Consider the following 69,798-nt stretch of genomic DNA (forward strand, 5'->3'; position numbering starts at 1 on the left):
TACAACACCCGGATCCTGAACGCCCCTTTGTAGTTCAAGTAGATGCTTCTGACTTTTCACTTGGGGCTATATTGTTGCAAAGAGACTCTGACAATCACCTAAAACCCTGCGCGTATCTCTCCAGAAAATTGTCTGAAACTGAGCGCCCGTGGCATGTTTGGGAGAAGGAGGCTTTTGCTGTAAAAGCCGCTTTGGAAGCATGGCGGCACCTCCTGGAAGGCGCTAAATGCCCTCTCGAGGTTTGGACTGATCACAGGAATTTAGAAGCCCTCCGCACCCCACCCCACCCCCCACCCCCCGCATCTCACTCCTAAACAAATTCGCTGGGCTCAATTTTTCAGCCGTTTTGACTTCCAATTGAAATTTATCCCAGGGAAGAAAAACTTTCTGGCAGATGCTTTGTCACGTCTGCCTCAGGACTCTGAACCCGTGTCAGATATAGTGGTAACTGTTCTCACGGAACCACAACTAGGTTTGGTTGTCGTCACCCGGAGCCAGACCCGTGCGCAGGCAACCCCGCCCCCAGCTCCGTCTGGGAAGCGGAAAACGCAGGTTCCTTGTCAGTTACAGAGGACTTTCTCCGGGCGCTGAAATCGGATACTTGGTTGCTAGCTAACAGAGACGCTGTTTCCTTTGAAAACGGTCTGGCGGGGGTGGAGCACCGCCTTTATGTGCCTGAAACATGTACAGGGGATGAGAGAAAAGGTACCCTCAACATAAACAGCGTTCCCGTGATGACAAACCTGCTGGGCGCTTTGGTTTTGTAAAAACTCCTCCTTCCCCGAGCGCGCGCCAAGCCCCGCCGGGCCTCCGCCCAAGCCCCGCGGCGCGGCCGCCGCCCCGCCAGGCGTTTGAATCCCGCGCCGCCCCGAACCCCGCGCGCCCATTGGCCGCCTCCGGCCTCCGCCTCCGCCCTGATTGGGGAGGACGCGGGAGCCCGGGGCGTCACAATGCGCCTCCCGCGGCCGCCCGGCCGCCTCCCTTAGAACTGCAGCTCCCAGAAGGCCGTTGAGGCGGCCCGGGGGCGGAGCTTCCGCTGCGGCGGCGGCGGCGGCGGCGGCCTCGCGGGCGGCCTCTTCTTCGCCGCCCGGCGTGGCTTCGCTTCGCAGGGCATGTGAGGGCTCGTTCCGGCAGCCTACAACCCCCGGCATGCCTCGCGCGGGCTCGGGCAAGCGTTTCCGGTTGGAGCAGCCGGCCGGTCGTAAACATCCAGGTAGGGAGGAGAAGGGGGCGCTGGCGGGGGCGGGATGCGGATGCGGCGGCCCTGGGGGGTCCCCCTTCCCCGCCCTTCCCCCCCGAGGGCGCAGCTGTGCGGGGCCCTCGCTCGCCCGGCCGGGGTCAGCAGGCAGGCAGCAGGGCCCAGTGGGTAGAGCCGAAGAGGCAGCCCTGGGGGCGGGGTGTCGCTCCCCCATCGCTGGTTCAACTCCATTTTCCCGCCTTGTTTCCTCTGGCCCCCTTCCCGGGAGCGTCCGTGGCCGCCCTCCCGCCCGTTAATGCTTAGCCTCATCACAGCCCTGCGAGGTCGGCCAGCCCGCCCCACCCTGCCCTATTTTGCCCTCCTGCGGGTTGGCGGAAGCCGGCCGAGTCTGAGTGCATCGAACCGGAGCCAGTTTCGGGTGGGAAGAGGGGTGACGCGCGCGCCCCCGCGGCCCAGGACAGGTTTGCCGTGTCAGACAGACAGACGGGCCGGGAGGGAGAGACCGCGCGCTCGCTTCCGACGTGCTCCGTTCCCTCCCCAGACTCTGCCTGGAGCCCGGAGTGGGGCCTCGCGGAGCCGAGCGCCCCCGGCGCCATGTCCCTCTCGGAGTGCTACATCGCGGTCAAGCTGGCCGACCAGCCCCTGGCCCCGAAATCCATCCTGCGGCTGCCGGAAAGCGAGCTGGGCAAGTGCCCGCTGGGGGGCTGCAGCATCTCCTACCTGAAACAGCTCATCACGGGGAAGTTGCAGGAGTCGGTCCCGGACCCGGAGTTCATTGGTGCGCTGGCGCCTAGCGCGGCGTAGTGGGGGGGGCGGGCGGGCGGGGGCGCCCCGTTGGCTCTCCAAGGCTGGGTCAAGCCTTGCTGAATTTCACCTATTTTTCCTAGCAATGCTTTTAAAAACACTTTAAAGTTTTATTCAACGACTGTACCATTATTGTTGTTGTTGTTGTTATGCTTCATGTTTGGTGTGCAGCAAGCAACCTACCTGGTGTAAATGCTACTTTTGAGGCGGGAAGCCCGTCAAGGCGGAACGAGTCAAGCGCAGGAGTGACATCTACCATCTGCCTGAGAAGTCAACTTTGAAGAGGATTCTCTTACACTCTATACCAGAGTGTAAGACGGGTCTATTTAAGTGGGGGCTGCTGGCTGACCGGTATCTTGTGGGTGGAATTAGATCTGCCCTTACTTGGATTTGACTGTATTTTATATATTTATTGATTACCGGTATTATTTATTATTTTATTGCATTTTCAATTGTTTTCATTGTGAACTTCCCAGGGTCCCCCCTGCGGGGGAGATGGGCGGTCATAAAAATGTGATAAATAAATATTATGTAAATACGGAGAAAGCCAAGATCCGGCGCATCCGGTGGGGTGCCGATTATTGCCGGAACCTTGTACTGTCAGTTACCTCCAGCGAGCTAATGACAAAGCCGTGGCGGAGGCTGCATTCCGGCAGAGCAAAGTTTGATCTGCACACGCGATAGATAGAACTGATCTTAGGCACCTGGACAGCTGTGCGCATGCGCCATCGCCCTGAATTTGTTTTTTTCCGATGGGGATTGCAACTTTCTTGCGCCAGGAGGCCTGTAGATTGTCCGCGCGCTTCCACTGGTTGTCCTCTTCGGAAGACCCGCCCTTTTCTGCAAAGGAAGAACCCGGCCGTCCCTTCGCCCCACCCCTTTCCTTGGCCCGCCGCTTTGAAGTTGCTATAGCAACCGTTCAAAGCCCGGATCCCCCTCACTGCTCCCGCTGTTGTTTTTCTTCTCCCTCCCCTCGTTTCTTCCTCCTAGCTCTGTCTCATTTTTGTTTCTCCTACTCGGCAACCCCACTCCTTGGCCAAGTGGTAGAGATAAAGCCACAAAAATATAACAAATGTAAGATTAGACTTCCGGCCTGGACAGTTTTCCTCTATGGAGGGAAAGAACAATGTCGCTCTATATTTGACATCTCTATGGAAGTCATTGAGGCGTTAAGGGATAGATGGAGGGCATTGAGGCGTTAAGGGATAGAGCGGCACCACTTTTGCTTGTACAGTGCAGTACTGTAGGCATAGGGTATTGGGAGATACATTGCTTTGAAGATAGAATTTTTTGAAAGTAAAAATGTGCAGGGTGGACTTACTCTGTCCAAAATCTGAAGTTCTGCTTTGCAGTAGGAGCGCTGTAAATCATTTATAAAAATAATAAAGGCAGGATAAAATTTCTAAAAAAGAAAATAAGGCTCATTCTCTACTTTTGAGTAAAGCTGCTAGATAATGTGCATAAATGGGCTTATCCTGAACCTACATGGGCTTATCCTGAAACAGGGCAAATCTAGATAAATTTCAACTGTGAAATCTCAGTGAATTTTCATAGGGCTTACTCTAATAAACATGCAAAGAGAAACAGAATTCTATAGATTTCTGTTTTGAATTTGGTCCCATTGTCTATGAAATGGAAGGGTGTATAGAACTACAGTTCGTAATGATACACTCCTTTGTTTGAGAGTAACCCCCTTTAAACTCAATGAAACATAAAGGAGTAACATGTACAGGAGAATTTGTCATGCTAATTGCATGTGATTCGTATGTAATTAGTGACTAGACTAATGGTGCTAGTGTTTACACTGCAACAAAACATTTAGCTTAAGTCTGGATCCAACTGAATAACTTTCATTTTTGTTTAATAAATACGTAGGTGGAACTGTATAATTATGTGCATACACTGTGTCTAATTCCATAATGGATTATGTGCCATCAGATTGTTGACTCTTGGTGATCACATAGATGGACCTGCTCCTGGATGATCTGTTTCTAACCCGGCCTTTCAAGTCTTCCCACGGTGCACCCATTCCTACTGTAAACCTTGCTGCTGGTTGTCCTTGTCTTTCAGTTTTCCCAGCATTATAGACTTTTAAATTGCCTAAACTGTAATTGCCAACACAGTATGCCAGCAAGCCACATTTTTGCTTAATGCAATGGATGAACTGAAGTTACACATAGTATAATGTGGTTCAACCATCAGACTATGATGTACGATTCATTTTTGTTTTGGCTAAGTATTTTATTGCACAGTTCCAGCCAGAGTCTTTTGGCGTGGGCAACCACAATAAATTTAATAATAATATAATGGATTTCTTCCATAAACCAGGATTAATCTCGCCCCAGATTAGCCTGCTGTATGAAGAACATCCATACATCACTTGCATATATTTTAAGTAATTGTTGTGAGCTGCCCAGTTATTGAGAGTCGGGACATCTAAATGTTATTATTATATTATTCCATACAACATTTAAAGCTGACTCCTTTGACAATTCAACAATGCACAAGCAGCTAAAATACTTCTTATTCAGCCGTGGAAAGACAAACATAGGACTCCAACTATTAAGTGCTCTGCAAAATTGATCAATATAGAACAGTGTTTCTCAACCTTGGGTACTTTAAGAAGTGTGGACTTCAACTCCCAGAATTCTCCAGCCAGCATGGCTGGCCGGAGAATTCTGGGAGTTGAAGTCCACACTTCTTAAAGCGCCCAAGGTTGAGAAACTCTGATACAAATGAACTGTGGATGAGGGTAACGAATTATGGCTTCCATCCCTTGAAAGTTCACTGTACAAATTTTAATTTATTTAATTATTCATTCCTCACGTTTCTTCACCGCCCATCTCGCCAAGCGACTCTAAGATATGTCTGTGAATATATGCCCCGTATGTTTTTCTTTCTTTCATTATCGGGGGGGATAATTTTCAATTTTGTGCATTCTTTTCCAATTTTGTGCATTCTTCCGTCTCTTTTTTTGTCTCGAGTTAAAACCTGGAAAAAAAAACCGCACGACTAAAGCCGCGTTTGCAAATCCGACCAATCCCGTACTCCCCTCCCACCGGACGCGGTGCACTGGCCCCACCTCCTCTCCCCCCCTCTGGTCCGGCCCGCCCGGTGACGCCACTTCCGGCGCGTGGCCCATAGAGTCCCCTTCGCCGGCCCCTCTTTCCGGCCCGGGTGGGGGAGGGGGCTGGGGGCGCGGCCGAGGCGGCTGTTGCTGGTGCTGCTCCGCCTGCCGCGCAGGAGACCCCGCCGGTGGCGCGGAGGAGGCGGCGGCGGCCGAGGTAAGGGGCTGCGGAGGGGGCGGAGCCGGCGCCCCTCGAACGGCGGGGAAGTTTCGGGCTGGAGCTCGCCCCCCGGACCCGCTCCCGGCGGGCTCCTGGCGAGGGCTTCCTCTCGAGCGGGGCGCGGAGCTGCCGGCCCTCGCCTGAGCGGGTCGGCTCGGGAGGAAGCCCCGGGGCGCTGAGCGGAGCCGGGTCCCTCTCCTGCCGCTTTCCCCAACCTGGCGCCCGCCAGAGGTATTGCGGGGGGTTCCCGTGCCTCCCTCCCAGCACGCCCCCTCCTTGGCATGCTGGTGGGGGAGGTGATGGGAGTTGCAGTCCGGAGCCCTCGACAGCCTTAGGCTTGTGGGAGGCTTCCGCTGCTGTCCCCAACCTGGCGCCCGCCAGAGGTGTTGCAATGGGTTCCCGTGCTCCCCACCAGCCCCCCTCCTTGCTGTTTTGCAACTATGGAAGTTGTAGTCCAGAGCCTTAGACAGCCCCAGGCTTGTGGGGGGGGGGTGTTCTGCTGCTGCTGTCTCCAGCCTGGCGCCTGCCGGAGGTATTGCAATGGGTTCCTGTGCTCCCCACCAGCCCCCCTCCTTACTATGATGTGAAGATGATGGGAGTTGTAGTCCAGAGCCAAGACGGCCCCAGGCTTGTGGGGGGGGTGTTCTGCTGCTGCTGTCCCCACTGGTGCTGGTACCTGGTGCTCACTAGAGGTATCGCAATGGACTCCTGTGTTCTCCTCCCAGCATGTCCCCTCTTTGCTATGATGGGAGTTGTAATCCAATGCACCAGATAGGCCAAGTTTGGTGGGGGCAGCAGGCATTAGCAAGCACCACTTGGCTTGGAGAGAGCATGGCTAGCCATGTATTTATTTTTTCCACTAGCCCCCCCTCCCTTCCTGGGCACATCCGTTCCTAAAGCAAATAAGTGCGGGTTCAGCCCTTCTGGATTGACTCCAGCTCTCGCCTCATCGTCCTCAGGCAGCACTGCCTTTGGGGCTCTCAAAACTTGTTTTGGGGTGATGTCAAAAATTAGCGTTTATTTCAAGAGGCAGAAAAGTGGATTTAGACTGCAGTAAGAGGACCCATCGCAAAAGACCCAGGCAGACTTTTTTCTTGTGGAGGTATATTAGGCAGTCCCTTGCTTTTTCTGCTTCTGTTGCTTAAAAGTGCATCAGGGCAGTGCTTCAAAGCACGTGGCTGTTTTTAGAAGGGCATCCCATTGAGTTACTCAAGATTGGGGAAGTGGTTACTGTGTGGTGGAAAGAAGGGGAGGAGTCCAGTAGCCAATTTGAGGGAAAATAGGAAAAGTGTTGGAAAGACCAGGAGATGCATATGCTTCTTTTGTATTTTTGATCATGGTTGACACAGTGAAAAACTTAAGTCTCTGATCCCTGTCCTGCTGATTACAGATGCACCGAGTTTAATTGTCTCTTCAGCCTGCTGCTAACTACGTCCCTTCAGTTGCCAACTATATAAAAAGAGAGGAAACATTCTTTTTCTTCATAGCCATCATAACTTTATCAATCTATTATAATGAGAGAATTGACAACTATAATCAGACATATTGAGAAGCTGTGGATCGTTGATGCCAGGCTGAGCCAAGCCAGGCCTCCGATTTCCGTGTTCCCCTGCTTGTCAAGCATGGCTATGAGGAGTTGAAAGTATTTATTTCCTTTTTTTTTTTTTTAATTAACTGCTGGTTTGAGTTATGTCCATACTTAGAATTGTGGCTAATCTGTGCCTTTGGGATTTTTCGTAGCAAGCCCGCATCATATCTCTCAGCTGTAGGTTATATCATTATGCGCAGAGAAAGTATTAGCTCTGGGAGGGAACAGGTTATCATAATCCCATTAAAATGCAAATGTATTTGCAGCTTCTTGCACAACTGGGGTTTCCAGGAAGCTCACTTTAGGTTGCCTGCAGTGGAATGAGAGGTTGTTTAAAAGTGTTCATAGACTTTATTTTATCTGCTGCTGTGTTTTTTAAACATGCTTTTCTGGAGTGCAGGAATTTAGTTATTTTGTAGACGGTTTTTTGTAGTAAAATTTGGCTGGTCATGGGTTGTGGGGAGAACTGGGGTAATTATTTGAAGAATTTTGACAGGTAAGGGGATGTTGTGGGAGACAATGAGGACAATGAGTATTTTGAGGGATCTAGTTGTGGAAGAATGTTTATAAGCAGTGGCAAAACAGATCATGGGCAAAAAGTTGGAAAAGTGAAAGAACAAACGGGTCCTCCTCTATCGGAGCATCTTCGATTAAAGCATCTTCTTGAGGGGGGGTATACTTAGCTCTGTTGTTCGTATCTTGCAGGAAGCAATTGCTGCTTTTTCAGGTAACACTGTAAATGGAGATTTTAAGTGCAGTTTGGGCTATTTGCAGCTGCTTTCAAAATTATTCCTGTTAGAGAATGCTGGATCATTTTATTGTGGTATACAGTATATATTCATTAGCCTCAGTCATCTTGATTATGTGCTGGAAGTATAGGGGATGAGGGCAGCAAACCAGTAATTAATATGTAATGAAATATTTATTGGATAGATGGAAGTTTGGTGTGGTTTTTTCCCCCCTTAAGATGTTTCAAAGGCTGATTGTATAAAAGAAATTATGAGAATCTTAGAGGCATACAGTCCAGTGATTGGCTAATTGGCTTTTGAGCATCTAATACTGTTTGTATTAGGACTGCGCATTGTTCGGCTTCAGTTTCCAAAAGCTGTTTTGGAACGAGCAGAAGCATGAGTGCAGCATCTATTAGCAACTTATTAAAGCAGCTGTGTCATATTCAAGAATTGTATGATTCTGGAAATACAGGACACAGCTGCTTTAATGAGACACCATATTCCAGAGCAAAAACTGAATGTGGAACTTTGCACGAGTTAACTTTTTATAGTGGTGTGCTGTGAAGACATTACGGGTACAGTGCTGGTGAGATTCTTATTTCCATTTCAAGCCTGCAGTCCCTCATATCTTGTACCCCAGATCAAGCCCATCTTAAGTCAGGAACTTAGTGCTGTTCAAAGATTGCAACTCTGGTGAAGCTGGACACCCACAAATATAGAGCAATCTGAGGTAGCCCTATATTTGAAGCATTTGGTCAATGAAGCAAGAAGTATGGTGAGCAAATATGATTTGAGAAATGCACACTCAAGGCTAAATATTAAATTGAGGTGCTCTCAGGGCACGTTCCTTAATATTTAAGATGTGGCAATCCTTGCTGAGGTCCCTTCTTTAATGCTGGAGGCTAGTAGGCTTTTGCATTCTGGTCTAATTACAGCATTTGGTAACAACATATCAGTCTTGCTAGAACCTGCCAAGTAAGGTTGTTTCTGACCTGGGTGAGACCTGCAGGAACTGGCAAGAAGACAGTACAGCTTTCCTGTGCCTGAGGTGTTTACCTGACATATCAAGAACACACCAAAGCATGTTTTGGAGTATCACAGTGTGCTTTCACTTTTCCCAGATCTCTGCCCTTGAATCATACTGGACAGAATGGACTAATGGACTTTAAGCATGTTTCAGACAGGGTTGGAGACCTAAAGAGTTTTAGCTATTCCCATTGCGGCTATTAGAACTAATGCCAGGAGTGATCCCTCGGTTCCCACACGCATTGAGCTATGCTGGTAGTTTAAAAACAGTAAATCAGGAACAAGTCTCAGCATTACAGGATTGCTTCTGACCTTCTGATCCAGCTTAAGAGAACGTTCAAGACAGTCACGGGAAATTCTTGATGATTCGGTCTTTCTTAAAATAGCCGAGGAGTTCTTTTATTGCCTGTGGAGATGGCATACTTAATTTTAGCAAAACGTCCTGTTGCTCTTTTAGAGAGCCCGTTTTGCTGAAGTTAACAAGTCATACATCTGGTCTCAGTGAAGCTAAGTATTTCTTTGCTGGTAGCGGGGTAGCTAAGACAAAAAGACAGGGACTTATCTTCCATTCTCATTGGCAATTTGGTTTCTCACCACATAAAGCCGTGCTGCTTTAGCGATGTGTTTCTGCCCTTAACGAACATGTGGCTCCCTTTCATCCTTCGACCGTCGGCTTATTCATTATTTATATAAGGCCCGCCCTGTAGATGCCACTTCACCAGATCCAGGCCCTGCTGTGTTTACAAATTAAAATTTGACATTAGGGAAGAAAAGTAAACTTATCTCGAAGGCCGGAGTGACAAACAAAGGAAAATGTGTGCGCTAAAGCAGGGCGATGGCAGAGGGTGGGGATTTTACAGCTTATATTTACCTTTAAAGACAGACATCAATTTCATCAACTCTTGTTATTACGCTCGAAACCCACAATTGCTTTCTCGATGGGGGCAGGGGGGGCGATGATGGACAGACACTTGAACTCATAATTGTCAGCTGCAGGTTTTCTTGTTACTTCTTGCCAGCCACCCAAGTTCTGCAAACTCACTATTTTTTTTTCCCCGTAGGGTTGGTCTCCACATCCAAATGAACGAATGAAACAGCTTTTTTTGCCAGTATTAGAACCAGTTGCCATGGGAGATGGAACTCCCCTTCTTGGATCCCTGTGGCTGCCACAGGGTTGACTAAATGCCAGTGCGACCCTCTCTGCCTCCTTCATTTTGTGCGTGCGCACACACACGCACACACCTGTTTTTCAGAGGCATTTTGCCTCTCATTGTAGCTACAAGAAGCCTGTTGCTGTGGCAGCGAAGGAAAGGGGATCTTGATGAAAGACGGAGACATGCCAAAGATGGATGTGTCTCTATGGAGTGGGGTGGAAGATTCTCATATCCTTAGTTTCACAAACGACCAAGCATGTGAAGCTGCCTCATAGTATTTATGGTGGAAGCGTGCAGGTTCATCATTTCTGGCTGATGCCTTCTTGCCATAAAAATGCTTGTTTTCCATCTCTAAAACATGAGAAATGTATTCTTTTGTTTTTATCGTTCTTCTAAGGAATTCAGAGTGGTATTCCTTATCCCTCCCCACCCTGTGTTTTGCTCCCGTAAAATTTCATGGTGGAAGGTCCAGCGGAAGTTTAGCGGTTGGGTCAGGATTGGTGACTGAACGCACGTGAGGCAGAAACAATGGAAGAGAGGGGGCTGAAGTAGTCATTCGTGCAGTGACTTCTTGAATTTGGACTGCCAGTACTGTACGTACATTCAGCCACCCCCGCCTCCCTTTTTTATTCTGATCCTGGAATCGGATCAGGATTAGGCAGTGAAGGAAGAAAGTTTGCTGGGCACATTTCCAAATAAAGCTCCTCTGGCCTATCTCTCTTAGAGTATAATGCCAGAACAGCAATTGGTGGACTGACTTGTTTTGTTTTGTTTTGTTCTGTTCTGTTCCCCCTCTCCCCCAGCTTGTAATCCTATTTTGCTTTCATTATGCAGGAACAGACTATAAGATAAAGAGAGCAAAGATGTTCAGAGTAGAAGAAAATATGGCAGGGTGTGAGGCAGAAGTGCGTCATGTCCACATACGATAGAGCCATTTCTGGGGCTGTTTTGGGTGGGCCGTTGTGTTGCACACAAGGAAGTCATTCCTCTGCAAAGAAACCTGGAATCCGATAAAAGTGGGAACGTGGGCTTTCCCTGGTCTGGGGAGAGTGGGTGCTTTCATTTTGCCGCTCCTTGGATGTGGGGGTGGGGGAGGAAGCTAAAAGTAATTTATACAGGCCAATATTTGTGTTTCAGGTCCTGCAACCCTCTGAGGGCTTTGTCTGGAGCCGTGTCCAGCAGAATTCCTTTCTCCTCACAGCCATGTTAACAACAGGATGAAGCTGGAGGCAGTTGTGGAACAGCTGCAGAAGCAGCAGCAGCAGCAGGTGGCTCCTCTGCAGATGGAGTCCAGAGAGAGGCCCCAGCGGCAGATGAGAGAGACCCAGCTGCAGTTTCCCCAACAGATGACAGTCCAGCAAGCTGCCCTTGCTGCCACATCTGGCAAGGTTTCAGGTGGGCCAATCCTCGGACCTTCAGCTAGAGTCCCCCCTGTGCTGGGGGCTTCCCGGACATTTGATCAGAGTGCTCTGAACTCCGAGGAAGAGGAGGAGGAAGAGGAGGAGGAGGAAGAAGAAGAAGGTGAGGAAGATTCAGAAGATGGTGATCTCGAGGGCAACCCTCCCAGAACTGGCCAGGATGCATGTTCAGCTCTGAAATACTTTCATGCTTCCAAAGTTGTTTCTCACAACCAAAGAGTGACTCCTTCCGCTAAACCTCTCCCAGTTCTGGGGATCCAGCGGAGTCAGCAGGGAAAGGAGGAGCTGGGGAAAGACGCCACCAACTTGCTCTATTCTGGGTCCTCCTCTGGGAGGCCAACGTGGAGGTTGGATGAGCAGCTCAAGCAGGTGAGTGAAAAGGCTGGCCTCCCCAGAACCCAGTTGAAGTGTGCATGTGTGGGTTTTGCGGCATTGTGTTAAATTTGGCTCTTCCTCGGTTATGTTGGCTAGTAGGGAAAGCCATGCACAATATTTGGGCATTCGTTGCATTTTTATACTGCTTTTCATCAGGAAGATCAAGTTGACCCCCTCGTTTTGTTCCCTTAGCCATGCCCCTGTGAGGTGGTTGGGCCAAAAGATATCCAGGGAAGTCCTTTGGTTAAGCAAGAGCAGGGATCTGGGCCAGGCGCCTTAATAAGCCTTTGATTGCAGCCAGGCCTTTGATAATTGGTAGCTCTGGAAAGTGAGCAACCTCATTTCTAAGCCACCTTTCCCCCACCCACCCCCGTTCCCCACCCTTAACGGCAGCTCCTTTGCAGAGTTTTTTTATGAGCAGAAGCAAAGGTGAGAAGCCTTTGGGGGCTCCTGACTGCCACAGCGAATTAGGCAAGGGGAAATGCGCATAGGGGAAAAAAAAAGATGGTAGGCTTTCTATTTATGAAGACCCTGGGAAGCCTCCCCTGTTTCCGTCACAAGTTCTGTTTGCAGTTCACACCAGCAGCTTTAGTATGGCTGGCTGGAGAATAACGGGCCCTTGTGCTTTCAGCAGTCAAAGAGCCTTTGAAGTGTTGCAATTAAAAAGCAGGCCGGGTGATGCAACTGGCAAGAGTATATCCCTCCTCCTTGGTGTAAATAGGCCCTTCGGTGCAGTGAATTCTGGAATCTGTGTGTGCCTGAGTGAGCGCACCAATCGCATTTACTGCCGTTTCTGGGCTGTGTACTGCGTGCACATTGTGCAAAAGTTGATTGTACAGTGGCCGAGGGGTAACTGTGTTGGTCTCTTACAGCAAATTTTAAAAAAACACACCACCTTTTCTGGTATTTAAATGTGTAATAGCATCCGCTATTGTGGGCCAGTGGCTATTTCATGCTTCTTGTGGTGTCTAGTGCTGCGTGTGAGTTTTTGGTGGTTTGTGATCAAGGAAAGGGAGGCTTCCCTTAAGAACCTAAGTAAGCATCTACTGGGCTATTGTTAAAAGGCTCCACTGTGGGTTGGCTTGATTAATTGATGGCAGACTCTTTCACAGCATATTTGCCAGACCTGCACATCTCAGAATACTTCTAACTTAGCTGTTTCTCCTTCTAGCGGTTTCCCACCGTGTTTTAGTGTGCTGTTTTATTGCATAACCTCTCAGATGTCGAGCATAAAGAGGGACTAATCGTTTTGAGAGCTTGGGCTTCAAACATAATTCTATTTTTCCAGAATATTTTGTCCTCACTTTGGGGTAAATATCTCCTGCCTCACTCTCAGACTCTGGAATGCAGCCCCTGAGCAGCTGGACTAAGTCTCTGCTCTTTCTTCCTTTAAGAAATCTGTAAAGACCCATTTTCCAGCTAGGCCTTCAAAAGTTAATGTTTTTATTTGCAGGTTTTTTTTAAAATTCTGTACCTATAAAAACCATAACTCGCCTTAGGTGTTCATTTCAAACAAAACGGTGGCCCGCAACTCAAATAAAAGTGAAATCGACGGTTTATTTTAAAACATTTGAGGAGGGCATTCGGATCCAGCGTGAGCACCCTCTTTCTAAATTACCTGTCACCTACTTCAGGAAGCCTCACCTTTTCCTGGGCTCGCATGGCAGCCAAAGCAGGCCAGGGTGCTTCAGACCCAAATACCACACGCCTCTAGCATGCAGTACTTCCATAAGCAAAAGAGAATGCCGCTGAATTGCAAAATATCCTTCTCGTTTTGCATGATTGCTATAAGCTTTGAGGGTTGAAACCTTATTCGTGTTACTGTAATTGCTGTTCGCGCAAGGGATATTTATATACTGGCGGTGTGGTGCAGACTGTGCAGGAGGAGGGCTCTGCTGAGGATCAACGGCCTTAGTAACAACTGCTTGCGTTCTAAACTTTTTACTTAAGCACAAAGCGGGAACGTCTTCTGCAGAATAGCTGGGGAAACCTACCTGTCAGAGCCATCATATGAAACAATCCTTTTGTGTGCTGTGAGAGCTGGAAAATTTTGAATGAATAGCCCTCAGCTGTTCCTGAACCCTCAACCCCCGGTCCTCACGACTAGGGAATAAGGATGATGGAAATGGCTTGTTCCCCCTCACCAGATTCCAGTCCCTTGGAAAAGATTTGCAGTTGTGATTGCTTGCATCAGTCTCCATCTCACTTCTTCTGTCCAGTACACAAACCCCCTTCTTCACTGTTTCCAAGCATGTTTCCAGTTGAGCATTTAATGAGGAGCCTTTTCCTCTGCAGGTCCCCATCGCCTCTAAAAACAAAATCCATGTTGTGCCATGGTGTCAAATTCCACACCTATCACACTGAAATGATCTTGCTGGAATCCAGATTTCTTGGCGACTTTAAGATGCCGGTGGAAGTTAGGTTCTGTATTGATTAGACTACCATTTACGGCCGTGTTCAAAAAGTCACGGGGTGATTGACTGCACCTCTGAGACCCTTTTTCTTTAAAAATCAAAAGGGTAACAGGAAAGTGAAGAAAATAAGTAGCAAGCTACTCTGACTGTCTCCTCTTTAGTTGGTTAGGTAATTATGAATCTTGTTCCATGCTGTCAGCAAAACTATCTTGCACTTCAGAAGAAAAAACACACACTTTCTTTACACGTCTGTAGTACTGTTATAAACAAGAGAGCTCAAATCAGTTTTTATTACTGGAATAAACCTAAAGGAGAAATCTCAGGGCTGTAATACCTCAGTGCCATTCTGAAATTCTTAATGGTCGCTGTAGTATGAAGCTGTTTTACATCTTTTTATATCTGCATCTGGTTTTTGATAACTTGGGCTGTATTGCAGTTTTGAATAAATCTGACTCCCACATCCTGGCTCAGGACTGTGCAGCTGGTGTTCACACCCAACAGCATAAAATAAAATTGTAACGAGCAGTTCAGGCCAAAGAGTCCTTATTTAGTGCAGGAATCGAAATCGGAATTTCTCCAGAAATTTTGGACACTTGGACACTACCAGAAAATAGGAGATCTTCACCTCCTGAGGTTCTACTGCCAAACTGTTCCCACTAGCACACCATCAAATCCCTTAAATCCATTATTGTGTGCCCTGCCCTTTGGAACAATATATTGTGTTCTTGAATGATAGCACAGACCGTCACACTTTTGAATCCCGCTGAGCTGTAAAAGAAATACACTTCTTTGCCTGTAGGGAACTAGAAGGCCAAGGGACGGTGTTCAGCTAGAACTTTCCTCTTTAGTGCGCTAGTTCATTTGTTGCTTCTCTGGAGGGACGTTCAGAAAAGGCATTCTCCATCCACAGTCTGGAGTGATACAGTCCATTTAACCACCACAGGATTGTGGTGTCTCTATTAATAGGCCAGGTCTACCCTGGGGTGGATGTCACTCATCCACTTGGTAAGGCGAGAGAAGCAACCTACCTATTTTTGTTTCGTGCAACACTCTAGCCCCTCAATGTGTGGGAAGAATTAATCTTTTGACTGTCCTTTGTAAAGTTCTCCTGTCAAAGAACCTCTTGGCAAGTGCTACTTACGTTTGTGTTTTGCGCTGACCCAGAGTGGTCGTTTGATCTAAAAATGGCTTTCTGTACAACATTAACTTTATTTGGAATTGATGCATTCAGAGCTAAGAGGCATCCTTGGCATTTCGTCGTGATTTTTCCTCTTCGCCTCCCTGTTTTGTTTCTTCCTTTCTTTAAAAAAAAACACTTCCCTCTGGTTGGAGAAAAGTCAACTTAAAGCCCCCTTGAACATTTTTTGTTAGCAAAGAGTACTATCAAAAGGAAGAAGGGTGTTGATGCTTGTCTGCTCTGAGTTCCATTCAGCCTCCCACCACAAAGTAATTAATTGTCCAACATCCTTGCAGACAAAAGAGCCAGCTCAGCATATGACAGAGGGGTGGTGAGAATATTGTCAAGGCAGAACAAGGAGGAAGGTTTGACTGTCTTTCAAGGGGCTGGCAAACCCCTGAAGAAAAGTGAAGGGAGCCGGTTTAGTTTCTTTTTTGCCTCTCTCTCAACACTTCCCCAAACCATGTGGATTTAAGCAGCAAAGGCTGTAAGAGCTACAGAAATAAAAAGGTATCCCGAGGGCTGTCCCTGAGCAAAGGAGAAATAAAAACATAATTCATTGCGGGGGGGAGTTTTGTTTTTTTAAAATGTTGTTCCCTGCCCGTAGAGTGTTTTTTCCATTTGAAAAGTGTGTGAGAAAAAATATTTTTGGGGGGTCTGCATTTGTAGGTGCTTGCCCCTCTGCTTAATATAAATGGGGCCCCTTCAGAGTTGTCAGATTGCGGTTAAAAGTGAAGTCCGTCCCACCATAATGATCGGAGTCGTGATGGTCTGTGTGGTATGGCATGTTGCCTTACCAGACACATTGAGAAGCTGGGGAAGAATTTGGAATCAAAAACATCTATGCCTTGAATGGAACAGCTTTGAACTCACCGGCTTTTATTATCGGTAGAGAAAAAGGAAATTATTGCATTTCCCAAATGGGGTGGACAATCCTGGATCCTGCTTCTGAGGAACAAACTGTTCTAGTGCAGGCCAGGCTCAGTTTGGGCATCCAGACCATGGCTTAGCATGATTTCTAAAAGTCCAGCATTAGTTTCTATTTTCTCAGCATTCCAGTTTTATAATGCCTGGGCTTTGGGGTGGAGCAGACATTATAGCCAAATTTTGTAAAGTCAGATATGTATTCAAACCTTGGTTGTTATAGTTAAGTCTCCCTAATGATAATTCGGCATGATGGCTGAATTGGCCTGACTGAATTGGCACTATGTCTATGTGCTGACAGACACATTTTGCACAGTGTGTGCATCAGCGCATAGACACAGTCACCTTGCCCTTCTTCCATCGGATCGCATTGCACAATATTCACACATTCTCCTATCTAAGTGATTAATATTTTACTTGTTCAAATTCACTATTACATTCTAAGTTGCATAATAGGTTTCCCAGGATGATCTAGCTTATTTTTAAATCTTAGTTAATTCCTTATGATGAAGGGAATAAAATGTATTCAGTTTTGTGCCTAACTCTGGTCACAGGCTATAATTTTGTTCCTTGCTACTAAATTTGGTATTTCTGAATAGGTAGTTCAGTTTGCAAGCCTGTGAGATGGAAGTAGAACAATATCATCCTAAAACCAAATGATCTACAAATAAAAGAGAAATACTCCAATACAGCGACCATGTGACACTCAGCGGAGTAGAAGACAATGAATAGCGTTACTTTTTCTACATTTAACAGCCCAGGCCAAAAAAACCCACCAGGCTTTATCTGGCAGCTTTATCAGGCGTCTTCAACATGAGGAATTGATATTTGTGGGGAAAGAATTGCAGAAACGAGAAGTTACCACCAAGAAGGACTTGGAGCGCTCTAAATGGAAGGCCTTTGTGAAAACCTTAACATGAAGGTTCTTGCGTAAAGCCAAGTTATGACATGGAAGTGAAAAGAAACGGATGAAAGTGAAGCATACCTACTGTTTAGACAACTTAGAGCAAGCTAGATTTGATCTGGAGGGGAGGGCTACAACTTTCTGTATCCTTGATTGAATCGTTGATCAAAACATTTTGTAAGCCAGCTTATCCAACCTTGCTGGAGGGGAAAGCATCATAGAAAGGCGAAGGAATGAAATTAACAAGCATTATTTCTGTTCCATTGTTTAGATGAACTCTTTCTTTAATTGGGAGGACTTGGAGAGCAGCAAAACTGACCAGGGTTGCAAAGTAATCTTGGGTTAAATATGCACCCTGAAAGTACCCTCTTTTTTCACCCTTAAAAAGTAAAGAGCAGTCATCCATTTCTCAAGGATTTAGAAAGCTGTTGATGTCAGGAGGAATCTGAACTGATAAGGTTAGTGGTGTTTTCCTCCTTTCACAAAGTGTAAGGGCAGCAGAAGGGATGTGTTTGTTTGAGCGAACTACTCATTATTTACTGGCATCTCAATCTGAGCAGAGATTTATACTACCAGAGCCTTTTCAGGGCTTCTGGTTCGCTTCCGAAGGCTCCCACCCACCCACAAGAGGAATTTTGGTTGTTTCTCTAATAATCCTCAAATTGCATCTCCCCACCCACTTAATTCTGTGTGTGGCAAACTCAGGTGGCGTGAATTCCGATGGCTCCTCAAAATAGCTGCCCTACTTAAAAAATAGCCAGCCTTGGGAAAATCTGCGGTGTCGAACCGCAGCAGGAAGGTCTAGAAATTGAGTAAGGAAATAAGTGCTAAGATCTCCAAGACTGTTGAGGGAAACATCAGACAGGCGTGTTTCTTTCACATCGCAGTTTCAGAGTGATCCTGTGGGTGGAATTAAGTCGCATGAAAATGTCTTGGCCGTATCTTCTTAGGCCTCATGATTTATACCCCATTTTCGTCAAGGCTTGGCTACAGTCACAGCCAGATGGCACTTTAAGCTGCATCTTATGGGGTTCTTCAGAATGGCAGAGCCCATCTCTTAACAGGTTTGGACTAGTCCAGTGTTTCTCAACCTTGGCCACTTGAAGATGTGTAGACTTCAACTCCCAGAATTCCCCAGCCAGCCTTGGAGAAACACTGGACTAGAGGGATGCCAAATGCTTTGAAGTCAAAATGCCACAACCTCAGGATAGCTGTTTTGAGTTTCAAAGTGTACTTGTGAGGTTGAAACAGAAGGTTAGGGCTTGGGATATTTCAACCTCAAACTATTTTGGGTGCATTTTGCATCTACTTAGAAGGCAGTCTACATTCTGCAGCTGTACTGATTTCTCTAATTTTGCCCTTATATCCCTAAATAGCTTCACTACTGTATGTTAATACTGGATAGTTATATATGCATCACTGAGTATCTGCAGTTACCCTAAAAAACACCATTTAGAAAAAAAAAACCAGATACCACCTGACATAAGTTCAGGAACTTTCTGATACTTAACTGAGATATTTTTCCATTGTACATTGTTACAAAGGACAAAATCCTAGGGTAGTTTCTAGTTACCGAGCTGATAAACTGACAGGAAATAATTCCAGCCTCTTGGTGATTTTGGCTGACGACTCTACCTGGAGGAAAGGGCTTGGATCAGGTAAATGGAATTATAACTGTGATCAGGCAGTGTTTGTGTGTAAACAACCATGCCAACATTGACGACAACCAGGACTGGAAAATCCCCCAGCAGAGACCTTGTAACCTGAGGGGCTGCGTTTTTGTAAGAACCTGTGCGTTGGGAAGACCATCTATTCCACACATCCACTTTCTTTTGCTTCACTGTTTGTCCCCCACCACAAATATTGCAATTGTAAGAAAGGCCTTTGGATGGCTTCCTCCTGCGGAAAACCCTGAGAGGTGTTGGATGAGAGTCACCGATGCCCCCAGGATGAGATTCATCAGTATTAAATGATTGGCAGGGTTTCTTTTGGAGAATTCCAAAATTGGAGGTTATGATAATGTTAGGAATTTCTGGTTTTTGCCCTCAAGGAAAGGTTTAACAGGCTTTTGCAAGCGGGGGGGGGGGGGGGGAGCCTGCAATTGTTTTGGACATCTGAATTCCACTCTAATAAGATACTCCAGGTGGCTTGGGAGTAATCCTAAAATAGCTGCTGTTCTTAATTGCTTCTGTAAAGTCAGTCTTGCAGACTCTGGGGAGGGGCTGCTGCCTGTCATGCCGTGGTAGCTAACTAGACTGAGAAGGTGTGTTGGCTGGGTGGAGATGAAGGGGAATGTTGCCAGCAGCTTTTGAGATGCCTTGAGGACTTAAACCAGCTCCCCTCCCCTTTAGAACAACACATTTCAAAACCCCTTATTTGGAGCCATCAGTCCTTTATGGCTGATTGCAAAGGATCTACATGCCCTCACACGCCGTTTTATGAAAACCACGGTGATTTTCTACCCAGTCCTGATCCGAGACACAATAGAATAAACCACATTCTATGTCCGAATGTCCATTCAGGTAAAAAAACCCCAAGAGGTCTACAGCAAATCGCTGGCAACTCTTAACAGGATTTGTTGAGGACAAAGACTACGAAGGCATAAGATGGTGGGGGAGGAAAGGAGTTCCAGGACTTGCTCAGTTGTTGTTGTTGGGTTGTTTTTTTTTAAGGGAGGAAAAATGCAGCTAGGATAAATGTTTAAAAAAAAATGCAGGAAAGGAATGTCTGTCATTGGGGGCCTGAATGGACAATTTCATTTGGCTGATGCTAGGGAGGTTTAGACAAATCCTTCTGCCAGCTTTGCAGAAGAGGAAATACTGGAGTTCTTTCCTGTTCTAGAATCTCCCACCATCACTAAAAAGTCCGGGTGATTTGGTTTAAACTGGCAGTTTTTAATAAAGGTTCCCATTGGAGGGAATGCATTACAAAAACAACTCCCCAACTGGTTGTTGTCACAATTAAAATGAAGTGGTTTGAAAATAATTACAGTAGAGCTTTGAAACCATGATTCAAAGTTACTGGCCAAACATTCCCTTTTTTTTTTTCACAGTACAGAGACTATTTATTTGCAGTGGCAGAGAGGGCGTTGTAAAATTGATAGATTTTTACTTGGTTTCCTACACATACACATACAAGAATGATAAGCATGGTCACTTCCTAGAAGATAACGGCTGAGTTGATTTTTCTCTTAGTAAGGCTGGTCATTAGAGAAATGTTTTTATTTTTAAAAAATGTATTTATTTTCTATCCCGCCTTTATTATTTTTATAAATAACTCAAGGCGGCGAACATACCTAATACTCCTTCCTCCTCCTGTTTTGCTCAGTAATGAGATATAAACAGCAACAGCGTTTATTTCCTATCATAAATATTTGAAATTTGTACCATAATAAATGCAGCGTATGGCCAGTTGCAATGTATATATAATAAAAGATAAATATTTTCCTGTGTCTTGGGTAAATTAAAAAAAAATTCCCAGAAATTTAAATGTTAATATTGTATGTTTTCAATAGGAGAAATTAAATCACGCTGTTGACTAAATGAGGGAAGAAAGTGATTCCTTTTTATTTCAACCCCACCTCCAATCGATGTAACTTGTTTCATTATTCATACCTTGTAGGTAGCTAGCTTTGCATGATCAGGTGGCTGGTAGGGATGCTGACTGGCATTTTGGGACGTCAGTTGGCCAGTATTGTAAGAGGGAGAGTGGCCGATTCAGTTGCATGGGGAACCTTTAGATGTCCTGCCACAGACAAGATTTGTATCTGTAGCTCTTTCTGAAGGTGGTTCAAGGGAGGCAACAGCTGTAATAAACAGCTGACATAACAGAAGTGGTAGTAATCCTCCATTAAATATATTTCGGCTGATGGGCCTCACTAGATAATTGACTTTTCAGCAGGAATTACTGGCTCAAATGAAATCAGCAAGCTTTAAGGCAACCTGTGCCATTCAGAGGGCTGGGAGGGGGATGTCGTACTGCCGATCTCTGAGCTATTCATCTCAGTAATTCAGAGTGTGTGTCACTTCCAGATGACACTAAACGGTACACATTAAAGTGGCTCTAATTAAAAACTGTTTTTGTTTGGAAATCCCTCCCTGAATTCAGTGGCTTTTCATCTGATTTAAGATCCTGTGTGCTCACCACCAGATGGTGGATAGGACATCTGAACCAGCCATTGGCATTTGACCTTACTGGTTTCCCTTTTTGCCTGTTGCCCAGGCATTTTTACACCGTGTTGTTTGCAGTTGGGATGGCCGCAGAAGCCGTCCCTTCCGTTCCCACAATCGTTAGAAAGCCGGCACTACTCGTCTATACAGTCCTGGTCTGACTGTCACTTGGACTGTGATATAAGTCCCCTGTGAGAATGGAGCCTGATGGAATGACTGCTGCATCTTAATCCCTTGAGGTCTGCGATTCATATTTCATTACAGTTGACTATGTTCAACTTCACACAGTCACTTCAGGCATCTCACAGTCTGGCCTGAATCCAGAGAACAGTGAGAAGGAACAGACAAATGCCATTTCATGAGCCTTTCTGCAGATAATAGTACAGGACTTAAGCAGCAAGCTGCTTTGGTGAACCAAGCCTCATTGTTCATTGCATAAGCCATAGTTGGTTGGGTTCACATGTTAAGCTATAAACCATAGTTTACATGCTACAGTCACGTTTTCATCAAATAGGCTAAGCCCAAACCCAACAAATATGGGAGTCCACCATCAATCTGGTATTGCATTAGTGGCATTCTCCAGAAGTTTTAGATCTGCAGTTCTCAGGATTTCCACTGGTTGGCCATGTTGGCCAGGAATTGCACGCCCCAGCAGGGAAGACTGCGGTATAGCATGGGAACTGTGAAAATATGGGAATTGGTACATATACAAAAGTGGGACACAAAAAACAGAATTGGAAGTCTCATACCAATGTATGCAAATGAAAGCATTCCTTGGGATGTGAGGTTGCTTGTTATCATGCAGGGTGCTCTTCCATAAATCACGAACTGCCCATCTGTGAGCAAAAAGCTCCGGTTTATGTCAGCGCAAGTGGGTGTAACAATTAACAGAGATTCGTGTTTCTTAACGTAACTGCTTCCTCTGTCGGGGGTGACCCATTGGTGTTCTTACCTGCCCTTTTCTTTTAATAGCTGTCTGCTTTTGGTTTTCTTCCTCTTCAGAATGGGACCCTAACTTGGAGTGAAGAAGCTGACAGTAGCAGGGGAAGAGAGGTATCCCGAGACTTCGCCAAGGTCAGTGCAACCACTTAGCTTTGATCGTGCGTTCAAATTTAGGCGGAAATGACATACGAGTTGCTTTCAGCAAATGAACGTTGCTGTTGCGAAAACTCCACTGCCTGGGATGGTTCTGCAATCTGAAGGGGGTTTGAAAGAGAAGCCCTTGCCATTCTCTCAAACAGTAACATGAGCCCTTCACAGAGGAAATAGATGTTTGCTAGAAGAAGGCCTGGATTCCTTCCAGACCAGCTTCTGTAGATCTCTTGATCTGGCTAGCACACGTTGGGCTGATCCATCCCTTCTCTAGATTTCTTAGGTTGTGATTTTTAGTACCTCTTAATTGCAGTCCAGGCTTCAAATCCATAGCGATTTATTTAGTAAAATGAAGGTATCTTGTGGTGGAGCCATTGATCCGGATATTCCTTTGCCTTTGGTGGCCTTGGGCCCTATTGTTTAGGACATTCGTTTTCTTTATAACGGCTGCCTCCTCCAGTCCCTACATCCATTTCAGAAAACTGATACCTGCTGCAACATTAGCTTCCAAGAAGCTGGTTTCCAGATCCCACATTATCAGTGGTTGCACGTGCATGCAAGCGGCCTTTGTCACTGCCATGATGTTACCTGAGGCTGCACCGATCAGATCTTTTTCTGCCATTTTTTGTGTCTTGGGGGTCTCCATCTGAGTTGAGTTGCTGTTTTCTACCCGATAAGTATGCCTGTGAAACCTCGTTTTCCCTTCTACACCCAGCCTAAATTAAATTGTGCTTGCTTTATTCCACAGCTGTATGAATTGGATAGTGACCCTGAACGGAAGAAATTCCTGGATGACCTCTTCATTTTTATGCAGAAGAGGGGTGAGTGGGATTTGCCTTATCGTCACCTGAAAGGGGGAAATGAACATGTGCCTGCTTGTTCTGTATCCTGGCATGAGAAACCTGTGGGAAAGTGGCTTTGTGAGTTGGCTTCCATTATTATGGGAGGGAAAAGGGACTCGTTACCTTTTCTTCCGAGGATATAAGTTAGCACCTCTGTTAGATAGTAGGTCATAAGGATAATGTTTGTTCCATCTTCCCCAGCATCCAGCTTGTGGCGAAATATTATTGAGCAGTAAATAAGTTTTGCTTGCCAGAACACAAATGTAGATCTCTATCCCTATACGGTCTTAAATTTAGCAGAAAAGGGAGCAGCAAGGGAGAAACAGACATTACTAGCTGCAATTATTCATATTTGACTTGCATTGCAGTTCAGGGTCTATGAGAAGAGCTCTACAGAACCAGACCAGAGGGTCTGGCTCAGAGTTCTGTTCTCAGAAGATGACGATAGAAAACTCACTAGCAGGAGCGCCCCTTTTCTCACACACACATACATCTGTTCCCCGATAACTGATTTTGAGAGGCTGGTTGCCTCTGACACTGGAGGAAATTCATGTCTGCCATGATTAGTAGGCATAGATAGCCTTCTCCCCCACAAATTGATATAATCCATCTTTCCAGCTGTAGGGGTTGGTGGCCCTTTCTGCCTCTTGTGGCAGTATCCCTACCATAGGCTGGGTTTCTACCATCTGATGAAATGCTTTGTTTGTCTCTTCTGAATCTCCCGCTCTCCTTCAGCTTCATTCTGTGACTCTGTATTTGTGTTTCCTGACTACTTTGTCTTAATCATCCAGGCCATGGACCTTTCTTATTGTCTCATTCACCTAAAAAGCGTCATTTCAGCTCTTCTGCACTCTCCTGATTAATCACTCTTAATGCCCATGCGATCCAGTGGGCTTGGTGACCTGATGGTAATCCACGTGGTTTTCTTAGCAGCAATATGGAAGTAGCTATCCAGTTTTCAACTTTCCAGTCTAGTTGACAGCCCCAGAATTTCCTGGTGATCCTATTTAAGCACTAACCAGCCCTGATCCTTCTTAGTGTCCAAGCCCAGGTGTGAGGTGCGAAAGCTTGTCCTTGAGAGGAACATTGCCACAATCAGGTCAATTTTAAGTCCCGTTGAAGCCTCAACACAAAGCATTGAGGTTGGGAAGAGAGCTATGTTTAAATGGCCTGCCTCTCTGTCTTCCAGACTCATCTGTCTTTGAACTAAAAATGGATTGAAAAATCAATCCAGTCTCCTTGATTGTAAAATGAAGGGTGGACCTTCAATCAGTCAATAAAATTAAAGATTAAAAAATCAAACTTCAGGAGACACGGAGCTCTGATGTAGCGGAATGCTCACACCCAGGCCGGTTTCACTGTAAAAACAACGTCTTTGTGTAGTGTTTATGCTGTTAATTTGGCTGGATGCGTCCTTGTGATAACTGACAAGACACACGCGAAAGACAAAATCATCTTCACTTAGTATAGGTAGAAATGGTTACTCTTGAATTTTAAGATTCCATTTTAATCCATGAAATATTAATGTTTGCATGTTTTCATTTTCAATTTCTGTTGCCTGTAAATAAGTTGTTGAGCGGTTTATTGTCCTGCAGGTGTGATAGAAATAAGTAAGTAGTTGCAAGTTGGCATATTTGGCAATAGAGAGAGAATGCGGATGAACCGAAGTCGCTGTAGAATTGTGCAGTTGAGGTTCTGTCAGCGGCTGAGATAGCTAAGACCCTGTTTCACTGTCATATCCTTAAATCAGCATTTCCCAGATGGATACCAGCAGCCATGCTAAGCTGGGAGTGATGAGAGTTGTATTCCCAACCGGTCTGGCCACAAGTTAGGAATGACTGTGTTAGATGTGGGAATGACAGGAATGCAATACCTGGAACCAAAGTATACCCAAGTGTTCTATGTTGCTTCAGTCTTCTTTTTTGGATATTTGCTAGTTCCTGATCATGTGTGATTCTTAAAGAGTGAAAATAAGGTAGGAAAAAGGAAGGAATCAAATGGAACTTAGAACAGCAGGTTATATAAGATCCATTATGAAGTAATGTAAGCTGTGTCTGCAGTAACCACCCCCTGATGATGATCTTTATTTGTTTGTTTATTTCACTTCGTTGACTTTGTCCAAAAAGTGTTGATATCCAAAGTGACAACTTCAGTACATACTTATATTTCATTCAGTCTTTCACTACGATGTTCCAGTTGGGACCAAGATCTTTTCCTAGTCCATCTCTCCATCTTGAAGGAGGCCATCCCAGTGGGCCTGTATAATTATAAGCAACAGTTGGATAGATCATTGTTTCTTTTCCAAAGAAGTCTCCCTGGTGGCTAGGGTTAAAAGTAATAACACAGTAAACTAGGAAACCACAAAACATCATCTAACATTTGAGCAATGGCATAAAAATAGTTTCAACTAATAAGCTATTTACTTCCCTAAGTAAATGAATAGATGACAAAATTTAGGAGGCCAGGAGAATCTTGAGGGCCTGAGAGTTCCCATCTGTCTAGGGCAGTTTAACAATTATGGTGTCACAGACCCCTTTGATTAGCTGATGAAAAATTAATGCAGTTGAGATGAATTATATCTCTCTCTTGGTCTTGTTTTTTCATGCAAAAATTAACGGCTACTTCCTGGGAAAAAAACCCAAATTGTACAAACAAAGGCAACAGTAAACTTCATATCTGCTCAAAAAATAAACAAGTTCCATGTGGTTGTTTGGCTTGAATAAGAAGTCAGAACTACGGAGGAGACATCCGGCCAACTTTGACTCTTCATCTTGACTACAAGTAGCTCTGGAAATCCTGACCTAGCAAACGGACGCAGAGGTCCCATACAAGACAAGCTTGTAAGCTTGTATCAAGAAACACCAGTGTTTTGCAAAACTCTTCAGTTCCTTTGCTCCCAGCCTGCAGATGTCTGGAAACCCATCCATGGACCCACAGGTTAAGAGCCCCGGTCTTAGGGTATGGATGTGCAAAAAAGGTACATCTCAGGATTTTGGGTGCAAAACTTCCTATTCTGAACACTTTGGAGGCATTTGGAACTTGAAACAACTTTGCTTTCGAGTGCAAGACACTTCCCAACTGCTTGAAACCAAAGTCAAACATTCTGTTCAGCCCTGAGGGATTTTCAACTTTTCTTTTAAATGCATTGGTTTTCTCTTCTGTTTTCCAGTGGAGTTCTGTTGAGATAGAGCCTTCTGTTTTTTTCATAAACCTCTTGATACAAAACTGATGGTTGGCTGGTGAAGAAATGAAGCGGGTAGAGAGGGCTGACATTTGCAAATTCTGCAGCTGACGAAGGCAGTGCTGTTAAGTTGTGGTTGATACTGTGGTCCTGAAAACGATTTTGCTCCTTTAAGTACCTCCTTTGTGACGATCCCATTAAAAAGGCTTTAGAGTATATCACTCTGCTGCTGCTCAAGGTTGTACGTGACCTTAGTTTTCCCAGATGGCTTGTTCTTCCTAAGTTTGATGGGCATCTACATAGAAGAGGCTTTGTGAGCCTGAGTGAATGGCTTCCTGCTGTTGTATGCCTTATCTGCGTCTTTTCAGATGTGGAAAAACTTGGGGCAAATTCTAATATTGCCAACTGCGTTTGCTGGGGGTGGGGGCAGTTTATCTCCAGGCAGCAGTAGCCCTAATTAAACTATCTGGGGAATACACTTCAGACCTCCCTGTCTTTTTCCTTTGCTGTCTTCCCACTTAGCCACCAATTATACCACTGCCTTTGGATAAGCAGGTATGCAAAGTAACAGGAGCATTCCTGTCCTAGTCAACAGAACCCAAGCTCCCCATAATGTGGACGTTGTGCAGCTTTGTCCCAAAGAGAGAGTCACTGGCAGGGTTAGCCCATTGCGGTTAAGCTTGGTTTGTTGGTTTGGTTTGGGTTTAGAGTATTGTGCTGATGCAGCCAGTTATGGTTTGTAAGCCACTGTATGTGGCTTCGTGTGCTATTTAAGGCCAGGTCCTTTTGGTTAATTTGGTAAATCATCGTTAAACATATCCTGAATTAAGCAAACCATGACTCCACTTCTTCAGAGCTAAGCCTTGCCACAGGATGCTGCCAAAGCTGCAGTAGGCTAGAGTTTGGTTAGCTCAATGCGTAGTAAGAGGCACATCCAAAAACAGTAGTATCATGAGCCAGATTTAGATTAATCTGGTTTCCTTGTGTCATTTCCTAGTAGCATTTCTCCACATCAGAACAGTTACTACATGTCTGAATGTCCGTCCCCTTTACAGCGAAGGTAGCTATGCTGCTTCCTGCCCGTAGTGCTTACACCTTCTCCCATAAATGGCAGAATGGCTTCTGTTTGTATGCTTTACAGTGGGTGAGCCTTTGCATCTTCATCTTAGGCATCTGGATAGCATTGCAAAGAAGCGGGCCAGGAGCGCCAATAAAACACGGTTGGTGTCTTGGCATGCCACTGAAAGACTCTGAAAGCAAATGGGGCTCCTTCTCAAGACGTAATTATGTCCCTGGCTCCATTTAGGTCTTACCTTTCTTTTTCTTTGCGGTGAAGAACTGTGTTTCTACTTCAGATTTCACTGGGGAAGGAGAGTTGGTTCAAGGGTCAGGAAGGTGAGAACCCCAGCAGTAGCTGAGCTGTTGAACATCTGGTAAAGATGTTGAGAGAGCAGCATATATTAAACCCAGCTGGGCCAGGAGCTGTCAAGCAATGGAACCCTTATGAGGCTTAAGACATCAGGAGCCACCTCCAAGGAGACTTGCCCAGCAGCTCCATCGGGCAGCAGGAGGTTTGGCAGCAATATTTGGAGGGCAGGTGCCTGGGAAGGCTGCCTTCAACTTGGCAACTGGGCTCAGAAATAGCGGTGATCTGTCAGTCTGGCCCTCTTCGGGGTGGGGGGAGCAGAACTCAACGGCATTTCCATACATGTAGATAAGAACCGGGCCTCCTGTCAAATAAGGCGTGATTAATTGCTTTCCTTTCCTGCTTCTGCTTTGATAACCACGTGTGATGGTCTGCAGGCTTGTGAGTCAGGTAACGATTCCTGCGTCTGGAGGTGCGAACGCCTGCTGTGGAAATGGACAAGATGGTGGGGGGGGGGCGGAGTGAATGATGCCGGCTGTCCTGGGAAGTGGGAGGCCAGAGGCTTCTCTCCCAACTTTTTGTCCTACTTGTTTTCAAATAAAATTGAAGGGCAGAGCTAGTATCTTTTCATGTGGACAGAGAACCTAGCAGCGGGCAACGTTTTTTTCATGGCGGGTGCCTGCAAATCTCTCCATGGTTGGTGGCTTGGTGCCCTGCAACGCTTGGAAGACTTTGCTTTGTGGCCCTCAGTCCCTTTATCTCTTTCTCTCTCCCTATTAACTCTGTTCTCCATGTGCAAACATTGTCAGGGAGAAATTGAGGGAAACTATCTTGGAAAAGGAGGTTTAGGACGACGTAGCAGCAGGTCTTTTGGGCAACTTGAATATACTTATTAAATTTGATGGGAGTTATTGTTCAGCCGCTACTAAAGACACCCAGTTGGGGAAGGCTGGGCTAATACCGATGGGTGCCCCTAGATTTCACAGTTTGATATAGATACTGTTTTTCTTTAACTGGTTTTACTTAACTGATGGATGTCTTTGTAGTTATTCCAGATTTTATTATGCAATGATTTTTGTTTTGTGTTGTGTTGTGTTGTAAACCACCCCCAGTTGGTTTACACCCCCAGTAACATTCAGTGGTAGATGCATTTAATAAATGAAATTTCCCCTTGGCATGGGAAGCTTTGAGGGGCCAGGAGAAACGGTCCCATTAGGGGTGGAGATTATGTCATGTTGCCTTGGCCCCGTTCTTTGAACTGCTACTTGCCTTCTGCAACTCCTCGAGGCAATGCTGCCTGTGACTTTTTAACAGATCAGAAAGAAAAGCCATCACTGCCAGCTCTTTCAGCACTATGTTTACCTACCTCTGCCTTGATCATGGCAATGCTGTGGCCTGCCTTTCTTCCAAGCAGAGGGTTTTGTCTCATCGGCTAGTCTTCGCAGCTGCCCTGTGCACCCAAGGTCTCCCATTGACTTTCATGGAACATGGGGGACTTCAAACCAGAATCCTGCTGAGCAAGGTGGCTGTATTCTGTGGCAGTGCCTGTGTTCTCACAACACTCTTATCTGTAATTAACTTAACAGTAATTTACTAAGCAACCCAACATTCTTCGTCCTCAGGGCACTCTAGACACCCAGGGTAGGGTTACACAAAAGAGTAGGTTGCCTAGTTTGTGGATCAGTGAGTTTGGCAACCACAGCCATTGTGGACTGGACTTTGCTGGGCCCCAAGTAGCAGCACAAATGTAGCGGAAAGGCCAAATCTGAGGACAGGCTCCACTTTCGGCAAAGTTAGCATTGCAACTTTCAAGCAGGGTTCATGCGTGGATATATTGGGGGCAGGGGGGTCACCATCCAGCGCCCATTTTAAATCATTGCCTGCAGAGAGTAGGGAAAATTGCTTCGTTGGAGATAATGCAGGAACCATTGCCCAGGCGAAAGGGGCTGAAACATTTTTTAGGTCCAGAAGATCCAGATAGCTTTTGGAAGCAGCTCAGATAGACACCTCCCTGATTCGCTGGAGTATAGGAAGGAGGAAGAGGGACAGCACAATCTGACTTGCCAGATTCTGATTTTACAGCCAATCTCAATAAAAGTACAAGTAGTCCTCACATATGACTGCCTCGTTTAACGACAGTTCAAAATTGCAACGGTGAGAAAAAACAGCTTGGAGACCACTCCTTGCATTTACAGCTGTTGCAGCATCCCCTGGCCACGTGATCACCATTTGTGTGCTTCACAAGCAGAGTTAATGGAAAAGCCAGCAGTAAAATCACAAGTCACAGTCATGTGATGTCACGCTTAACGACCAAATGGGAAGTGAGGTCATAAGCCCGTTGTGGTCGCGTGACCTTGGGCCAGTCCCCCCCTCTCAGCCCAACCCACCTCACAGGGTCGTCGTCGTCGGGAAAAGAGGAGGAGGAAGGAGTATTAGGTACGTTCCCCGCCTTGAGTTATTTATAGAAATAATAAAGGCGGGATTTAAAAAATCTAAAAATCTAATCTAAAATCTACCTGTGGACTCAATTTCCTGGTCTGGTCTACCTAGTGGGACTGCCACAGACTTAGTCTCAGATTCTTGTGGTTCCGGGTTGCAGAACTTGGCCTGGTGATTCAGACCATTGCTTTTTAAAAAGCTGCTTTCCCCTGAATGCCAAGTTTTTGGGCTACTGTTTATCTTTGGTGGTCAAGCTCGGCCCGATTTCGATTACCCCGTATCAGAGGTGAGGTAGCTTGGGATCGTGCGGCAGCAGGGGCGCAGGGAAGGGGCGGATCTGCCAGCGGAACGGGGCACGCAGACTATATCCGAGGGCAAAGCAGCAGCCGACCTCTTTTGCTAACAAAGATTTGGGCTCTTGCGCTGGAGAGCTGCCCGCTCGTGGTCCCTGTGCAGGCTCGGAATGGGGAGAGAGATGCTGGAAAGTACAGTAAAAAAGAAAGAAAAAGTCTATCAAACAGCAACAAGTCTTATGCCTTTGCTGTGGTCAGTGACCTTTCCCTCTGGAATTCTCCCCTCTGACCCACAGATCATTAATCCCCACCATGCCAGATGACAGTAATCCATCATGCGCCCTGACAGGCCTTGCAGCCGGCTGTGAAAAGGTCTGCTCGGCCTCCCGCCATCCCAGGATACTCATTTTTCAGCTTTCCTGTTCAGCACCAAAGGCTTCCAGTAACAACTTGCCACCGGTCCCTTCCTTCCAGAAGGCCCGCACGGACACCGGGGCCTGGAAGGGGGTGGGGGGCACCCAATGCGGGACCTTTCCACACTTACTGTGTGTGTTTATTTCTCTTCATCTTTGCTCTTGAGCGCGCAGACCTCCCCAGAATGGAAAGGCAAACAGCGTCCCTCACCCCTTTCTTGCTGAGTCTATTTTAAAATAAAAGAGGGAGTATATAAACATATTTCACTGTATTCTTTAAATGATCTCCCCATTTGGCGTTTGTTACAGACTTGTATAAGCTGTTCAAGTTGGATTTTTTAAAGTGTTTTGAAGAGCAGCAATAAAATTGTCCATTAAAGCTAGGGAGGATGAAGCTTTTTGTAATTACTGTCACCAAAAGCTCAGCAGTCCTGGCTGAGTCTCTCGTGACAGGTGCTCCCCTTGAAGGGCCTTGTCTCCCGTCATCCAGCTCGCTTCTGGAAGAATTTCAAATGCCTCTGTGGATTGTAAAGTAGGATTTGCAAACTATTTTGGGCCCTTATGGATAGACCTTTGTGTTTGCTGTGTTGAGCTCCTGGGAATTTCTAACTATTCTCTTAATTTGGGCATTCATGCTAAAGACTAAGTCTGAAAAAAAGGAAGGTCTAAATAAATATTGTAGCCCATAATGCTGGGGAAAAGTGGAAGGAAAGAAAATGATCGGCAGCACTGTGGAGAGACTCAATTATAGTGGCAGTGGGTACACCACTGGAAGACTTGAAGGGCCAGGTTGAGGACAGGTGATCCTGGAAAGGATCTGTCCATGCAAGGAGAACCCTCTGCATATACAATGCATGTTGATACTGGCTTTTGAGAAGGCATGAGGCTGTTGAATTGGCTATATGCTTCACAAGATGGTATAAAAAGCTGGTTGGAGGATGAAAAGGCATAGAGTATGTTTGTTTTTGATACATACACAGAGGCTTTATGACTATTTATCCTCAACACTGGCTTCTCTGATACACTTGGGCACATGAGCCTTCCTGGTATATGTATGTGAGATAAAATGACTCAGTAAAGTATTGCTTTGATCATCTCTGTGATAAGAAAACGCAGGTGATTTTGCAGTGTTGGCTGTTCTGAGGAATCTCTAGAAGCCACGGTGCATCCTCCAGGTGTGCCAGCCAACAATTCCTGCAATCCTCATCCATCTGGAGGTCGTCACCATTCTGGTGATCATTCAGGAACGGAATCCTGGCCTGATCACCCTTTGATCTTAATTCACTCATTGCACTAAGCCATAATTAATTTGTTCAAAGGTAGCCGACTTGACCACCTCATGCCTTCTCAAAAGCCATTATTAATGTACATCATATATGGGAAAGGTTCTGCTTTCATGAGTGGGTGCCGTCCATCTGCCCTTGTGAACATCCTCTGGGACAGGCAGACACACCACACACCAAGCTAAAACCAGCCTTCCAATTATGATTTACTAGTCAAGCCAACCACTACAGGGTGTGAATTCTTAATCAGCAAACCTACTGCGAGAGGCTACGGGCAAGAGCATGACAGCTCTCAAGCTTTTGTTCTTAACCCAGAGCCATGTTAATCTGTCAAGCTTTTTGACATTAAAAGTGGTGAAAAACGTAAATTCTAGAGAAGAATAACATGGATAAAAAGTTATGTGTTTTATCTCAAGTAGAGCAGCATATCAGTCAGTACTTTCTGCTTTGGACCTTGACCCCAATTTACAGGAAATCTGTCTTGTGGACAGCATCTATCAAGTTTGGAGATTTCTCATACTTTCCGGTCAAACTGGCTCCTGTGTGTGATCTCCACACTGTGGCATTTCCTATTTTTCCTTGCAGAGTATGTCTTCAGGATTTCATTGGCTAGATTGGTTTATAAAGTGCTTAAAGAAATGCCAAAACGTTGGCACGATAAGAATGGCTTCCAGAGAGAAGCATATCTCATGGAAGATGGTTTGAAAATCTCATGTCCAAGATCAAACCTACTTCTACTCCTTTATTTTGTTAAGCCCACCGACGGTGGACAATGAAAACTAGAGCTGTGTGCCTTAAACGTTTGATCGATGTGAGGGTGGTTTTGTACAGTAGCGCATTGGGGGGGGGTAGACAACCTTTGAGTTGTCAAGAGCTTCATCTTAAAGCGAGCGGCAGGTCAGAGGTCAGCTGTTAGTGGTCTGTCATTTCCCCCAAGATGTGTGCGGATTGGGGAGCGGGGAAAAGCCAACGAAGGAATTCTCCCCCGCCTTCCCCAGATATTGTTATATAGGAGCCAGAACGTTCAACCTTCTTCCCAGCTTCCTGAGCTCAAATATTTACTGTAGTGGTCACAAAAGCCCTTCCCTGGGAAATGCAGTCAGAAAATGTTTGGCTTCAGTTCAGAAATGGGCCTGTAGTCCAAATATGAGAGGGAACATGCTGGAATGGGAGGGGAGCTATCTTCTTTTGCTTTGATTGCTTTCCATAACTCACTAAGTCGGGGTTGCTCGAGCACCCTGGGCTTTTTCAGATGAGCCGCAGGTCCAGTGAATTCGATCACCTGGCCTGCAACCTTCAGTTTGATTCCTTAGAGCAGTGTTTCTCAACCATGGCAACTTTAAGATGGGTGGACTTCAACTCCCAGAATTCCCCAGCCAGCCATGGGGAACTCATGAATTCTGGGAGTTGAAGTCCACCCATCTTAAAGTTCCAAGGTTGAGAAACACTGCCTTAGAGAAATTGTTTTGCTATATAGCTGTTTCCTTGCAAGATACAACGAGTCGGGGCGGGGGGAGGCTTGGAAGGGAGTAAAGCTTAGAGATAACTTCCGCCATGGGTTGAAACCAGGTGCTGCATGCTCCACTAACTGTCCTCCGGGGATAAATGCATCTCTGTTATTATTTTGGCTGCCATGGACCCAGATGACGCTATCACAAGCTGTCTGCCCCAAGCCCCAATGAAATCAAAATGAACACAGCATACATCATAATGCAATTACGTCTTTGCAGTGTGACATCTGATGCCATTTCCTAAGTTATGCCCTTCGTGTTTTGAATCGCATATGTCACTTGCCCTCTGGAAACTCTTAATTACAGTGCTATGAGGCAGGGGTGTCCACAAAATCCAATAATTCCAGCAAAATGCAAGCTCTCTTTTTCTGTACGTGTGTGCACTGTCATGGTGTGTGTACAAAAGGGGTGAAGCCTTTAGCATCACGCCCACCCCTTCCTCCCTGTGGATGGGACAGATGTCAAGAGGATGTTTGGTGCACTTATACTATAAAATCCCTTATGTTACTCACTTTTGAAGCACGTGCACACACAGGTCTGTCTTTACTCCAAAGCACAAATGTAGCTAATTCAGCATTTCAAGGACTCAAGCAGTAGATGACATTAATTCACAAATTCCAGAAGAACTGTAATACTTGGCACATGCAGAATTAACTTATCAAGTTCACTTCCATACCAGATAAGCATGGCTCCAGGGTTTCTGTGGCTTTAAAAGCCGGAGAGTCTGTGGCCCTGTGGATCATGGGCTCCTGTTCCTATCACTGTGAGCTGCACTAGCTGGGGTTGATGAGCCTCAGAGAGTGGTATTTTTCCACCTCTGATTTAAAATGGGATTTGAAAAGTTCAGAGGACAGAACTAGCCATCATGGTTAAAAGGCAGATGTAGGTCTAGGTTGGCCTGTTTTACATATCCTGTTAAACTGTAATAAACTTGGTTTGGTTTTGGCATAATATGTTACCTGGACCTCACCGTTTTGATTTGAGAGCCATAGTTTACAGTGTCGTGTGTTGCATGAATCCAATCAACTGTGGTTTGCGAAGCTAACCATGAGTAAAACGGCAAGCCAGGTCACTGTGTCTTTTAATGTGGGGTGCCAGGATTGGAGAGCAGCAGGGCTCCAATTTTCTGAATTCCCATTCTGAATAGCAAACCACGGGGTACAATTACTTGAGTACATGAGATGCCCATTTCAGGCTTTCATGTGACAAAAGCTGCCCGTCCCTGGTACAGGGGCAAGTAAGGCGTGTCTCGTTCTCCTTCCTTGAGCTGCAGCGCTGTTAAAGGCCAGTATGAAAGCTACGCTGATACTTTGCTAGAAAAACCAAAGATCCTGTTGGTTGGTTTCTGCCCTCTGAACACGGTCCCGCCTGCTGCTCATCTTCGTGCTCCCAAGCAGGCCCCTTCCAAGGCTGTTCCCTTGGTGTAAGGTCCTTTGACCACCTCCACCCCCATCAAAAGGAAAAGATTGCAGCTGGAAAACCACCTTAATACGTTTGTTGCCTGTTGGTTGCATTTAGGGAAATCGGAAGCCTCTTTATTTAGCATCTGTAAGAACTTCCAAGATGGTTTTCTTCATGGGGAAGAGTATTGTTACACACACACACACTGACATTAAGAACATCTCTGTGCATATATGTTGTGCTGCAGTTTTCAGCCTAGAATGTCCTCTTTGATACTGGGTAGAAAGGAAGAACAGAGAAGGCAATAGGAAGACTGTGCATATAATGAGATGGTGCTTCCTTAGGTCTGCCCTTCGTAAAAGTTGTGAAGATAAGGGGATCACGTCTAAAGCCCTGGTGGGAAAGGAGGCATTAGTGGAGGGAGATGAGGCGAATCCCAGTGGTTTGGAGACATGGTTCAGGGCAGGAGGTCTCCTGGTAACTCGTTGGCTTCTTTGTTCATTCTCTTTCCTTGTTGCTGTGGGTACAGGGACACCCATCAATCGCATCCCAATCATGGCCAAGCAGATCCTTGACCTCTATATGCTCTACAAGCTGGTGACAGAGAAAGGAGGGTTGGTGGAGATCATCAACAAGAAGATCTGGAGGGAGATCACCAAAGGCCTTAACCTCCCCACCTCCATCACCAGTGCAGCATTCACACTTCGCACCCAGTAAGTCCTGGGAGGGGGAGAGGAGCAACTGTCGGGTGTGTCCCTGCCTTAGATATGAGTGTCTGACCTGCTTACCTTTAGCCCAGTATGTTAGACCACTGGCTCTTGAGAACCCCTGGATTCACCCATCTTGCTAAGCCTGAGGTATTACAAGGCTGCCGTGCAGGACCAGAGAGCCTCCACAGCATCCCCTGGTGACACCAGAGCCCCTTCAGAGTAGGTGGAGGCAAAATGTGGGGTCCCTTATTGCATTTGGGGGAGTTTTATGCAAACAGACAAAAAAACTCTCGTGCTTTCTTGATGTTGAAGGCCCATATTTTAGCAACCCCTTCTCCCAAATTAGGCTATGGCGCTCAACTTGTCGTGCCAAAAGCGGTGTAGTCCTTTTGCTGATTGAAGTTGCCCACCCCTGTACCAAGCAATCCTGTTGTCTGTCTGCACGTAACACGGGGAGGAAACCCAGCAGTGTGGTTCATGGATCATGGCTTACCTCTTAGCATGTTGCAGTGCTTGGCAACTTTGAGATGTGTGGACTCTGACTCCCAGAATTCCCCAGCCAGCATCTGCACATGCCCAGCATGGCTGGCTGGGGAATTCTGGGAGTTGAAGTCCACACACCTTCAAGTTGCCAAGGTTGAGAAACGCTGGCATGTTGTATGAACCCAGGCCAGTATTCAGCCAACAGTGCCTTAGCGTGACGCGTCACCACTTCATCTAGTTCTCTTGTGCCCAAATGCAGCCTTCTGACCAGCTGAGCCTCTTCTGTTTCTCTCCCCAGGTATATGAAGTACCTCTATGCCTATGAATGTGAGAAGAAGTCCTTAAGCTCGCCTGCTGAGCTGCAGGCCGCCATCGACGGCAACAGGCGGGAAGGCCGACGGCCCAGTTACAGCTCCTCCTTATTCAGCTTCTCCCCCGCTGCCCCGGGGCCGCCTTCGCTCCTGTGTCCTCCCAAGATCCGCTTCCCCCTCGTTAGCCTCGCCCCCAGCAGCACGACTAGCAACCCACACCTGTCTTCAGCAGGCGCTCTCAGGAAAGGTCAGCTGGGCCCCTCGTTCGGCCATTGGCGTGATTTTCCACACAGTGGTATTATAAGGGAAAGAAAAGGCAGTCTTCCTGCTCCTTAGTTGTACAGGTAGTCCTCAACTTGTGACCGTTCAAAGGTATGGTGGCGCTGAAAAAAGTGACTTGCGACTGGTCCTCACGCTTACGAACGTCGCAGCGTCTCTACAGTCACGTGATTGCCATTTGTGACCTTCCCAGCCAGCTTCCAACAAGCAAAGTCAATGGGGAAGGCAGTAGGGAAGGTGGCAAATCGCAGTCACGTGATGTCTTGCTTAACGACCATGGCAAAAAATGTTGTAAAATTGGGTGCACTCACTTAACGACCACACCGCTTAACAGTGACTTTTTCCAGTCCCAGTTGTGGCCATAAGTCGAGGACTGCCTGTCTCCTGTTAATCATGCCCTCCAGCGGCACAGCCTTGACTGCTGTCCCCCCAAAACCAGAGTGGCCTGGGGACCCCACCCAATACACTAGAGGGCCAATAGCTCCAAGGAGTAATAGAACAATACAGAGTGGATATGACCCACAGCAGGCACTTTTCCTGTTTTTTTTCCCCTAGCGTTTTGGAAGGGTGGATTCTTCATCATGATCATCATTATTATTATTATTATGACTGTTAAGCACCTTGCCACCCTTGGCTGATTTTTAGGGCCACATCTGATTAGGACTTAGAGGGAGAATTCAGGAAATCGCAGTGGGAGGGGGGATGCTAAACTGGGAAGTCAAAAATCCTTCTCCAGAGAAGGCAGCGGGAAACGGCTTTTGGATGCCTGGGGAGAAAACTCTCTGGTCATTCTGTGTAGTTACCAGGAGTCAAGCCTGGTTGGGGACGGTCTCTATCTCTTTTGGGGTTTACCCTAAAGTTTCTGTGTACTTCTTGCTTCAGTGTAGTAGGAAATGTTGCTCCCTCCACCCCATAATGGTATTAGAAGGGCTTCAGGGCTGCAAATGTGTGTGCGTGTGTAAAGATAAATAAATTTGTGGGCAGAATGCCACCTTAGGCTTCAGGCTGGACATCCCTGCCCTAGGTCCTCTGCTGATTTCATGGCTGCTTTTGCTGTCCATGCCAGGCCCATCCTTACTAATTTCGGGCAAGGCTTGGCACGTGGGTTTCATTTTCACCCGTTGGTGAGTGAGCTGCCTCTCCAGGAGTGAATTTGGGTCTTCTCCCAAGACGGGTGTCTCGCGGAAGGCCCTGAGTTCCTCCCTCGTGGTTGCAGGTGATGGCCTGCCTCTGACCACCTCCGCGCCAAATCGCCTCGCCATGCCCGTGAGCCTGGCCAGCCAGCAGGCCACCGTGGCCGTGGCAGCCGCCGCCAGGACAGCCACCTTGGAACAACTGAGGGAGCGCCTGGAGTCCGGGGAGCCGGCAGAGAAGGCGGCGCGGATGACGGAGGACGAGCAGCGCTTCGTGCAGCAGGCCCTCCAGAGGAACCTGCTCAGCATGGCCCGGCAGCTGCCCATGAAGATTAAGATCAACGGCCGAGGTGAGCCCTCCCGGGCAGTGCGGCAGCCTCTCGCCCTGTTCATCTCACTTGCGCCAATCCAGTGCCAGCCCCGGTGGGGTCTCTGCCCTGCCAGAAGGACGGGGGAAGCATGGAGACAGGTGCTGAATCTGGGCTTCGGCCAAAGGGAAGCAGGCCTGAGCCCTGGGGGGCTTCCATTCCAGCCTTAAGGAGCATCTCATTCCTTCTGACTTCCCCCCCAGTAACAAGACGGGGGGTATTGACTTTCACCGGGTGGGGAGAGCACGTCTCACTTTGGGCTTGGTCGCATCTCTGTTCCTGGCTGAGTTGATGCATCGTGCCCAACTCTAAAATGGTTTGTTTGTGGCTTAGCATGTGGTGGGAACCCAGATGTTCTGTTAGTAAATCTGATTCATGGCTTGGCGTGCTCTGCAAACCCAGACAGTTGTGGGTTGTTCAACCCACCGCACTTGAGCACCTCGTGGCTTAATGCAAAGTGGGAACCAGATCACGGATTCTGCAGCCAGCTACTCCAGGTAGCAGCTCTGTAGCGTCTGCTGGGTGCTGGGATCAGGCTGATCCACTAGAAGTCCCATCCCAGATATCCCTGTCTAATACCTGGTAGCTTTTAGCTTCTCCTGTGGTGGTCCCCAGCCTTCGTTCCATATGTTGGAGAAGGCAGGGAATACTGGTAGTCCTTGCTTGATGACCACAATTGGGACTGGAATTTCTGCTGCTAAGTAAAGTGGTCATTAAGCGAATCCAACCCAATTTTATAATTGTGGTCGTTAAGCAAATCACCACAGCCATTAAGCGAACCACGTGGTTGTTAACTGAATCACCTGGTCCCCCATTGATTTTGTTTGCTGGAAACTGGCTGGGAAGGTCAAAAATGGTGACCACGTGACCATGGGACACTGCAACAGTCATAAATGCAAACTGGTTGCCAAGCACCCAGATCATAACCATGTGACCAGGGGGACACTGCAACAGTCATAAGTGTGAGAGCCAATCATAACTCGTTTTTTTCCAGCACTGTCATAAGTCCAAACCATCACTAAATGAATGGACTACCTGTAGAGCAAGGCTAAAGTTTCTTGTAGTAGATAAGCTGTCCTGCAAGTTGTGAGCCTCAACCAGCTCTCCTTGGCCTTTCCTCTTTCCTTTTTCTCTCCCATTCTCTCTCTCTCTCTCTCTCTTTCTCCCTCCAGAAGATAAGTCAGATCCAGCAGCGGCTGCGGCAGCTTTGAATTGGACCCCTTCTGGCTTTGGAAGCATCAACATGTCAGTGGAAATCAACGGCACAATATATGCTGGTGAGGGCCTCTGAAAGAAAGCCGAAGCATGGAGGTCGGAGGTGTTTCTGCAGGGAAGCGTCTGGCACCTGGCACGCCCAAACCGCCTCTTTGGGGTTGATGGTTGCCATCTTTCTCAGGCTGACTCCCCCTTGCCCACACGTGGGGCCAGACGGTACCGCAAAGGGATGCTTCCGGTCCAGGGACTCCTCCGGGCCTAGAGGCCCAGGGGTTTGCTTTTGCCAGCTGCAGCTTCTTTCCACCACCCAGATCTTGTTTGGGAGCGTAGAACACAAGTCTCACGACCAGAACAGGCCGTGGGTCCATCTGGCTACACCGAGTAAAGGGCTTCGGGCAGGCACAGCGCTGCCCATGCTTGCCTGGTGTCTCAGCTGGCAAAGGATCTTTCCGCTGGTCTGATCCCGGACCCTTTTGACTAGGAACTGGGTCGAGCTTTTGGGGAGTCCATAGCATATCTTCTCCCACTGGGCTTACTGGTACCATAAGTGACTCCAGGAGAACCCGGATGAGGAGCAGCTGGGTGATGGGGCAGGTCCTCCTTCGGTTCCGTGGGAAGCGGTGGGCGGTGTCCAGGGTAAAACAGGGCAGAACGGGGAAAGGCTCCTGGCCAGCTGGCCTTCCCATCCGCAGAGCTGCAGAATTGCCGGCCCGGGATGGGGAAGGATTTGGTTCAATCCCCTGTTCTGTTCCGGGGCTCCGTGGTCCTTCCAAGGAAAGCCTCTTCTCACTTGCTGAGCGGCTTCAACCGGTCAACTAATTTTCCTCCTCTCTCCCCACCCGACAGGCGTCCTCTTTGCCCAAAAGCCCGTCGTCCACCTCATTGCCGGATCCAACACCCAGAGCGCCGGCGGGGGAAGCAGCAGTTCGCCCAGCCCCACGTCCTCCAGAGGCACCCCCAGCGTTGAGCCCTCCACCAGCTGGTCTCTCTGAGGACAGAGAAGGGCCCAGAGGCAGGCTCGCTCTCCGGCCTGGAGCGGCTCCTCTGCGCCCGGGAGAAGCCGCCCCTGTTGCCCTGCAACGGGCCAGCGGCAGAGAGCCGCCATCTCTGTGCCGGCGAGTTTCCCATCAGGATGGACCTCGCTGGCTTTTTAGCCTTTTTTCAGGTCTTGCTGTGTCCTCAGTGAAGAAAGGGGTGGGGGGGAGGGAGGGGGAGGAGGGGAGGGGACACGAGGCGTGTTTCAATCAGGGATTCTCTGGACAGGCTAGGCGTTTTTGTAGATGACTGACCATTGCCAGGGTGGCGAAAGGCCCTGACAAGAAACCTGTTTTTCACCTTGGAAGCCCAAGGGGCGCTCCATCCCCCATCCCTCCTCCCACTCCCAATACGGCTGCCGTGTATTGACAATCCTCCCCCCACCCCAAGGCAGGAGAAAATGCAGCTCTTTGCTCTTGATACCCTTTTGTCCTTGCTTGGCATCCTGAGCACAGCCTGTTCCCCTCTCTCCTTCCACCTCCCAGGCTCTCTGCCCTTCCTCCTCCTCCTCGTCGCGTTTGCGTGAAGAGCCATTTCAGCACAAAAAAGTCCCCGGCAGCAACACCTTCCTCTGCAGCAACTGAATAATGAATAGCCCTTTTTTTTTTTTTTAACCAAGATGCCAGCAGCAGAGGCAAAGAGATTTCCTGGACGGGCTCTTTCTGTGACTGTTCCCAGCCTCAGCTGCAGGAGAAGACCTCGCATACCTGCCCGAGGCTCTTCCAAAGGTGCTGTGTTTCTTTGCCCCATCCTCCTTTCTGTTTCGGGGGCGAGCAGAGGTGTGGATTTGAGTAAAACCCTGCCATGATCCAAGCAGAGCAGCAAAGGCAGAAATACCATTTAGGGAGGCATGTGGGCTCGCTTTTAGCGAAAGACGTGGAGACGCAGGATCTCCCTTGGCACGTTCCCTCACAGAATCCTGTTTTGGGCCCCGTCCATTTTCTCAGAAGCAAAAAGAGAACGGGCTGTTTCCCGAGCCTTTCTGGAGCCTATACCGCTGCTCTACAGCCTGAGCCTCCTCCCTGTAACAGTCTCCTGAAACCATGATGTGTTGAAAGCCAGGTGCTGTTTTTGGCTTGTTTTCCCCCAGCGCATTCACTTTCTTGTGCCTCCCTCGAATCCATCCGAGATCATCTCAGTCCTCTGCTTGGTTTGGTTGGTTTTTAACACAGGTCAGCCACTCCTCACCGCCCCAAGGGAACCGTCCCTCCCACCCTGGCAAATCTCAGTCATCCTACAGAACTGCAGCAGCTTCTCCCGAGCAGACGAAATACCTCAAAAATACGTACTTATTGCTGTATTGTTGGGGGGGGGTTGTTGTTTGTTTCTGGGTTTTTTTTCCCCCCGTTTGTTTTGTTTTCCACCTCTTCTGGAAGGATTTGCGTTATGTTAAAGCTTTTTTTTGTATGTCTCGTTGACTGCTTTTTAGTTTGAGTTTTATATATTGTAGCACCAAAGAGACACAACAAGAGAAATAAGAGGAACAAAACTTCCCCCTGGCTTGAAGGAACGGAGGCTTGATATTTTCTGTAGGCCAGGGAAGCGCTTGGCACAAACGGCTACGGGCGTGGGATAGAAGGCAGCACTGATGGCCATTAATTGCTTGGGCTTGCTTTCTTCTGGCTTTTTTTCCCTCCTTACCCCAAGAAGGGCTTACCCCCGTCCACTACAGCAGCGTTTCTCAATCTTGGCCCCTTTAAGATGTGTGGACTTCAACTCCCAGAATTCCCCAGCCAGCCATGCTGGCTGGGGAATTCTGGGAGTTGAAGTCCACCCGTCTTAAAGTTGCCGAGGTTGAGAAACTTTGCTCTACAAGCATTGTGCCTTCTAGATGGGTGGGATTTCCAGAATTCCTAGCTGGCATGGCCAGCAGCAACGCCAGTTCTGGGGGTTGTAATCCTGATGTATCTGAAGAGCACTCAGACGGGTCAGGCTGGTTTACGAAGGCAGGGTTTTCAAAATCACCCATGCATCCAAGGACTGCTGGCCCTTGGAGAGGTTCCCTCCACCCCATTCACCTTGTGGTCAAGCCTGGCACACAGTTCTGATGCTTTTTTAGCTTGTGGGTGGGAATTTGGCACCTGTATGAGTCCAAAGCCTGCGTGCGTGCATGGTGGTTTGGTAACTCTGGCAGCAGTGAAGGGAGTGCTGAAAAGAGCTACAGAGTTCTCCCCTCAGCTCCCCAGCTTTTATCCTCGGGTTCATACCCTGTGTAAATTTCCAAGGGAAGGCAGGACCTTCGGCTTGGAAGTGATTCCAGGCACTCATGGAATGTGATGGCTGTGTAGGTACTGAATCATTACAGCTTTCCTTGTCGCTCCAAAGAAATTGGTCAGAGCCATCTCCTCTTTCTTCCATGGCACTGCTTTCTGGACAAATTCATGCAGAGGAAAAACACCCATGGAGAAATGGCTCTGGAGGATTGTCTTTGAAGAGCAGGATGTCAGTCCATTGAGTAGATCTTTGCTAGCTAGATCTTGGTCTGCAGGATGCTGGTTCCAGTTCCCCTTAGCTTTCTGAAAAATATGTGTATTTTCTAGTTGTAATACAAAGGCTTCAGGGATGTTCCATTTGCAGTCTCATCGGCAGAGACAGTCCCAGGAAGGACTCATCTTTCCAAAGAAGCCCCCTTCAACTTAGATGGCCTGCTTTCTCCAGCCTGGCACCTTCTCGGTGTGTCGGGGTTGCAACTACATGCAGAATTCTGGGAGTTACAAGCCCAAATCTCTGGAGGGCACCAGACTGGGGGAAAGGGGGGCAGGGGAGAAGAACCATCTGAAGTTGCCCTCCAGCCCCTTGTCAATTTAATCAAGATGAAATAAAAATTCTGTGCTCGGTGTATGTGTTCACCTTTGCAGAAGTGGACGTTTTAGATTATCTAAAGTTGTATTGTATTGTTGTTTTGCACCAATTTTAGAAAACAAAGAACTACTGCCAGTTAGGCAAGGCTGAGAAACCTGTGATCTCCCAAAGCTTGCTAAGAACCCCACCCAGCATGGCCAATAACGAGGGGCTGGATCCCTCCATTTCTATTTTAAGCAGATCTTTAGAGAAATCATTCTTCATCCTCTCTAACCAATAGACCTCATTCCATCCAAGTAGACAAGCTGGAGCCCCTTGAAGAGTGAGATGTTCCTGGACAGATTCTGTGGAACTTTTCTGGTTGCCACATAGCTGTGGGGCAAAGTAGAGAAAATGATAGTCGGACAGCCCAGATCTACCCAACAGGGGGGCCAGACACCTTGCAAAGTTACCCCTGTCTCTGTTTCTCTTCCCTCCCCTTCCCGGTCCTACCATATTACCAATGAATTGTGAGAGCTCCACCCACATTCTCACCAATCAAGAAAGAAAAGTTCTTGAAGAGAATCAGTAGATAGGTATTACATCAGTCTTTGAATATCGCGTACTGGGCCTGCCAAGGCACACGTGTCCCTTTAGCACCCCGTGGCGGCCAAGAGGCCCAGTCTGCAGAACTCAGTACAGCTGGTATTATCCCCTGCCCTGCCAACGGGAGCACCGCATGGCTGTTCTCAGTCCTGGTGGCTAAGATAAGCTGTGCTGGTGGAGCTTATCTGTGACCAGTGTGAGAGGCACCCCCTTTGCCAAGCTTGGCCCTTCGCTCAGAGGACAGCCATCTTTCCCACTGAAAACGCTCAACTCTGAAACAGTCTGTGTTCCATCTGCATGTGCCATGTTTCCCTCCCTCCCTCCCTCCCTCCCTCCCTCTTTCCATTCCGACTGAACGCAGCCGGCTCAGAGATGGTGCTCCATGGGGCCGTTTCCTCTGTCCATCGTCCTCTGGCTAAAGAATGCGCAGATCGCAAACCCCCACGGTTGGTTTACGGATTCTTCGGATTAAGGCAGGTGGGCAGCAAGGCTGGAAAGAACGGGCAGTGCAGGATCTGCCATGGCTTCATTGACTCGTGGCTTTTAGCAGAATTTGCCCACGTGGCATTCTTGTGTGAATCCTTTGTATTGTTTAAGGATTTTGTGTGTGTGTGTGTGTCCATCTAAGATTGTCACATCTGTAATATTGCTTAGGGAAGCAGTCCCAGTCGCCTCCCAGCTTATAAAACAGAACTCTTGGCAGTTGTTTTAAGGAATGCTGATAACCTCTGCTGGGGGAGAAACAGTGAAAGCACATCCCATAATTTTGATGGTTCCTGCGTTTCAGATCGGGGCTGGCAAGGGCACAGACAGAGAGAGAAAGAGATGGGGCAGGGGAATTCCTTTGCTGAATGCTTGTGGGGTTTTTTTAATTGTTGTTGTTACTATTTATTTATTTTTTAGCATGCTCCAAAAGCAATGAATTTTTCAAATTCCTTTCAGTGTCAATCCAGACCTGAAAATGTCAGATGAATTTGACACGAAAATGGGGCAGTGTGATAAAGGCAGACTGCACCCCTTACCCTCCTCCAGAAATTTTATCCCATCCGAAGCATCTCGAACATCAAAACTTGGCCTTGGAGGTAAAACCGTTTTGGGGAAAAAGGGAAAAACGATGGAAGTTCGCAAGCCCACATGTTTTTATCTTTTCTTCGTCTCTGAAAAATTAAGCTCCCGCCATTGCTGCCACCCATTCAGTATGTCTCGGGCCCGAGTTTAAAATCAGTGGGCCTGTTCCGGCCACGCCTGGGATCGCGTTTCTTGCACAGAAAGCTGTTTGAATCACTGGGATGGCCTCGGCGCCTTCATTCCTGCCAGCATTTGACGCAGCTACCCGGGATCCAGGCAGGGAAGTCGAGAGTTCGTTCTTCTCCAGTTCAAGGGCGGGGTGGGAGGGTGGAGGTAGATTTGGGGGTTTGTAACAATATATATATAAATATATAAATATAAATATATACCTCATTCAGATAAGCTGCGGCATCACACTTTGACTCTGTCAATTGGGGGGGGGGGCGCTGTTGTTTCTTTGTTTTTGCTCGGCCAGCCACTTTTCGACTGTGAAGATGCGAGCCCCCGACTTTCAATGCTGCCACCCTTGGCTGAGCCGCGTAGCGTTTTTCCTCTTCGGTCGGGTTCTTGGGAGGGGTCCGTAAGCCAGCAGCAGAGTGTGGCGGTGGGGAGTGGGGGGAGCTTCACTCTACCTTACCTGACTTGGGATATTAAAAGATTGTATGGTATGGCACTCAGGACTTTTCAGTACGATGGGAAGGGCAGGTTCTCCAGTGACAGATCTCCATTTGCAGAGGTGGTGAGCCCCCCCCTCCGCCCCATCCAAGGGCTTAATGTCAGTTTGGCTGGGCTTGGGAATCTAGGGGTGTCAAGCCCATGTGTGCCCAAAGCATGTGCAGATTGGCTTGACTCTGGTCTGCTCCACGCATTTCAAGCACCTGCTTTCTGGCCATTCGGCTTAGGACTGGCCAGCTCCTTCACCTTTGGGGCAGTCCGGGGATCTGGTCTTGGAATCCCAGCAGGCGAAGGAGGACTGCCAACAGCTGCTTCCTTCAGATGTTTTAGTCTCCTCTTTTTTTTTTTTTTTATTTGCCCTTAGTCCAGCACATGGGCCCCAGCGCTTTTGGGTAAGCACCAGAGGTTGGACGGATGTGATCCATCAGGGTGGAAGGAAGAGGGAGGTGGCCCCCCAGGTGGATGGGCTGGATCTACACGCACACCCGTACCCAGCCCTTTCTGGCTGCTGTTCCCTTCCCTCCCAAAAGCTTGGAAGGAGGAAGGAAGGAAGGTAGTAAACCTAAGATCAGACCACTACAGCGGCCTTGCAACTAGCTTGTTCTTAACTATTTAAAGAAAGAAAAATGTGATAGCCTAGATGGTGAATAACTAAATACCTCAGATGTTTCCTTCCAGCAAGTGTCTGTATATGTTGTTGTTGGGTTTTTTTTTTTTCCTATCTTAACAAGTTACCTGAACCTTTATATTCCAATAAACTGCTACCTCTTCAGATCATGGCTCTCTTCATCCTTGTTTTTCTATACGAATTCGGTGGGGCGGGGGGGAATCCACCCAAGAAGATGGTAGATATCCAAGATCGGAGAAGGGGATTGCAATGGATGCTTCAAAACTTTATTATTTCATAACACTTTTTCTTTTTCCTTAATGATGTCACAGTGCCAAAAATGTTGCTGGTTTCATTAAAGCCAAAACAGACTTCTGCAGCCCATAGGAACAGGTGACAGCAGTTCTGTGAAATGTCGAGGCTAAAATAGTGCTCAACAGTTAATCTGAATAAATAAAGCTGGATTCAGACAGATCTGAGCTACAGGCAGGTGAGCATCCTGCTCATGTTTGGCCCCAGAATTTGACTCTCTTGGCATCATAGTGCTGATTGTCTGTTTGGCACTCTTTTAAATTATCCTTTTATCCTTTTGAAGCATTTTGATCTATTCTTCAGCTTGCTTGTGCTAATCTTTTTTTGTACAAGCCTTAAATAGGGGGGTAATCCATGGTTCAGTGTGCTCTGTGAACCCAGCAAGTGGGGTTAGTTGATGGCCAACAAAGATAAATCAGTAATCCACAGTTAACCATGGGGGAGCATGTGGTGCCACATTGTCCTTTTGAGGTGACTTCAGAAAGGAAGTGCCCTCTTGCACTTTGGTGAAACAATCCCAAGGAAAACTGAACCAGATTCTGATCTAATCTGGCACTTAACCCATGGTTACCTTCGTGGTTACAATCAACTCATACAATCAGTGAGATGAAGTGGCCCCAAAGATCCTTTGAAATGGGTGTGTTTATGGTGGAGAGAGGCACCAGAAGCGTGGGTGATGGAGCTAAATGGGTGAGGGATTGCTGAAAATTGCCTGGATCTATAACTCTCCCCACAGGGACTTTATGGAAACATCTGTGCAGTCTTCATGGAAGGACAAGGAAATGGTTCGCCACTGCCTGCCTTCAGGATGTTCTTCAACTCTTCAGCCTGACCTACAGCCATGGAATTTCTAGGTAGCCTCCCATCCAAGCACTAACCAGAGTTGACCTCGTTAGCTTCTGAGATCAGCCAAAGTTGGCCAAAAGCTGCTACCTCCCCAACTTTGGGTCCTTGAAATGTGACGGTCTGCAACTTGAATGACTCATCCATCTCACACATCTGGAGGGGAAGGTTGATGCTTCACATCAGAACCCCAAGTAAGGGGGAATAGGAATCATCTGGCTGGCTGCAAAGCCTATTCCGGTTCCTACTCTCTACGTAGATGCAACCAAGCTAGGGCTCTGACATTTCTTCTCTGCAATCCCCACCACCATTCACACAAATATCCTGAGCAATGTGTGGATCTCTGGGCCTGTACTACCACCTCTTGACATGGCAACAAACCCTCCAGTTTTAATTTTGGCCATTGCTGCAGCATTCCAACTTCGTGCTCTAAGTTTAAAAGCCTGTCCATTTCTGGGCCAAAACCCAGAATATTTTCCACCTATTTGCTCAGCTGTTCAAGCTTGTCGTGTTTGCTTGGCCTCACTGCCAACTGGCAAAGAATGCCCATCAGCCTGGGTTCTGCTGCTGCTGGAGGCAAGCATCAGCTTGCAGTCACTTCAGCCAGCTTTGAGCAGCTAGCAGGACTGGAGGAATATATAGGTCGGTCTTCATTCTTAGTCCTATCTGTCTGTGATGTTGGAAATTTTGTGTTCTTCCTGCCAACTTTCCCCTCACCAACATCACTGGGATCTTTTCAGTCTCTCCATTCTCAGCTAACCTTGGAAGCAGGACTGGGGAGTAAGTAAATCTTGATTATTATAAAGACAATAAACTTAACTGCAACAGAGATCACTACCTTCCTCAGGGCACAGTTCAGAAAGACCAGTATTGGGGCATGCCCACTAACGGTGAGGGTAACAGAACAGGCTTCAGTTGGCATTGAGTAGATGTCCCCCCCCCCAACAGAATGACCAGAGGGGGCAAATGTAGCAGGGCTGATTTGCCACCCTTGGAAATAAGTGATAAGAAAGTCTCTGCCACCCTCCCTTATTTAGATAAGAAAGCACAGAAGGAAATGGACTAGGCTTGTGAATGGAAAGATTGCTAGACAAACTGGCTCTGCTATAGAAAGCAAATTCCTGGGTGACAAGCGTTGAGCACCTCCGCCTTCTGCAATTGTAGATTTAACTTCCTACACTGCTGCTTCGCACCCAGGTCCGTCAAAAGGACCTCAGTGAGAAGAAAAGGAGATCCTGCAAGGCTGGAGATGATCACCAAAGGGGTGGAACAGTGGAATATAAACCCCTGAAGTTCAGAATCTAAAGTGACAGGTATTTAAAGGTTGGGGTGGGAAGGTATAAATTCCCTGGAGATGCCCTCTTCAACTGTATTCATATTTACCAAAGAAAGCCCTTCTAATTTATTTTCTTCTGCATCCCTTATCTGTCCCTGCTTTTTGTTGTCTTTGAATCCTAGAGTTGAAAAGGGTTATTTAAGTATCAAAGGCAGCCCATCACCTCTCTGGATCATTGGCTTCATCTACTTCTGTAATTAGGAAGGTGTTCTCCCCCTCCCCAAGGCAAAGAGACACATGAATTTTTAGGCCAGCCATTTTCCAGTGCTTCCACTCCCTCTCTGGTGCCCTACAAGTGAATTCTCTCCCCCTGGTAAAACTTTGCAGAGTCCTGATAAAGGTGTTGGCTTATCACCAGCCCTTAAAATAGAGGAAACTTTGCAGTGGTTGAGCTGAAACATTTTAAATGTTATCTCCCCACCCCCCCATGCGTCCCACAGTTAGTCTTTTTTTCCCTGTTATTTTTATATGGTGGGTATGCATCTATTCATATATGTTAAGTGTTGAATCCAGTCTTTTAAATATTTTGTTTGAAGTACAATCTTCAAGGGGAAAGTGTGTGCATTTTGTCTCTAGAGCAGTGTTTCTCAACCTTGGCTACTTTGATGCATGGACTTCTGGCTGGGGGATCCTGGGAGTTGAAGTCCACGCATCTTAAAGTGGCCAAGGTTGAGAAACGCTGCTTTAGAGCATTTGCCTGCAATTGGACACGCCAGAACATAGATGGTGTTGGGTTAAGTCAACCTGCCAACAATTAATCCTGGGGGTCTGTTTGAAATAGTGATAAACTGTTAGCAGCCTCTTGTGCTTTAGATGTTTTCTCTGTCCCTCTTTGCCTTGTTCTTTCTGTGCTTCAGGATGCCCTAAGATAGCTGTGAGGTGGTACAACCAATCTTTTATAATGCATTGCTTTTCCTGCAAAGTGTCATAGGCTCCGAATGGATTTCAAAGACCACCTATTCCAAGTCCAGTTTATAAGATAAAAGGATGTCCCAAATCAAACCAGGATAACCCAACTAATTTTCTCTTCCCCCTCCAAATCCCACAATGAACTAAAGAGGCATGGCAATTTATAGAAAAACAACAAATTCTGTCTCTGCCCCCGAGAACACAGCCATTTAAGATCCACCATAGGATTGAGAAAGGACCAAAAGGAAAAGTACGGGCACATCAGGAAAAAAAAAATTAGTTTGGATATGATTCCTTCTCTTCTGTTCCAGAGAGGAAGCCCTTTTTAATCAGTTGCAGAATTAGTGATGAAGAGTTTTGTGTCTTTTTAAAACCCAGCAGGCTATTATATGCACAAAGGTGGAAAAATACAGAAATACAGACAATGGAGGAATGGACTGTGAAGATGGCAGACCTTGCTGAAATGGCCTGATTGACTTGTCTGACTAGGGAAGGAACGATAATTATTTTGATCAAAGACTGGAAACCCTTTTTGCTGAAAATGGACAAAAATGAATCAATGATCTTGGGACTTACTGATTAAAGAGAGTTGTTTATGGGAAGAAGGGAGCCTTGATATATAATTTGGGAGGGCGGAAATGGTAATAATTATATTTGTGATTGCTGCAAAGGGGATTGGAAGTTGCTTCTTTAGACATTTTTCTTTCTCCTCTCTTGACTTTTACTGTTTCTCACTTTTTAAATCTTTTCATATCTTCGTCTTTTTTCTAATTCTTTATGTTTCTGTAGTTTTTAATCCTGTAAAAAATTCCTCAGTAAAAATTATATCTTAAAAAAAAAGGAGGAAAGGGAAAGGCAAAAGGGGGATGTTCCTCCATCTCTTTATGCTGGTCTGTACTTAGGACTGGCGCACAAACAGAGATGGAGGAAATGTGATGCTTCATCCCACTGACTCCCGACCCTGAATCTGATCCTGGCCCAGCTCAAGAGCTTCTGGAGGCCCCACCCCAGAAGTGAGTTTTGTGGAAGCCCTTTGCAGGAGTGGCTGAGCCAGTAGCAGAGCTACAGTATTCTGTTTCCTTTTCAAGACTCTTTTGTAAACTTGCAAGATCTCAACCCTGCTGAACAGCAAACAGCTTTGTTGGAAGTGATGGGGGAGGGAGGGGATGTTAAGAGAGGTGCTGAGTTACACACACAGGAACATAAACAGCAGCTGGCGGTGTATCTCAGGCATCTTGGCAGGTGAGAAGAGGCCCTTGAGGTATTGGAAGCACCAGGACCAATCTTCTCCAAACCCAAGAGAATTTCAGTTGGAGAGAAAATTCAAGGTTGCAGAGAGAGACTCCAGACAGAGACCCCAGTTGGCTCTAAAAAGTAAGTCAACCACCTCCCTTCATTGTGCTGATTCTTGTTTCCTATTTTTACATCCCTTTCTGCCAAAGTTCTAATGGATCTCTCCCCCAGGGTTTTAGCTTCACAGCAACCTTGTAGAGGTGGAAGAAGCCCTAAGATGGAAATATGCTTATGATCATCTTGGTAACCTTCCATAGCTAGGCAGAGATTAAATGTCCTTGATTTCTAATCTGACATGCTAATCTCAATTCTCTGCTGCTGTTGCTGCTTTCAAGGGCATCGTTAGTTTTGATACCTTCCTGTGGGCAAATCTAGCTACTTTCCATATTCTTAGGAACTGTTTCTTTAGATTGGAATTGAAGTGGTCAGTCTTTCAAAGGGAGGACTCCCCTCTGTAAAATAGGAGAGAAGGCAAGACGGTAGAGACATCATTATTTTTCTACCCCTTCCTGCTTTTTCTTGTCTACTTTTAACCATCAGCCCACTGTATTGGATGCACTGGATCAAGACAGTTCAAGAAAATGAGGCTGGATGTGCCATGGAGGGAGATGAAACAAAGAATCACGTCACAGTTGTAAGCCAATCTGAGCTTGCTCTGTTTATGGCTGGGGAGCAGAACATCCAGACCTTAATGATATCTCCAGTGCTGCCTCTCCAGACTGTGGGGTGGGTCGGTGGGGAGGAATCTCCTTGTAGTTTTTCCACTTCTCATGCAGCATTTGGAAGCTTTGCAACCAGACAACAACCTTGTAGAGTGACTTTATTACATAACTTTCCCCTCCCCACAATATCTTTTCACAAAAGCACAGGTTTATCTAGACCAGTGTTTCTCGACGTCAGCAGCTTTAAGATGTGTGGACTTCAACTCCCAGAATTCCCCAGCCAGCATGGACTTCTAGAAATTGAAGTCCACACATCTTAAAGTTGCTGAGGTTGAGAAACACTGATCTAGAGTAAATTCTTTCACTTGAAGGCCCAGCAGCTTAGAAATTGCAAGCAAAAGACCTGTCTCTCTCTTTTTTAAATCAGAGAACATTTCTGTTCCAAATCTCAAGGGAACACCAGTTAATCCTGAGTGATGTAAATCTATATCCAGAGCATGATTGTGGATTTCCAAGATTATGGCTACTAGATCTGGGCTGCAAACACCCCAATGTCCCTTAGGTGGCAGCAAAGAGAGACAGAAGAAACTCCCACTACAGTAATTCCTACCATCTAGTCATCATGAAGATGTTGGTAGCATGGATCTGATAGTCCCAGCAAAATATTGATTAGGTCTTCTTCTGGTGTTGGGTTGCTTCTCTGGGGCCACCAGGAATGGGGCCAGTGGCCTCTTTGGGGAGTAGGGTGGTCAAAAAAGTCAAGATGGTGCCCACAAGGGCACAGTCAAAGCCCCACCCTTGTTTACATGCATCATGATATACCAGCATTTTCTAAAGGGTGTTGGATAAACACTGGCCCCCTTCCTCCAAATGGCTTTGCGTCAGCAAAGCTGCTGGTCTTCTGATAAGGGATGGTTTTTCCATCAGCTTTATCAGCTTCGAGGTGAGGCTAGGTTTATTTTAGCTTCTGACCAAACAGTTTGAATGGATACAATTGTTCCTGGGCTGCTCTGCAGCCATGCTTGAAAATTTTAAAAAATAAATAAATCAAGGCAGGATTGCGGGGGGCTGTTCCTATTTTTTCCCTTCCCTTCTGTGCTTCATTGGTTCTCCTATGGAAAAGGGCAGGGACCTTCTGAGTTTCCAAGGGGCTAAAAAAAAGTGGTGATAGTAACTCACACCTTCATCCCACCTGGGATAGACTAGGCTACTACTACATGTTTCTTGGGGGCTGCCGTTGAAGCTGCAGTTGGTACAAACTAAAGCAGCTCTTTTGCTGATGGGTGACAGCCATTGCAGGCCCCTATCATGAATTTTGCAGGCACTGCAAAAATTAATTCCAAGTGCAATTTAAAATGTTGGGATTAACCTATAAAGCTTGGTGCCCAGGTACCTCCATGACTGTCTTCTGCAAATACAACTGGTCCTTGGTCTACTTGTCCTGAGTTAGGATGTTGAGGGCCCCAACCCCTTATGTGAGCTTCAAGGAGGAAGGGCCAGAAGACCAAGCTTTCTTCTCATGTGGAATATCCTCTCCCTGGATATCCAAATAACACTTTCCCTGACAGTATTTAAATAGGCAGTGAACTCAGAGCTGTTCCATAGAGCTGTTAATCTGTGTTTTTAACCACAAAGTTGTTGCTAGTTCAGGGATGTTGGGCTGGGTGATTAATTTATGGATTGATTAAATTGCTGCTTATATTGTAGACTGCCAGGAATATTTTTTGGAATCTGGTGATGGATGGATGGATGGATGGATGGATGGATGGATGGATGGAGGTGGCTTGCGACATACTGAAATACTGCCCTGGGTGTTATCCAGTTTGGAGACATTTCAAATACCAAGTACTTTTAGTATTTGGCTACCAGCCACTATAAAATAATCACAAACCCTTAAAATCCTCAGCTACCTCCCATAGGAGAATTTAGCAGTGGGTCTCCGAAGGCAATATTCAAGTGCTACAGTACCTGTTTAAAGCAAAACAGCAGCGCTTCAATATATATTTCTCGCATGGCATATCAAGCGGTATATTTGCACATGCTGATCAGATCACAAAGACAGCCACTGGCGTATCCATTTTGGGGGGAGTGGATCTGGTTGTGGATTCCTTCATGAATTTAAACCAGAAGAATCACAAGATCTACTGCTCCCTTAAAAAGTTCACAACCCCATCCAGGATAGTAACGCGGCATTTAGTTATTGCATCTATTCATTGCATGCGATCGCTGGCCCTGCCCAGTCAAAACTCAATGAAGTATTTTTTGAACATTCACGGAAAGAGATGGCAGTTTTTTATCACAATGTCTTTTTCGGCTGGAAATGGAGAGATGAGCGGAAAGCTTGGTCTTCTCTGTCTAAGAGTTGTCAACCACACCAACTCTTGTTAAGATCTTTAATTGCTTCCCGTCTTCTCTCTCCACAGTGCATTTGCTGGTCTTCTGGAGTGTAGGACTTGCTCTCTCATGCCTCAGCTTCTTCCTTGGCTGCATGGTGTGCTGGTATCAACTGAAGAAGCATCGTCTAAGCAAGAGCAAAGCAGAGCCGTTGGATCGGACGCTGTTGGAATTGGAGGTAGCTCGGCCTTCCGTCAAGATGGTAGCACCCATCCAGGAGCAATATCTCCAAATAGAAGGGGAGGTCCAGAATAATCCACCACTTGCTGCTGCTGATTTACCAGGTTTGTCCATCCAGAAGACCCCGCAGAAGAGCCTCCTTTATGGCCAAGCCTCTCTTCCCAAAATCCCTGTTCCTCAAAAACTGCTGGTCCAGTCCCACCTGGGCTGGACACATCGACATACCATCTCTGGGGACAGCAGATTTGCCGATGAAAGGAGTCTTCTCTCCAGTCCCATTCTGGGCACCAACTCACCATCATCTGACCTTGTTTCAAGAGGCTTTCCCAACACTACTACTACAAAGACACGGCCTCATCTTCACTTTGCGCTGTTCTACTCCCAACCCCGAGCCCTGCTGACGGTGACAGTGGTCAGGCTGTCCCACCTTCCCATGGGGTTTTGGGCCAGTCGCAATTCCTACGTCAAAGTGTACCTCCTGCCAAGGTTTGGTGAACCCCAGCGCACTGCCCTGCGCAAAAAAAACCTCCACCCCAAGTGCCATGCAGAATTCCACTTTGGCCACTACAGTTTGGAAGACCTATCAAGGCTGATGCTCTGCTTTGCTGTCTACGCCAAGGACTTCCACGGCATAAAGGACTCGTTCCTCGGAGAGGTGATGTTTCCCTGCACCCAGGTGGCATGGGAGCCAAATATTTCCTCTGTTTATACACAGGAGCTGTCACCCACCAAAACCAAGTTCAAAAAGGTGAGGAGTTGGCTCTGCCTTCCATAACCTGCTTTCCAGGCATTTTTGGACAATCCTCGCCTATGCCATCCTGGGCTGGTGGGCGTTCAGCTGGAACATCTGTACATCAAGCCCCCCCAGCAGTCAGAGGAATTAATCCAACCCTTTTCATGGTAGCCCCAATTAATGGGTTAGCTATTGTTTATAAATAGATATAAATGCTTTCTTGAGTAAAACAGCTGCAAATGACTTCAGGTCATCTTTTCAACGTCACGGCAGACAAGTATATACAGTATTTTCACCTCCATAGAGAGAAAAAAGTGGCCAAGAGATTCATGTGCTCCCTGGTTCCATCTTTGGTCCAGGAGTTGCTAAGGGTGGCTGGACCATTTTTAGGCCTCTATTATCCAACCACCTCTTCTTGGGGCTTTTTGCCCCCAAATCAGTGGGGTGTTGCGCTCTTCACTGCTGAATTTCAGCCATTCAATCTTGGAGCATTCAGGGAGGTAAACCCATGGCTTGGGGGCATCATCTGCCCATCCCTGAGCAAGGTCTTTGACCTAATTTCTATTCAGGTGTCAATCAAGTTTATTATGAATTTAGAGGTTTATTAGGTATCTAAAGTATGTGTATTCCATTTCTTGTTGCAAAGAATCTCCAAGCAAAAATTAGAGGGAGCTAATAAACGGGAAATGCTTTAAAAGGATTTTTTTTTAAAAAGGGAACGGTTGGGGTGTTGCTACCTGAAAAATTGCAAGACTTTGATAAAACGGAACATTAAATGTAGAACATATTATTATTGTTTGTTTATTGAATACCCATATAAGTCATCTTCCTACACAAATTACTTCTAGAATTCATAGGTACCATTCAGATGAAGGTAGCCCTACTGAATAATGGAACTTAGTTATAGCTGACCACATTGTAAATTTAAATGGTGCAGCTCATAAGTCAATTTGTTTGGATGTTACCCCATAACGGCAGATTAAAGTAAAGTTGGTTTTTGCACTTTTGAAGCATCTCCTCTATGACTAAAAATGGTGGAGACAATTTGCATTCCTTCTTAAGTTGCAAAGGAAGAGTAGATTTTAATTGTAAATAAAGAGCAGTTTCTTGAACACACAGAACAGACAGCAAACCTATCTAGAGAAGAAGGCATTCTACAGCACAGAGGCTACCACAGAGAATGCCCATCTCTGCATCACCATTAACTGCCAGCTTGTAAGGTGTGGCCCAGAAAGTAGGACCTTACCTGAAAAGCATAATGCCTGGGTTCACTTCTTGCTCATGCACACATTCACACGTACACATTCACAGACTATTTTAACACAAGGCTGCGTCATTGCAGGGTTTCAGCTCTCAGGACACAAGGTCTTCTGCTTCACTGTCTCAGCCCAACCCAGTGGGGCAACTTTTCCTCCTGCTCCAGTATCAAGCTCTGGCCAACCGCATCAAAGTTCTGGTCCGCAAAGCAGAGAACCTGGAGCGGCTCACCTGCTTTCCTGGGACACCAGGTAAAATACGGGCTTCCACCCTGAAAGCCCTGCTGGAATCTGGTTGCCACATTTGGGAGAGGAGATGAAAGAGCTGGAAGAATGGCAAAAAAAGGGGGCGGGGAGGGGGACAACCACAATTAGAAGGCTTGAACCCATGTTCTCCAGCAGAAGTGTAGAATGTTTGGGACTCAAGCTTGGATGAAAGGTGATACGATTGAAGGGGTCTAACACTCTTCACGGCATGAGGAAAATTGGCAAGGAGATGTGTTCCTCCCTCTCTCCTCACCGTAGGACCAGGGGTCATCTACTGGTTTAGAACAAACAACAGAAGGCACTTCATGTAGCACATCATTAACCTTCAGTATGGTGGTGATGTTGGTGATGACAATTAACTTGGATGGGTTTAAAAGGGGCTGGGAGGAAGACAGGTCTATCAAGGGCTCTTCATGTTGAGATTCAACATTGCCTTCAAATTGGGGGCAGCATCTCTCCAAGTATCAGTTGCAGGGGAACAATGGTGTGAAAGAGGTGTATCTCCATCTTCCGCTTGCGAACCTCCTTGGGGCATCTGATTGGCCACGATGAAAAACAAAGTGCTGGATTAAGGTGGACCTGGATCTGATCCAGCAGAGCTGTTCTCATGTATAAATAAGCATTGGGCTAGGAGGGGGGTTGAGCTGGTGCCTGGAGGGAAGCGTGGTGTTGTTTTTATTGGTTTTTATTGTTATGAGCCACCTAGGATCATTACATGAGATAGGTGGCCATATAAATACAATGAATGAATGAATGGAATGAATGAATGAATGAATGTCAAACCTGAGTTCACTCCTTTTCACTTGCTTCCCATTTCTAGACCACTATGTTATGATCAACTTCTACCATGATGGGAAAGTGATTGATACGAAGGAGACCAAGTCCATAGCAGGTTATAAACCTGTATGGAATACCCCATTCCTTTTCAGTGTTCCTGCTGGAGATATCCAGAAACAACAACTGTTTCTGGAGTTCACAGTCATGCAAGTGAGTGGACCAAGCCTCCCTCCCTCCCTCCCTCCCTCTCTCCAACAGGCTTCCGAATGAGTTTTTTTCTTCTGTGCAATATCCTGCCTCAGTTACAGAATTATGATAGCCCATTAAGCAAAAAGAACGTTGAATCATTTAAAAATGATGTTTCTTTCTACGCCACATCAACATGGTGAGGTTGCCAAAGGCTGATATTTTAAATGTGATGAATCTGCATGTCAAACTACATTTAGGGAAGCGGCACGCAGTTTAATTGCACATGCCCGAATGCACCTTTTGGCCCAGTGCAGACCTTGACCTCCACTGCACTGGTGGTGCAGAATACGGACCGGCTAAAGTTTCTAGCAATGGTGGAGGCGTTCCTTGCCAGCCCCAAGTGCAGAAGTAAGAATTAGGTATTGCTGATTTCCAATCAGTGGTCAGTCCTCTGGCCTAGAACAATTATCTTTTTTTTTTCACCTAAAAGGGCAGAATAAATATTTAACCAGTTTTAAATGAAACCTCTCTGAATACTGAGGCAAGGAGAGCAAAATCAATGTTGGAGTCAAAAACCAGAAATTGGCATTTCTTTAGCATTTTTCAGTCAAAATGGGATTATCCCATAGGGGAGAGATGGGCGGTGAATAAATTTATAAAATAAATTAAATAAACAAATTATCGTAGTCCAATATATGTAGAGGAAGTCTTTGATTCCCAGAATTCCTCAAACTAGCATGGCCATTGCTGAGAATTCTGGGAGTCCAAGCCTCCAGGGAGCACCATGTCAGCAGAGGCTGCTCTAAGCCATAGCATGGGTTTGTTTTAACAATGTCTGAACCCAACTTTTGAGGTCTGTAAACCATGGCACGTGCATGAACTCAGTTATGGTTATTAAGCAAGCCATAGCTTAATGCTGTGGGTGAACCTAGCGTCCCAGAGCATACAACGCATAGGGAATGCCTTCTGTACGATTGGGGATCTTGTGAAATAAAGCCGCTTCTCTTCTAAAGCAAGAATGTATTTAAACTACGATTTAGAGTTATTCTTGTTTTCTCCTTTTCCCGCTCCTGACCTTCTCCTAGGCTCACCTCTATATCCGCAGCTGTGCCATGGGTCGAGTTTTGATTGGGCCCGATGTGCCAGGGATGGGTCAGCTCCACTGGAAAGAGATGTATACCCGGGGAAACGTGGAGTCTGCCCGCTGGCACTTGATACAGCCTGAAGGTTTTCAGCCCTAACCTGGATGTGTTGGAGTATCATCTGCCTCTTGTGGCCAACGGTGCTAATCCTTCTTAACAGGTGTCTGGAAGAAAGGAATTCTGGGGACAAAGGAACAACAGCCATGCCAGTGAAGACTCAGATCTGGTTCCAAGTGTTCTCAAGTCAATTCTAAGCCCGCTCAAGTATATTCCAAGTATTCTCCAACGGATGATCCCGGTTATTTGTCCAGAAAGAAATGAGTTTGTTGGGAGCTCTTCAAAACTCTGGATTAAAAGGGTAGGTCCCAATCCAGGTAGAAGAGATGATGGAAACTGAAAGGACAACAGATTGCTTTATTTTTCACTGCCCCAGTTTTGGTTCTTGGTTCAAGGACTGCAGCCGCTGCTAGAGAACCGATTTACCTGCCTAACTCTTGATAGCTAGTTACAAAGGAACAAAAATTTTATCAGCCAAGTCAAACTTGGCATTGTGCTCAGAAGCAGACTCAAGAGGCCCAAGCACCAGGATGCGGAGAAGAAGTCTGCACAAGGTTCACTGCTGGGGAATGAACATGGCATGGGATGAGCTGCAGGGAGCCTGAATACTTCCAATGCTATCCTCAGAACCACCTTCTAAGGCAGGTTGAGCTGTGAGTGACTAACCTAAAGTCACCCAGTAAGCTTTCAGAGCTGAGGTTAGAATTCAACAAGATCTCCCTGCTTAGGCCAATACTCATTACTGTACTAGGTTGGCTTTGGATGAGATTTACTACCACATACCTACTCTTTCATAATGAGTAGGTATGCTTTTCCCCACTCTGCAGTCCAACTATGAGGACATCTGTTATATATCTGGCCATCCTAGTCTGATCTTAAAAAGCTATGCAGAGTCAAACTTGGATGGGAGATTGTCAGGAGATCCCAGGCTGGAGGAGAAACAGGGTAGATGTTTCTCAACATTGTAGAAGAAGACAGTGGCAAATCACAACTGCACTGTCACCAAGAAAACTATGAGGATGTGTCTGTGAAATCCCCAGGTGGTGGGTGTCTCTTACCCCAAGGATGCTATTATTTCACAATGTGGTTAGCCAGCTTAGTGGAATGTTTCAAAGCCCTCTGGCTCATTCCACCGAGCTAGGTCCTCAGTTCTCACCCCTAAATTGTACCCTGAAGACATCACAGGTTCATGATCCTCTTGTAATCTGCATAGGAGGTATGGAATGGTGGGAGTTCTGTTCACAAAGGGGATTGTGCTAAAAAGAAACTAAAGCCACTAAGCAGCACAACAAGCCCTTAACAACAGAAGTGATGATGGTGATGAAGTTACAAAGAAACTATAAAGATTATTACAGTGCAAATTTCAATCCTTTCAGCCACATATTTTCCCATTGTTCGATCTGTATATTATAACCAAAATTTTTAGCCCACTTTATCAAACGTTCTTTCACTTGTTCTTCTGTTTCAAATTTCAAAAGAAGTTTATACATTTTAGCAATTGCATGTTCATCATTGGTACACAATTCTATTTCAAATCAGTCTTACAATGTTCAATACCAAAAACTCTTTTGTTCACTTTAAATCTTTCTGATAACTGTAAATAAGAAAACCACTGGCAACTATATCCATCTGCCACCAATCGTTCTCTTGATTTTATTTTGTATTCCCTTTGACAAAATTCTAGTATCTCATGATAAGCTAGCTATTTGTGTTTGCCTATTATTTCTTGTCTATAAAATGCTTCTTGTGCTGAGAGCCATAAAGGTGTTTTTGGACACAACCTGGATTGGTATCTATCCCATATTCTCAGTACGGCATCTCTAACATAATGATTTTTAAAATCCACATCAACCTTGACTTTATCGTACCACAAATATCCATGCCACCTAAATCTCAGGTCATGTCCTTCCAACTCCAAAGCCTTCTATTTCTCAGCAGCACCCACTCTCTCATCCAAATCAAACAGCACACTGCAAAATACAATTTCAAATCAGACAAACCCAATCCTCCTCTTTCCTTTGCAAAGAAGAAAAAGACGAAAGCTCAGTGCAAACAGAGAGCTTGACTTTTGCCTTCTCTGGGTCAAATCTTTCAAAGGTTCCCCCTACTGATGTTCCTTCTGCCGCCTGAGCCAAACCTGGTTGCTACAGTTCTCTTCTGTTCTCTGGCGATTCAGCACTTTCTCGGAAAGGGGACCATGGTCTTGGGGCCCCAAAAGGCTTGGGGGACAAAAGCCCTGAGCTGCAGGGGCTGAGCAAAGCCCCCTCACCCTCAGCATGGCTCAGGGGGCCTTTTGGAGAAGCCACGGGGGCTAATAAAAGCTGGTTGGATGGTGAAGACGTATCAGAGAGGCTCCCAGGTGGTTGATGAGATGCAGCAGAAGGGAGGGGCGTGGGGCCCATTTGTGCCATCCTGGGGTTTGAAGAGGTGCCACTCTGCTCATCCTCAGGGCAGGCCTGAAGACACTGCTCCTGTACAGCTGCCTGCTGGGTTTCCCTGCTCCTGTGGGAAGAGAATGGAGCCTCATCCCCCGGTGGAGAAAGCCCCAAATTCTCATTGCAGTGAGCACTTTGCAAATCCTCTCTGGGGCTAATGGAGAGTCTGGGGGGGCTAATGGAGAGTCTGGGAGCCCGCAGCTCACGATGATGACTCTTTTCTGGTGGTTGCTTTGGAAGCTGGTGGATCTGCTGGATCTGTTGCTGGAACCTCAGTTTGGCTGTTGGGAGAAAAGCCGAGCTCAGTTTTAACCATCGTTCACTACCTCCTACGGCCCTCGCGCCCAAAGCCTTCAGAGCAGCAACTGAGATGAGAAAGAGGCTTTTCAGTAAAATGTTGGATGATAAAGAGAGCTGAACTTTAAATGGCTGAAAGTTTCTCCAATCAGTAGTAAATATAATTCTTAAAAAGAATTTGACTCTTAAACAAAAGTTAGAAAGTGTATTAGTCTCTTTTCATCCTTCTGCAGCAAAGATGGGACCTCCTCACCTTTCATTAAGTTCTCATTCTTCTCTTTCAAAGCTTGAATTTCACAGGCCATGGCAGAAATCTGGAAGTGAGAAAACAAATGGGCAGAATGCTGCAAAGGGGGACCCGAAGAGACTCTGCAGCCAGATTATGAGAGTGGCAACGCTTGACTTTTGGATCTTGTTTAAATTGTTTTGGCCCTGCTTTTTTCCAAACAGCCTTTCCCCAAAGCTCAGATCAGTTATTGGATGCTTGTAACAGCCTTCTCCAGTTCAGTGGAAAACCCGGGAATTATTGTTTAACTTCGCCAAGGAAAAAGAAAATAAAACTAACATCATACAAAAATGCAACCCTCAGTATGTTTCAGGTTTACTCAATCACCATTTAAATGAAGTGGAACTCAGCTACAAATATGATATACAGTTTGTTTTTTAGTAACTGAGAATTTGGGGGGTTGCAGTCTAAACACATTTCAAACACATTCCAAGAACCCCAAGTCAAGAAAGGAGATGAATGAAATTAAGGATAGCCAGTGTGAAGAAAGGTCTCTTTGCCCTATAGCCATCCCAAACTGAGGTGTGATTGACAAAGCAACCTTCTTTCTCAGCGGCTGTTTTTGAGGATGGAGCCTGCAAAGTTCTCTCTCTGAATAAAGGTGGCCAGCAGCAATAGGCTTACCATCTCGGTTTTTGCTTTCAGCTGCTGCTGAAGGCTCTGGGCTGCTTCCTCACTTCCGGGTGCACCCCCAAATTCCAAATGGCTTTCTTCTGGAAGCCCGAGGGATTCATTTGCAGTGGTCTTTGGGAGAAGCAAACAAGTCATTCTGGGAATTTCTGATGGTTCTTCATCCTCAAGGCTAAGATCCCATCCTCAAAATCACATTTCATGAGAAAAGCTGAGTTGCTGGATCAAACTAAAGCCTGGCATGGTCCACCACCCTGCTTCCTACCATGACCAACTGAAAGCCCCTGCAAAAAGCTTATTGATGTAAAAGATAGGGCTCCAGAATCTGAATTCCCATCACCTAGAATATAAAGTTAGCATCCATCCCCAGTGATTAAAAACAAGGTTGGTATTCATGCAGCTGGGACTCAACTGGTGGCCCATCAAGATGAAGAAAAGATGGAGTCTCACCAGCAGTCCTGGAACATTTTGAGATGCTCCCGAGCTCTTTTCCTTGAGCCCCCCATCATGATGCTCCCCGGCTCCTGCTTGCTGCTGTTGCCTCTGTCTGAACAGGTCCTTCAGCTTTTGGAGAAAAGAAACACATATAAATGATATTCTGCTTAATAACAATTGTAACCAGACCTGAGGGATTCCAGAAGCTACCAAAGCTATATTAGCTAAATCTAGATAAAGTGGGATCTGCAATTGAAGATGACAGTATGCATAGCATGGGATATAAGGGCTGTGTGATGCTTCAAGTTCAGTTCAGAAGAGGTGCTTGGAATGCGCAGGAATGGGAAGGCAGCTTCTGTCTGTGACTCACTGATGCAAACCCTATTCAGAACCTCTCTCGAAGATCAGCCGCCATTCCATACCCACTGAACACACTCGGTTCTCACCAGGTTGTCCAGGTCTTCTCCTACACCTTTAACACCTTCTGTATCTCCAATTCTACAGCAGAAAACCCAGATGACAACCCCAAATGCTCTCCCAGTCAAACCTCTCCTCACCTAGTCTGCACCAGTGTGGGTTTACAACCCCTATCACCACCAATCAGCATGAGAGTTGCAATGTTACACATCTGGAGCACATTAGGCACCCTTCTGGTGTAACTTGTGGAAGGCAGGGAAGTGAAGAGAGTGCAATTTCAAAACGTCTGCAATAATACCAGTCCATTCATATTGGATGGTGACCAACCCATCAAGGGTTGCACAGTCCCATTTCTGCAGTGGTCCCCCCTTTGCCCGCAGCCCCTGCCCAGAAAAGATGCAGTGGGAGAAAGATAGGAAGGCGAATGAACGCTGTGACAAAGGCATCGTACCTGCTCAGTCACTAAGTGATGCTGTAGCCTGAGGCCTTCCAGCTCTTGCAGGGGACTCCCAATGACCTTTGCATCCAAGCTACAAGGGCGGCCCTGGGAAGAAAAGACAATGCTCTGGGGGCAGAAAGAACGTCGGAAATGAACCCACACCTCTCAGGACTTCTTGTCAACTGACTGCAGACTATAAACACCAGTGACCTTTCAAGGCATCTCCCCAACACTTACCTCTGTATTCTCCTTGCTAATGTATAGAAGCCATGTAGCATGACCAACTGCTCTCCATCCTTCACCAGTTCTTCAGGCTTCCAAATTTATGTTTGAAAGGAATAACTACCTCAGACCTACCTTAATTCTAATTCAAAAACTCCATTGGGTCAAGCAAGAGGCCCATCTAGACCTGTGATTGGTTTTTCACCATGGCCCATTGGCTGTCTCCAAGAAGCTCCCTTGTCCCACAACAACTGGAGTTTTCTGCCTCTGAACATGGAGGGGCCTTCTACATGTAGCAAAAGCATATTTGAGGCCTGCCAGATCCAACTGACATGCCCTCTTGACCAGAACCAACCTTCTCGTAACAGACACCCACACCTTCTCTTGTTATCTTCAGCTCTGATGAAGAAGTTCTCATCTCCAACACAGCTCTGTCCACATCTTTGGCTTGCCTGAGGTCTCTCAAAGCCTGGTCCCTGGAGACACAAGAATTCCTTTGAACTAAACTGCAGAGCAGACAGTATCTCATGGAAACCATACCCGATGTTTATGCTTTTGGCACACAATGATATAAAAAACAAAGCAAAATGAAGCAGCACAGCTAGCAGAGGTCTCCAGATACTACAGGAAGTAAAATTAAATAACCTTCCCTGTATAATTTTCCCCCTTTTTTATGCAGTGGTAACACAGTCTTCCTTGGAAGTTCATTGCTGGTCATGGGAACATGGCATTTTCTGAAACATTGTCGTCTTCCTCCAGAAACACTGGTATTGCAGTATTGGTATTATTGTTCTATGGAATTTGTCACTGCATGACAGCGTTATCTGTCAACCCCCCAGAAATAATGACCAGACATCTGAGACTGTATCTTTTCATTTGGAGGGTGTTTCCCCCATACGGTGTTTTATGCTGCTGTTACTATTATTAGTTTCCGCCTGTTGGTTTTTAAAGGTGGTTATTAATTTACTGCCCATTGCTTAAAGTTGCTTCAGCAATTGCGACAGCTTATAAATTGACTTGATAGATAATTATAAATAATAATTGGACCGAAGGGCAGGGATAAACAGCTGAATAAAATAATAACTAACATAGTAAGTTAAACATATTGTTGGTAAACTAACGCTACCGAGAAAGCAATAGATGAAGACGACCATTTTCTTCATTTCAGCAAAATAGATTTGTAAGAGACAGGGATGATGGTAATTGTTTCACACTGTCCTGCCCTAAATTATATTGCTGAACTGGAGAAAATTTGACAAGGAGGAAAGAATGTGGATGCTGCTTTTGCCATACACAAAAAGTCTTCCAGCGACCATCAATCTTTGACCCTACGGGCTTAAAGTGTCTCCAGATGCCAGGGCTTCGATTCTAGTAGACAAAGAAAGGAGATCTTGTAAACCTGAATTCTCCTTTTTCTCTCCTGTGGCATTGTCAAAGGATGAGCACTGTAATTTATTTCCTGGAGAATGTGTGTCATATCATTCCCTATGGCGATCTAGAAGTCCGTTATACCCTGCGATCCTTGTCTGGCTCTCTAGTTTTCCTTACTTTTCAGCAAGTTGCTCCTCCAAAGCATGAACAAGTTGTTCCAGCCTCTGCTTCTCCAAACTGCCTTCTGTGTTCTGCCAAGAAACAAGAAACCCGGATCAGCAGACAAGAAGCATGCCAGCCCTGAGCGGATGCTGCAGAGATACTCCAGGTCCCCATTGAGACTTAAATATGGCTCCAACTGTGCCATGTGCCAGAAAAGACGGGCCTTGGGCAGGGTCAAAGCAAGACCCTGCCTGGATCCGTGGGTCTTGATGGTTGCCCAAGGATGCCAGTTGCAAACATGCTGGTCCTGGAGGCAGATTTGGCTGCAGGTTTCATATTCCACATGATGCAGTTTGGTGTTGTGCAGTACTGCACTATGGTGGATGAGCCATGATTTATGGTGTGAACCTGATGAATGGTGATTTACTCAACAAACCATGGTTACAAAGTATGGTTTAAGGAAATTTAGGAACCCTCTTTAGATGTTCTGCATCTTTCTGAGGCTGCCTATGGAAGAAGACTATCTGGCGCTCTTCCAGAAGGAAAATGTTCACAGCCAATACTGTACTTGGATCCTGGCGGATTCCAGCTCCAGTCGCTGCTCTTCAAGCATCATCTCGTGTTTCTTCAGCAGGTCCCAGGCCTTCTGCAGCTCCTCTGGGACCACAGGCAAACCTGGGCCGGCTTCTTTTGGGAACATCTAGAAAGACAGAAAGAAGAACCAGTTATAATCAAAGGAACTGTGCATAGTATTATAACCAGGTTTGCCAATTATAATGTTGGGTTTACCCACTCGAGCAAGATTGGAGCCACTTAAATAAACTCCCAAGAAAATCCAAGTATTAGAATATTGAATGAAAAAGTTAGGGAGCCACAAACAGAAGAATCTCAGCGACTGCAGTGATTCGAGGACTAGCCCTGTCGATAAAAACGTGGTTCAATCTTTCTTGCATTTTGTCTCTCTTTCTGCCCTGCTAATTTGGCCCCTTCTTCTGAGCAGGCTACGCTGCCTCCATTGATCAATTACTTTTGCAATTCCCAGATTTGCTCATATCTTATTCTTTACCAAGAGGGGAGAATTCACATCTAGGTAGAAGCCAGCTTGAGCCAAGCTTTGAGAACCAGAAGAGCACTGGAGAACGATGTCAGTCCTATCTCGATTCTCACCTCAACGGTAGACTTAGCGCTGTTTTGGCTTCCAGCCTGCAGAGCCTGAACTTGATGGTGCAAAGCCTGCCGACGGTTCTGTTCCAGTTCCAGCTCCTGCTTACAAGCCTCCAGCTGTATCTGGAGGAGCAAAGGGGCTTCCACCTGCTGAGAAGGAAGAACAAAGGGGGGAGGGTTGTTGTACCTAAAAGAGAAGTAATTCTCCTTATGTTGATCATTCATCTCCACCCAACAAAAAAGAATCTGACCTATCAACTAATTCTGGGCAGAGCAATTCTTCAGGATTTTTTTTTCCTCCAAGATCCATGAGAGGGAAGACACTTTGTGGTAGAATGTCTTCTCCTAGGATATCTAAGAGAAGAGAATTTTGACCTAATTCTCATGGGTGGCAGGTGGCCAAGGAGTGCATGTAAAAGACCTGTTCTTCACTGTACAATCCTTTCTCCAGCCAGCTGCTGCCTCCCTGGCTTCCCACCCCTTTTTTCCAGGAACTCTTCCCATGGGAAAAGTTCACAGCAGAGGCAGCGTTATGGCTGTGGGGAAAGTCCTGCCTTTGAGAAGCATTTGGAGAATTTTTCCTCTCTGCTCCTTTACTCCACCTGCAAATTGGGTGGAGGATTCCAGAAAGCCTTTTGTGCTGTGCTCGAGCCTCACCAGGCTCGCAGCTAAAGACCAAAAGGGCTAGGACAGATGAAAGGCCAGAAAACAAGAGGAGCAAAACTACCAGGCAAAAGCTGCCCCCCATACCTTGGCTAGGAGGACCTGGCTCTGGGCACTCATCTTCTCCAGCGCTTCTTCCTTGGTCTTCAAAGTGGCATCCACCTGCTCCCATCTGTTTTTCCAATGTTGGGAGACTGACTGCTGTTTGCCCAATTGCTTTCCCAACTCTTCAGCCCATCTTTCAAGCTCCTGGCAGTGAACATGTAGCAGATCCTTCTCCTTTTGCCACTGGACCTGAGTTTCCCTATTGAATCAAGGGGAAACAGGAGAGAAAGTGCATGAAAAAGCAGTTGTGAACTCTTCAAGGTCACCTGAAAAAAAATTGGGGAACCAATTGTTGCATGTTTGGAGTTCCCTTTGAGGAACATAACAGGAGGTCCTTCTCCAGGTGCCCACACTAAAGGGTGAGGTGGGTCACTACAGGGGAAAAAACCTTTTCTGTGGTGGCCCTCCATTTATGGAACTCCCTTCCCAAAAAGGCCCAACTGGGGCCCACATTAGCATCATTTCAGTGCCAAATGAAGACATTCCTATTTTCCAGGCTTTTGAATTGGCCTTTAATAGTGCATGAATTGCCTTTTAATTTGCATTGTTTTAGATTTTGAATGACTGCTGCCTAGTTTGTATAGGGCTTTTATTTTGTATTTTATTTGGCTGTATTATAGACGTTTTTACTCAAATCATATCTTTTAGGGTGTTTTGTTGTAAACTGCCCAGAAAGCTTTGGCTATTGGGCTGTTTAAATATTTAAATAAAGCAACAAACAAGGTGTTTTAAATGGTGGCTTTTAACGTATGGTCTTTTTATTCTGTTTGCTGCCCAGAGTTCCTTTGGGTAGATGGGTGGCTATATAAATTTGTTTAAAAAATAAAATAAAATAGTACAGGTAAAGAGGGGTGTAATTGTTACCATCATCATCATTGCTTATATTCTGCCTTTTCTCTGAGAGCATGAGATAGTGTGTGTGGGGTCTCCTTTCTCCATATTTTATCCCCCAAATAATCCAGTGCAACAGTTGTGGACGAAGAGAGAGTAGCTGGCTTAAACTCACCCAGAGGGCACTGAACGAGACTTGAACCCAGATGATGACGATGGTGATATCATCTCCCTGGACCAAGCCCAACCCCTTTAACCGCTATGCTACCCTGCTCCCTTGATTCAAGTTGCTTGTAAGCCACCTTGAAACTCATTTGAGTGAAAAACGAAATGCATACACTCAAGAAATAAAGTTGCGGATTTATGGCTTGGGCCACTTCCTGGCCGCAGAGGCTGGGCTCATCGCATGAATAGGGTATCCATCACCGCACGCTTTGCGCATAGGCCACAAACACAGGTTCTCGTACTGCAGCAGCTTGATGTCCTCCTGGAGCATTTGATTACGGGCCCCCAAGCGGGGGAAGAACGTCTGAACGTTGATCACCTGAGATTGTCACAGCTTCCCTGCAGAGCTTTCATCGCCTCCTCCTGGCACTGCTGCTCTGAGGCCCTTCCAAGAAGGTGTTGCCCCTTCTCTCCCAACAACTGGGTTCGCTCGTCCTCCAAAGCCTGGATGTGGTCAGCGTGGAATTTCTTCTCTTCCTCCGAAAGACGCAGCTTTTCTGAAAGAGCTTGTAGCCGTTGGTGGCTTTCAGCTACTTTGGAAGAAAGCTCCTCGTTCAGCTGCGATAGGGATTGCAAAATCGAATTTTTACGATCAGTTCATCCAGCCCACCTTAACTTTAACCTTAACTTATCTTAAACTTAAACTTATCTTTATCTTTATTTATTGGTTGGCATATTGTAATTTATATGCTTTTAATTTTTGATTTTACTGTAAACCGCCCAGAGTCCCCCTTTTGGGAGAGATGGGTGGTAATAGAAATTCGAAAAACAAACAAACAAACAAACTGGGTTCAACTGGGCAAAATTACTGGCCCTGTGAATGGTTCAGCGGGAAGATCAGATCACCACTTAGCTTACAATAGATAATGATAAACAGAGGGGTACAACTGGAGCCCTCCAGGCCGTGTGTGGGCGCTCCAAAGGTTGCCAACAAATTATAACCTAGAAAGGAGGAATTATTCAATCTATGTGGAATAATAAAGCACTTTATTTATTAGAATGATGTGTGCCTTTCTGATCAAAGGGAGCATTCCAGGCAGTTTACTGTTTAAAAGGATACATGAAGACAGAAAAAAAGGAAGTAAAAATAAACACAGATTAGAAGACTATAAACACGATGAGATGAAAACATAAATATTTGCATATTTATTTATGGTCATCATTTTAGATCCTGCTTTTCAGGATAACACTCCACCTCTAACCCTAGTTTCCCTCCCACAGAACAGTTTCATTTATTTATTTGGGAAACGTATCTGGCCTCCCATCTTAAACAAGTAACTCTGGGTATCTAACAAGACATAAAAACCAGTCATAACAACAATAATACCCAACATAAACCGTACAAAATACGATTAAGAATCATCATCCATACCATTGACAATTGATGGTAATTGTTTTGTAGGTGGAAGCAAAGGCGGAGTCCAAGTAGGGCGGGCTTTGGGGATGCATATTAACTATATTTGTTGTTGAAATGATTCGTTTTCTTAGGAACCAGCCCTGTTCAT

At 46.3% G+C, this 69,798-nt stretch overlaps 4 protein-coding genes across 4 annotated transcripts in view; 2 read left to right on the forward strand and 2 right to left on the reverse strand.

Annotated features, from left to right (window-relative positions):
* The first annotated feature begins 10,802 nt into the window (after positions 1–10,802).
* Positions 10,803–40,695, forward strand: ARID3B (AT-rich interaction domain 3B). The gene is made up of 8 exons (XM_063313872.1): positions 10,803–11,575; positions 22,172–22,243; positions 23,010–23,082; positions 35,520–35,703; positions 36,482–36,741; positions 37,990–38,256; positions 39,447–39,551; positions 40,336–40,695. Exons 1-8 carry the CDS (start codon positions 11,006–11,008, stop codon positions 40,479–40,481), a joined length of 1,677 nt encoding a protein of 558 aa, XP_063169942.1. The 5' UTR covers positions 10,803–11,005; the 3' UTR covers positions 40,482–40,695.
* A 7,919-nt stretch (positions 40,696–48,614) lies between these two features.
* Positions 48,615–59,066, forward strand: LOC134504839 (synaptotagmin-5-like). Its single transcript, XM_063314243.1, has 5 exons — positions 48,615–48,729; positions 54,040–54,938; positions 56,266–56,431; positions 57,267–57,433; positions 58,498–59,066. The coding sequence occupies exons 2-5, from the start codon at positions 54,105–54,107 to the stop codon at positions 58,651–58,653; spliced, it is 1,323 nt and encodes a 440-aa protein (XP_063170313.1). The 5' UTR covers positions 48,615–48,729; positions 54,040–54,104; the 3' UTR covers positions 58,654–59,066.
* A 1,689-nt stretch (positions 59,067–60,755) lies between these two features.
* LOC134504905 (uncharacterized) lies at positions 60,756–63,980 on the reverse strand. Its single transcript, XM_063314339.1, has 6 exons — positions 63,960–63,980; positions 63,563–63,676; positions 62,710–62,823; positions 62,254–62,373; positions 61,597–61,657; positions 60,756–61,327 (listed from the first exon to the last, which is right to left on the reverse strand). Exons 1-6 carry the CDS (start codon positions 63,978–63,980, stop codon positions 60,756–60,758), a joined length of 1,002 nt encoding a protein of 333 aa, XP_063170409.1.
* LOC134504907 (myosin-11-like) overlaps positions 63,900–69,798 on the reverse strand; it is a 12,012-nt gene continuing 6,113 nt past the window's right edge. The window contains exons 7-12 of the mRNA XM_063314340.1: positions 68,613–68,851; positions 67,220–67,436; positions 66,473–66,616; positions 65,874–66,005; positions 65,321–65,394; positions 63,900–64,248 (exon numbers count right to left, since the gene is read on the reverse strand). Of these exons, the coding sequence (XP_063170410.1) occupies positions 64,059–64,248; positions 65,321–65,394; positions 65,874–66,005; positions 66,473–66,616; positions 67,220–67,436; positions 68,613–68,851 (996 nt within the window). The 3' untranslated portion in view covers positions 63,900–64,058. The remainder of the gene's footprint in view (positions 64,249–65,320; positions 65,395–65,873; positions 66,006–66,472; positions 66,617–67,219; positions 67,437–68,612; positions 68,852–69,798) is intronic.

This window comes from Candoia aspera, chromosome 13 (genome assembly GCF_035149785.1).
Source record: "Candoia aspera isolate rCanAsp1 chromosome 13, rCanAsp1.hap2, whole genome shotgun sequence".
Lineage (NCBI taxonomy): Eukaryota > Metazoa > Chordata > Lepidosauria > Squamata > Boidae > Candoia > Candoia aspera.

Coding starts and splice junctions, on each gene's coding strand:
- LOC134504905 (XM_063314339.1), bottom strand. CDS start 63,980: ATGGTGAAAAACCAATCACAG. Junction 63,677..63,959: donor TGGTGAAAAACCAATCACAG/GTCTAGATGGGC, acceptor TTCTGCCCCCAG/AGCATTGTCTTTTCTTCCCA. Junction 62,824..63,562: donor ATCACTTAGTGACTGAGCAG/GTACGATGCCTT, acceptor TTTCTCCAAAAG/CTGAAGGACCTGTTCAGACA.
- ARID3B (XM_063313872.1), top strand. CDS start 11,006: ATGAAGCTGGAGGCAGTTGTGGAACAGCTGCAGAAGCAGCAGCAGCAG. Junction 11,576..22,171: donor TGGATGAGCAGCTCAAGCAG/GTGAGTGAAAAG, acceptor CTTCCTCTTCAG/AATGGGACCCTAACTTGGAG. Junction 23,083..35,519: donor CATTTTTATGCAGAAGAGGG/GTGAGTGGGATT, acceptor CTGTGGGTACAG/GGACACCCATCAATCGCATC.
- LOC134504839 (XM_063314243.1), top strand. CDS start 54,105: ATGGTGTGCTGGTATCAACTGAAGAAGCATCGTCTAAGCAAGAGCAAA. Junction 54,939..56,265: donor CCAAAACCAAGTTCAAAAAG/GTGAGGAGTTGG, acceptor GCGTCATTGCAG/GGTTTCAGCTCTCAGGACAC. Junction 56,432..57,266: donor CTGCTTTCCTGGGACACCAG/GTAAAATACGGG, acceptor TCCCATTTCTAG/ACCACTATGTTATGATCAAC.